This window comes from Nicotiana sylvestris, chromosome 7 (assembly GCF_000393655.2).
Source record: "Nicotiana sylvestris chromosome 7, ASM39365v2, whole genome shotgun sequence".
NCBI classification, from domain to species: Eukaryota; Viridiplantae; Streptophyta; class Magnoliopsida; order Solanales; family Solanaceae; genus Nicotiana; species Nicotiana sylvestris.
Genome location: NC_091063.1, coordinates 142,340,230 through 142,411,934, shown reverse-complemented (window position 1 = coordinate 142,411,934; position 71,705 = coordinate 142,340,230). Strand labels below are relative to the sequence as shown.

Sequence of the window (71,705 nt, the reverse complement as noted above, 5' to 3'; positions counted from 1 at the left end):
TAAGTATGAAATTTATATGTACAGTCATAAACTTCTAAAATTGGAAATGACCATATGAGATTATTTCCTTAGTTCGACCCCAATCTCTTCGCATTACCAAGACTACCTTCGTCGTCAAACAAAAAACACTGAAAAGCCTCCCATAAGGGTGGCATCGAGCACTTTATATTTTTCCTTGGAGAATTCATATCAGAACAAACTGGAGATAGAAATACCAGTAATGACATATGTGGAAACAAGCTGACAAAAAAGATGAACTAAAAAGGCCAAATACATAGACAACCACCTTAATTTGTCACGATTGTTCGTTTAGACACCTAACGGAAGATGTTTCCTATTAGACACTCAAACTACCATCAAAGTGTATCTATTGGACACTAATGTTCATGTCCAAAAAAAGATCAGTGCGTGAAGCTCAAACGTGGCTTACGTGGCAAAGTAACCAATTACAAAAAGCCACATCAATTAAAAGAAATCCACCTTGAATTTACTAATCCCCACAATTAGACCCGCTACCTTCCCCTTTCCCTGTCTCTTCTTCTCCCCTGCCCTCGTTCCGGCGACGAAATAAAACCCCTCGTATTGTATCGCCCCTTTCCCCTTCTCAAGTTACCATGTTCTTCAAGGAAAGAGAATAGAATGGCTTTACTCCTTTGTTTGGATGCTCCGTCGGTGGAAGTTAAGGATTTCATATGTAAGTTGGATTCAACATTTATTCTTAATATACACTCAAATTAATTTATTTTCGAAAAGGTTACTGGTTTATTATTATCAACTATAAATGGCTTCTTTGCTTCTGAAAATCTTATTTCTTATATAACTCTGATATTTTCTTACACTCCATGTGGTTCGACAAGGATAAAAGGAAGGAAAATCAAAATCTGTTGATTTAGTTCTTTCAATAGAGCAGACAAATTTCAGTCCTCATTGTCTAGTGAGGATGTTGAAAGAATGAAAAACTATATTTGTTTTATCTTTTTTTAGGAGAAATTATTGATCATGTAGTGATAAACTTTTCAAACTCATGGATTTGGATCTTTCAAGTGAGGAACAGGCCTTCTGTATTCTTTGGGATGAAACACATTGGCTTGATGGAAAGGTAGTAACTTGCTGGAGAAAAAAAGGGGCACAAAATGGGAGAGGAACGAGTTTGGCAACAGTAATATTTTTGTTTAAGAAGGTGAAGATGAGGGACGAAATAAACCGTAAAACAAAAGTTAGGTCAATAGATCCATATTAACTTACGCGCTCAGATGTGGGTGAATAACACTACATTTGCCATGTCAGCATTTTGTGTCCAATAGATATACTTTGATGGTAGCTTGAGTATTTAAATCCTCGGGTGTCTAAGTGAAAAATCGTGACAAGTTTAGGTGGCTGTTTATTATTTGGCCAACTAAAAATTTAGAGAAGGCTCAAATGTCAAATACCAAGGTAAAGCAAAATACAGTCCAGAAATAACAATAACATTAATAGAAGTCATTACTATTGCATAATCATAACCACTTCTGAAAAATACTTAACACAAAAATGGAATAACAGCTTTTCTTTTCCTAGGATAATCTTCTCCAAATTTCTGCAAGTACCATTCATGATTAGCACAAGCTCTAGGAACCAAATTAGCAAATGTATACAGAAAAAAGCCAAGCCCGGCCCAAGACCAAGTCATTAAAGCCCAGCCCAACCACTCAACTATCTCCCCCAAATAATTTGGACAACTCACATATTCAAAAAGCCCACCTTTTGGTATCTTATATCCACCCCCTTCACTCTTCAGGCCCACTAACACTTTATCAGCCCAAACGTTTAACGTCATACCGGCGGCGAAAACCACCATCCCGCTGGCAAACCGTAGCCCAAACCACTCATCAGAATTAAAGTCAGCATAATGAGAAACCCATCTAGCTTGTACATAAGCATTCAAGAGATTAAACACAAAAGCCATCATCGCAATACTCACCGGAAAACCACTTTCCGGCGGAGGATTCTTGATTTCCCGGCGAGCAATTCTTGATTTTCCGGCGAGCTTAATTGGGTAAATGATGGTGCGATTGATGTAATGAAAAAGGTAAGGCGAAATGAGGATAAAGGATAATGGGTTGTTATGATTTTGCCCAAAGGGAAAGAGGAGAAGCGTGAGCCAAAGTGTTGGACTCTCCATTAAAAACCACGCTAACGGTGGTGAAATGGTGGGACCCCAACCGGAGCGGTGGTGTTTTCCATAAGGGGCGGTGAGGAATTGCAAGGCTAGGAAGGTGGGTGGGGCGATGAAGAAGAGAGAGAGGAGACTGTAGTGATAGAGATTTTGATCTGTAAACATGGTGGATGTAATTGTAATCTGCTTAGGCTTTTCGAATTGAATTTGTAGCAAATTTGATTTCTCTGTCCAAAAGTTGCTTTATAGAGATGGTTTATTTAAAGCAAATTTAATGATTACTTACTATCTTTGCTGTTGGCATTGGGTACACAAACTCTCTTTTTTTTTAAATTCAGATTTTTTTTTCTAAGCCATATTTTAAGGTCAAAACATTAGGATAAATATAGTATCAAATTATTATCCATATTCCATGTAACAACTAATTCTAAGTTTCTTTTACAATTTTATAAATCACTAACAAAATTAAAAAGATTCCAAATGAATATTAGACTTAAAATAAGTGTACTAGTATAAGATTGTGATAATTTTTTATAGCTTTACCTTCTAGGTTGCAGTGATTTGGTGACCTGATGACAGGAAAACCGGCAATCGAAGTCCTTTTCCGCCGCCTGTTATTATAACAGTTCTAAGGTAGCAAAATTTCTCATAAGGTTAATTCAAACCATTATTGATCTATGACAATCCTCCTCATTTATCCGAATCGAAAAAAAGACAATATGAAATGTGATATGTAGACTAGTTTAATACTCTTCTTTTTCCATTTCAAGTCAAATAGTTCAACTGAATATTGTACAAGCGCCTTAAAATGGCCTCAACACATACAATTAAAAAAATTCGACAAATGGAAGAAGAAAAAATACAAAATAGAAAGCAACTAATTGATCATGTTAATCTATCTATTTATATCTATCTATATTATTATAAAAATACATATAATTTATGCTAAATATTAAACGACTAAAATATCCAATAAATATTGATCGACTTTTATGCCCTTACATATTTACATAATTTAAGGATCTAATTATAAATTACCTAATGATGGAATTCTTTTTCGATTTAAACTACATATACACCAACCCTACAAAGTTGATTCTACCTGGATTAAAAAGGCTTGTCCATAATTTTCTTTTAAAAAGAATTATTATTCCTAATTACAAAAAAATATATAACTAGGAGAATAGGAGATTTATGTAGCATATTGTAAAGTCAATACAAGATTCTTCCTCACAATGTGTTGTATTTGAAAAAGGAAGAGTCTACATGCTTAATTTCCCTTCAGTGCGGTGTGAGCACATGATTTTTGCCATATATGAAATACTCCTATAAAATTCAAGAAAATAGATTTTTTCTTAATTATTTGCCATTTTTAGGAATTTTGTAGATTTTTTATTAATTATTTGAATTTTTCTTGCATGTTTAATTTTTATTTAAATCATAAAAAATACCAAAAAAATATCGCGCATTGCATTTAGGATTTATTTTTACATTTTAGAAGTAATCAGTAATTATTCGTTGTATAAAAATTTGAAAATCACAAAAAATAACTCATTATTACATTTTTTTGTCTTTTAATTTTAGTTTATTGATTTTCCTCTTTTAATTTAGATTTAAGGGATGTTCACAATTTTTATAATTAGTTGATTAGTTTAATTTCGCATTTTTAGATAATTTAGGATTTTTAATTTAAAAAAAAAAAGAGAAAAAGGAATTAGGAAAAGAATTGAAAGGAAAAGGATTATATGTCTTGAAAAATTGGGCTAACTTCATATACAATTTTGGCCCAAATTGTTTCCCTTTAAATTAATTCCCCCAGCCCAAAAAACCGGACCAAACTCGTTTGTTTTGACCCGCTCGGCTCCCCTACTATATAAAGACTTTATAATTTTTTCCCAATCCAACCCTAGATTTAAAATAACACCGAAGCGGCGCACCCCCTTTTACTGTTCATCTTTTTCACTGAGCATGCCCTCAACTCGCCTGGAGCTCACCTGAGTTCACTCATTGGTCCCCTCCTCTCCACGTCACCTCTATTTCCTAACGGATTTGTCATAGAGGAGTACGATTATTCCCTCAGAACCGTGGATTTTTGTACAAAAAGGACGATTTGTTGGACGAATATGAGCTGTGGATAGATATGAATCAATCTACACCCTTCATTTGTCCCAAAAATTGTTCAAGAATTTAAAGGATTTTTCGAATTTGGGCAGATTTTTGGAGATTTTTGAAAGCTATATATATGAGGTAAGTTCTATGTGCTAGAAAAAAAAATTATAGAGAAAAAAATCAGAGAAAAATTTTCAGAAAAAAGTTAGCCGAGTAAAATTTCTAGGGTTGAAGTCGTCACTTCTCTTGAAGATTTTTCTCAGTCTGTTTCTTTTTTTTTTCCCAGAAAAGATACAAAAAGCAAAAAGAAAACAAATGGCTTGAGTTCAGCTTTCATTCGAGTTTTTTTTAAGAGAAAAAAAAAAGGCTACTGAAACAGATATCCTTTTAGCCTTGGTTCTTTTCTTGATTTCTGGTTCTAAAAGGAAGCTTTGGATTAAATTCCAAGTTGAAGTTTGTGGCTGGGATTCTGAATTTCTAGGCTCTATTGATTCTGTCCGAGTAGGTCTTTCGCAATTTTAATTTGGCTATAGTTTCTGCTCAACTTTGTTGTCACATTTCTTTGTATTCGACTCCAGAATTAATTGAAACATTTCGCATTCAGGTTAACCTCCTATCTTCTTCTTTCTCTACTATTATTCATGTTGAATTGAAGCCTTGGAAGAATCATTAAGAGATGAGTTTAAACCTAAGTAATAGCAGATTTTTTTTTATTTCCTCCCCTGTTTACTTTATGTCATAATACATGATGCCCTTTTCTTTATGTTTGTCTGATGGGTTCGTGCATGGTTTGAGTGATTTGGAGGTGTTCTCTCTATTAGTCTGTGTAAACAAATGATGCCTACCATTGAGATCTGCAAATGTAATCGCTATGTTTTCATTTTTTTGGAAAAAAAAACTGTCTTGTGACGAGCTTAGATTGGGTTAACACTTCAATTCCTCTAATTAATGTCCATACAGCACTTCATGCTGATTAAATTTCTGGAATTCAAAAGATGATTTCTTGGGTAGTACGAGCTAAATTCTTGGTCAGCCCTGTTGTGGCCTTTCTAAGCGGAAAAAATGGATTTACTATGTTTGCTCAGAATTAATGCATTACCACTGTGATTTTCTGATTAATTAAGGGTGTCTTGAATTGGATCTTCATCTATTTATATGAGTTGAATATGTCTGCCCATTTCTTTAAGGCCGAGACTTAATTTCGTTTGAATTAGTTGAGTGTCATTCTTTTAGAATGAAGTTCTATGGCATGTTAACCTTCAGCTGAGTGTCTGCCACATTTCGTTGCTAAAAATGAGTTCTATTGGTGAATTTGTAGATTTCAAAATAATGTCCATAAGAACATGAATTTAAGATTTTGTTAAGTGGTCATCTTGTGTAAATCAACAGTGTCAAATGTGTTCCACATAAAAGGTCACAGTCTCACATTTGATTTCTCATGTTGCAGTATGAGTTAAAGTTTACGGTGATAACCTTTTTTCATGTGCAATTTTAAAATTCTCGTCGTATGTAAATTATGTGTCTATCTTCTGTTTGTTGTTCTTGTCTCCCATATTAATTAAGTCCCTATTGCTATTAAATTGTTTCAAGAATATACGGATATGATCATTCTAGGCCATCAGCTTTATTTTACTACTAATTCACAACATGTGCTTTGGTGAAGCTCAATTCCATGGCCCGTCAAGTTCAAATTTTTTTGTCCTTTATTGCTAAGGCCTTTGATTTTTTCTATTAAACTGTGTGAGTGCAATTTTCATGCTCAATTCCTGAATAGTCAAAATACCTCTCCATGCTACGTTGCACGTCTATTTTTGTCTTTAGACCAAATGCTGGAAATGTTCATCTCATGAGTCCCTGTTGAGAAGCTTAGAAAATAATTCATGAACATTCGTAGCTTTCTTTAAGTGCGCATTTAAAATTATTATAACTACGGGGTATGACTCCCGTGATGTGGTTGTGATAATTAGTTTTAAATAGTTTAAAAATAAGAATATCTTTAGTTTGGCCTTTAAAATATATAAACCTTTTCTTAAAATAATTTGAGGTGTGCTATGCTTTAAATCTATAACACTTGGCCCTCACAAATTTAGATCAAGAACTATTTCTTCTTAAAATAATTTGGGGCGTGCCATATACGAATAAAATCCTTTAATTTATGACCCTCATATAAACAAATAAAAATATTAGTATAAAAATTGCCTTGAACTTTCGTAGTTTGCTTTAGGCCCGATTTAGATTAGTATTGCGATTATATATACGTTCGCGCAATATAATTGCAAATTAAATTCTTAAAAGACTCGAGGGATGCGTTCGCACAACTTCAACCAAACTTTCTTAATAAATCAACAAAAGCATTATTAATCATGGACACATTCGCGTGACATGATTTTGATGCGCCAAAAGAAAAGAGTATACGTATGCGTAATTCAATTCTTTAATTACGAATAATTCAAGTGATTTAAAAGGGGTAAAGAGATAAATGCACATAGGTCCTAAAAATGAGTAGTTAAACAATTTAAGCCAAGTATAAATTGCTAAGCGATTGTACTAGAACCACGGAACCCGGGAATACCTAACACCCTCTTCCGGGTTAACAGAATTCCTTAATTAGAATTTCTAGTTCGCAGACTTCGAAAAGGAAAGTCGAAATTTCCTCGATTTGGGATTTAAAATAAACTGGTGACTTGGGACACCAAATAAAATATTTCAAGTGGCGACTCTGAAATAAATTAAATAATCTCATATCGAATAATGTCACTTTAATTGGAAAAAATCTCTTATATCACCTTCGGGTGTGTAAAAAGGAGGTATGACAGCTCTGGCGACTCCGATGGGGATAAGAACCCCAGAACTTCTGGTTCAGGGTTCAAGAATTCGAGCTTGTTAATGTGATTTTTATTTGGCTTTATTGTTGATATAACTATATTTTGTGGACTTAATGTGCTAATTGTCATTTACTGCTTTGATATTACTTGAACTGTATTTAAATGTCTTCTTATGCCACCCATCTGAGTCTTCTGAAAATGGTGCACACGTTTGCGTGGCCCACTTTTTCTGTAGAAATTATACCAAATAAGACGGGGTTGGGCAAGCAACAAGGCCGGGCAAACTTTCGTGCTCCTGGTACGTTGCCCCCCCTCGACCCCAGATGTCCGCTCGGGTAACCCAAGTCTAGACCTCAAACCCCAGGTTTTAAACTTAGAATAACGCAACCTCATGTCGGATCCCTAGTAGGAACGATTATTTGCATCACGTGCATTTGACCTTGGGGACTCAACACAGGAGTTGAGTCCGTTTAGGACATGTGTACCCAAAATAAAGACCATCTTGATGCATCCTACGTGCTATGTGAATATTTATTTGTTTCGGCTTGCATGTTTAAAGAGAAAAACCAAGAGTGAGGTAGGATAGAGAATTTACTCGATTTCTAAATCCCAGTATTTGAAAATATCCCGAAACTCTGTCGAATTTTTGAAAAAAAGGAAGAAAAAAAAGAAAATGTTTTTCAAAAGAGTGAGTCAAATATCATGTTTTTATGTCAAAATTAACCGAACTACGCAGGTCCGATTCTCACCGAATATGGGATACGTAGGCAACACATAAGGTTCAGCCTTATTTTTTTTTACAAATAATAAAATAAAGGTGTTTCAGGGCTTTGGTCAAAATAATAAGTCGACCCAGCTTCGGTTGTATTTTAAGTCGTTTCTTACCGGAATAGCCTTAGATTACATTCCAATTGTCGAAAGGCTATTTTCGGGAGGAACAAGCAAGCCTATTTAAAAGGTGTCTTTTCCAATTAAATACTTACCCCGAGGCCTCAAAATTCGTTTGGAATTGTGAAGGGGCCACATTTGCAAAAAACGATCATTTTTGCTAACATAGCAATAAAAGGGGTCCTTAACTGTTGATTTTCTTCAGAAAAACTTGTTTTGCAAAAAGAATTCACAAGAGTCAACCCTAAACTTAACCCTCCGTAGGTATAAATGAATACTGTCCAGGACTCATCGCAATCTGTCATAGAATGGGCTCGGTTGCAGCTTCGCAGGTGGTGGGATGATTTAGATGAAGATGACCGATAATGGGTGAAAGAACAATTGGGTTCCCTAGTAGACATCATGCACATCAAACCCTGGAATGATTTAATTAAAGCTTTGGTAACCTTTTGGGATCCCGTTCAAAATGTGTTTCATTTCTCGAATTTTGAGCTCATACCCACTCTCGAAGAAATAGCCGGGTATATTGATTTCGACCAAGAGTTAAGAAAGCAGCAACTCATATTCCCAGGGCTCCCTCGGTGCACAAATTCTTCGATCTTCTGAATATTAGCAAACAAATGAACAAGGCCCACGCGAGTAAAGGGTGTTGCTCTTTCTACTTCCTGTATTTCAGGTTCGGGCACTCAGCCGGGTTTGAAACACATGAAAAGGGGTTGAGTAACAAACAAGACAAGAGCATATGGCAAATTCATCGTCGATTTGCCTTCATCGTGGCAACTTTAGAGGTCATGGTCTTTCCAAATGCGGAGGGCACAATAGACATTCGTATGGCCAGAATCGCACAGGTCCTTTTCGACAAAAAAGATCACACACTTGTCCCATTAGTACTGGCGGACATTTACCGGGCTTTAACCCTATGCAAATTTGGGGCTCAATTTTTCGAAGGTTGCAATGTTCTTCTTCAAATGTGGATGATCGAACACCTTCGCCGTCATCCTAAGTTCATGAGATATGCTTCGGATGGGAACAATTTCATCAAAAAGTATGAGGAAAGGGTGGAAGACTACAAACCGCCAGAATGGTTTGAAGCCTGGGTTTCCTATTTGAGAAAATTGAGAGCAAATCAAATTGAATGGACCATAGGATAGCTCCCGGTAATAGAAGTCATATACATGACCGCTTCAAAGGGCTACTTGATGATGATGTGAGTGAGAAGCATACAACCATATGCGCCACAACGAGTTCTAAGACAACTGGGAAGATATCAAGTGATACCCGAAGAGGCAGATCTAAGCACCCAAGTCATTGAATTACACCCAGAAGCAACGATACCCAAGGCTTTAGTTCAAAGGGACTGGAATTGTTGTCGGTATCTAAAAAGTGACACCCAGTTACCAGACCCGGTTAAGGGAGAAGTTGATCCCAATTATATTGCTTGGTTTGAAAGGAGCTTCTATGCGAACAATGAGCCGGAGCTCGAGCCCAAACCCAAGAGGCCTGCCAAAAGGCCCCATGTTCAAGCCTTTGATGACAAAATTCAGGAAAGGTTAGCCTGGGTGAAAAGGAAAAGAAATATCGAGCCACCATTCACGCTTTGCGAGAAAAGATGAGAAATATCACCTTCAACAATGATTTATAGGCACAAGAGGCCGAGGGTGAGAGGAAAATATTGGTTTAGGAAAATGAAGCTCTCAGAGCCCAGGTTCGACAGCTGAGAATAGCAGCCGAGAATCCGGGCAGAAGCAGGAAAGATGAAAGGCTCATTTACAACCTTACCTAAAAGGTGCGTGACTATGAAGATGACCTGCAGAAAGCTGAGTCTGAGCTAGCAAAAGTACAAACAAAGTTGACTAAAAATGCCGAGGGGCGTGCAGCTTTCGTTCAACAGATGAAAAAAAGATATGAAAGAGGGGTCACAGGTTGGGGAAAAGGAGATTAGCAACCTCGAAAGTAAACAATCCAAAAATTTTAAAGCCGAGAGAGAACATTGTTACGCCTTGATGGCACAGTTGGAAGGGGACCTACAGCACTTGCGAGAGTAGAATCACACTGCCACCCAGGTCTTAGAAGCTAGATCCCAACAGATTGGGTGTTTGTTTGAAGAAAAGGGCATCATAAGAGAAAGGGTCAGAAGGATTGCTGACTACATCACAATGAAATGCAGTGCGTGTGAGGACATGACCAGATCCATGTTCTTCGCCAGTATAATGATATTTATCTGTCAGATAAAGGAGGATCTCTATCGGCTCCAAGATGACATGGCACGTAGGCCCGCTGCAAGACCAGTTGGTGTTCCTAGGACAAGGTTGGAGGCACTAATGTTTTCTTGATTGTATTTTCTTTTTTTTTGAGTCTGTATTTTTATTTTAAAGTATGTTTCGAGTCTGTTTTACATTCCTAGAAAAAGTATGTCCTGAGTCTATTTGAAGTCTTAAAATCCTAGAAAAATATGTTTCGAGTCTTTTGTAATTCAGTAAGGTTGTATTAATGAAAATTTGAAAAAACCACAAAAGAATTGTGTTCAGTAAGGTTGTATCACGACGCATACTTTTCTAGGCAATCATCATCGGATCCGGTCATGTTTTCGTAAATAACTCAAATAACAGAGGGATGTGGAAAGAAGGAACCGACAAAAAAACCCAAAAAGAAAGAAAAGAGAGCCAAAGAAAAATCAAAAGAAAATTGGAAAAAAAGAGCAAGGAAAAGAGAGGAAAGAAAAGAGCGGAAAAGGAGAATAGAAGCGCAAAAAGCCAAAGTGAAAAAAAAACTGGGGGAAAGTAAGCAAAACTGGGAAGAAACATGCAATTGTCGCAAAACATGTAGAAACACATTTAACTGTATAGGTGCATCACACCTCAACGTGCGATTACCTATGTGTTATTTGCTTTAAACTGACCGGTTTGTTGTCTACTGTTAAGTCCATGTTCTATAGTAAGATGGTTGGTTTTGTGGTAATCTGGCTTCACATACATACTTCACGAGATCGAAAGGAAGCGTTGAAATGTCGTCGGAAATTCCTCTGCCAACAATTCCTATTGCGGATGATAGTCCGATCTCGGGCATCCCAACTTCAGAATCGGCAGCTGCCGAGGAAAACAGAATTTTGCGTCTCCGCGTAATGGAAATGTGGGATGCGTGGGCCAATGGAAGAGAACCACCAAGTGTGATCCCTGGGTTTTTTGAGCTTTTTCCTAGGGCAAGTAGGACCTCCAACGTCCCAATCAATCACCCCAATACCCCACTAGGATATCCTACCATCTCGGCCCACTTTGTTGGAACACCTTCTGAGGCTCGCCCCCAGGTGTTGATGTCAGGTGCGGCCTCAAATATATTCACTGCGCCACCTTGCTCAACTACGACACAGCCTACACTGCCCAGGACTAGCTTTGACCCATCATCCTTCACCTTCCAAACACCATCCTTCCCACCAGAACCTACTCAATTTACTACCGTTGCTTACCCAAAGCCGCCCCGGTATAAGGTCACCGCAGGGCAAAAGAAAACTGCAAAAACCCTTGAGCAAGAGGAGATTGCCTGAAAGACGAGAAACATGGAGCAGAGTTTCAAAAACATACAGGGTATGAGTGGACAGAAAAGTGTATCCTATGCCGACTTGTGTATGTTCCCTCACATACATCTGCCATTGGGATTTAAAACCCCGAAGTTTGATAAATATGATGGGCACGAGGATCCCATCGCCCACCTCAAAAGATATTGCAACTAGTTGCGGGGAGCGAGCGGAAAAGAAGAGCTCCTCATGGCCTACTTTGGAGAGAGTTTGGTCGACATTGCTTCTGAATGGTATATGGACCAAGATATATCCCGTTGGCATATCTAGGATGACCTGGCTCTATACTTTGTTAGGCAGTTTCAGCACAATATCGACATTGCCCCTGACAGGAACTCATTGACAAATCTAAAGAAGAAATCCCCAAAAAGCTTCCGAGAATATGCTGTCAAGTGGCATGAGCAAGCCTCCAAGGTAAAGCCTCTCATGGACAAAATTGAAATGGTCACAATCTTCCTTTAGGCCCAAGAGGCTGATTATTTTCAATACATGATGTCTGCGATGGGTAAGCCGTTTGCTGAAGCCATCAAAATAGGTGAAATGGGTTGAAAATGGGTTGAAAACAGGGCGAATCTTAAGCCAGTTTGCTATAAGGGCGACCTCCCAAGCAATCCAAGGCGGGTCTGGAGGTGTGGCCAACCGAAAGAAGAAAGAAGAAGCAGCAATGGCCACTTCAAGTACACGAAGATCCCGTCCACCCCGACCTCTTTTCTCTGAAAGAACCCCACAACATTACTACCCCCACCAGGATGTGGCCTACGATATGGCTCCTCAACCATACGCAGTGATGAACGCCCAACCCTACGTCAGGACACAACAACAACTTAATCAAAATAGAGCTCCATATCCCAGAAATCAACCTCCTTACCAAGCTCACTATAACTCCCGGCCTCTACAAAACAACTTCCACACCCGTGAACCACCTAAGAGGCCAAACTTCACACCTATCGGTGAATCCTATTCCAGCCTATTCCTCAAACTTGTTCAGATGGGTTTGTTGCAGCCTGTTCCCCAAACCAGGCAGAATCCAGCATCGCCCGCTTACAAAGCTGGTACTCGATGCGCCTACCATTCAGGGGCAGAAGGGCATGATACAGATAATTGTTGGACCCTAAAGAGGGTTGTGGAGAACCTTATAGAACAAAAGAGAATCGTGCTAAAGGACGAGGATGTTCCTAATATAACCAACAATCCATTGCCGGCTCACAACAACGGGCCAATTATTGGGATGATTTGTGAAGACAAAGAGATTGATCCAGCTCTAAAAGCCATCATTGTTATAGCTGATGTGGAAAAGAAGCCAAGGGCTATCACAAAACAAGACAAGGGATAGAAGAAAAGCAAAACCATCTCTCAGAAGACGAAAAAGAAAGTGGAAGTTGAAACTGGGGCAGCACCCTCCAAAGATGCCGTTCTCTATGTTCCTCACAGCTGCAAGAAAGAACAGATGTCACTAAGTACTCCTAGGAGGTTTGAGCTAAACAAGGGAGCTAAAATGTATGTGCCTAAGAGGACCTACGTGATGCGGGGGCCAACAATTCCACCAAGGCTGAGTGAGCCCGTGGTTGTTAACCGCGCACCACAAAGGCCCATGACGGATCCCAACGTTGTGCCATGGAACTATAACAAATCCGTAGTGACTTACAAAGGCAAAGAGATATCGGCAGAAGTTCAGGAAAATAGCCCAGTCGAGAAGTACTTTAATTTGGAAGAGGTGAATAATGCCACGAAAAAGCGTTTCCCACCTAAGAAGTCGGTGGGTGCTGAAGAAGCAGAGGCGTTCTTTCAAAAAATGAAAATGGCAGATTACGAGATAATCGACCAGCTTCGAAAGTCTCCTACTCAAGTCTCTCTGTTATCTCTGTTGATGAACTCCACTGAACATCAAAAGGTATTGATCAAAACTCTCAACGAAGCATATGTACCCGTTGAAACCACTATAGAACAGTTGGAGAGGATGGCAGAGAGGTTTTTTGCAATCAACCAAATCTTCTTTAGCAAGAATGATTTGCCCCCGGAGGGGGCCGCACACAACAAAGCCCTTCACCCGACAGTCAAATGCGAAGGGTATTATATGAAAAGGGTCATGTTAGATGGTGGTTCTGGGGTAGATATTTGCCCACTCTCAACTCTGCAGTGTATGGAAATCGGTACTGAGAGAATTAGACCCAACAACGTCTGTGTGCGTGCCTTTGATGGCATAAAGAGGGATACAATATGAGAGATTGATCTGATCCTGACTATCGGTCTGGTGGACTTCAAAGTGACCTTCCAGGTTTTGGACATGGATACTTCCTATAATTTCCTCTTGGGAAGGCCGTGGATTCACGCAGCAGGGGCTGTGCCTTCTACTCTCCACCAGATGGCGAAGTTCGAACATGAAGATTAGGAGATTTTAGTTCACGGGGAAGATGAGCAGTCGATTTATCAGGACCCGTCAGTCCCTTGTCTTGAAGCTAGAGAAGGAAGTGAACATATTGTCTATTAGGCTTTCGAGATTGTGGTCGCAGACCAATGTGAAGAAGGAAACCCTTGCCCTCAACCCTTTCTTTCAAATGCATCGATTATGGTGGCCAAAGAAATGATCAGGCATGGTTACAAACCCGGGAAGGGGCTCGGGAAGTCATTGCAAGGGATCGTCGAACCTATCACTCTGGCTGCTAGTGAGAAGTTCTTTGGGGTAGGTTTCCAACCCACCTCAGCTAATGGAAAATGGGCCGATGAAAGAAAGAACAATGGTTGGGTCTTGCCTCAGCCGATTCCGTATCTTTATAGAACATTTGTCAAGCCTAAATACAATGAGGAAGAGGAAGATGAGGCCTTCACGGCCGAAGAAATCGAAGAAATCTGTGGGGCTATGAGGCAGATGCTGTATGAAACCCACATGATCCAACTAGGGGAAGGCTCAAGCACCACAGAGGTGCTATACATGGGACCCAGTGCCAAACTACAAAATTAGAAGGCTACTCCATTCCCAATCAGGCGGGAGTCCCAATAGACCAGTCCTGCCACTTTCTCTGCATCACGATTATTCCAGGAGTAACTCGGATGTTTTCTTTAGTTTTCTGTCTTTAATTTCCAATGTAAACCTTGTTATCTTCAAATTTAATGAAATGAAATCAATATTTCATCATTCATCTCTCTATTCTTTCTGATTTTGTTACTTTTTCTTTTTTTCTTTTTTTCTTCTTTTCAGTTCTAATATGCGGCTTTAAATAACATGACATGCTAGCGGACTTCATGCTCAGATCCAAACACAATGTCTAACTACGAAATAATGAACCAAGAACCGGAATATGATGAAGAAGAGACTTTTAAGAAAATAAATCAAGAATTGGAGCAATTTGAGAATAAACCTAAGCCGAACTTAAATGATGCTGAGCCAATAAATTTGGGTAATTCAGAAGAGGTCCAAGAGATCATGATAAGCATTCACACAGATGAAAGAACTAGGGATACTTTGGTCCAACTTTTGTTTGAGTTCAAAGATGTGTTTGCTTGGTCATATGATGACATGCCAGAACTGAGTATTGATTTGGTGGTTCATAAGTTGCCAATTTACCCTAATTATCCCCATGTTCAGCAAAAAACAAAGAAAGTTTAAAACTGATATCAATGACAAGATTAAAGAAGAGGTCACAAAACAGTTGAAAGCGGGGGTGATCCGAGTGGTTCGATACACCACTTGGTTAGCCAATGTAGTTCCAGTGCCAAAGAAAGACGGGAAAACCCGAGTGTGTGTGGATTACAGAGATCTGAACAAAGCGAGTCCTAAGGACAACTTCATTTTGCCAAACATCCACATCCTCATTGTCAATTGTGCCAAACATGAGATAAAGTCTTTTGTAGATTGTTATGTTGGGTATCATCAGGTCTTAAGATGAGGAAGATGCGGAGAAGACAACATTTACAACACCTTGGGGAACCTATTGCTACAGGGTCATGCCTTTTGGTTTGAAGAATGTCAGGGCAACCTACATGAGGGCCATGACCACCATTTTTCATGATATAATGCACCAAAAGATAGAGGTGTATGTGGACAACATGATCATCAAGTCCAAGACCCAGGATGACCATGTTCGGGATTTGAGAAAATTCTTTGAGCGGCTGCGTAAATATGATCTGAAGCTAAACCCAGCCAAATGTGTATTTGGAGTTCCATCTGGCAAACTTTTGGGATTCATAGTCAGTATGAGGGGCATCGAGTTAGACCCAACAAAGATAAAGTCCATTCGGGATCTACCTCATCCAAGAACCAAGAAAGATGTTATGAGTTTGCTTGGAAGATTGAACTACATCAGCCGATTCATTGCCCAGTTGACATCTACATGTGAACCCATTTTCAAGCTGTTAAAGAAAGACACAGCAATAAAATGGACAGGCGAGTGCCAAGAAGCTTTTAACAAAATCAAAGAATACTTGTTGAACCCGCCGGTCTTGGTCCCGCCTGAATCAAAAAGGCCTCTCTTCTTGTATCTGACAGTCTTGGAGAATTCTTTTGGATGTGTCCTCGGACAACATGACGTGACTGGGAGGAAAGAACAAGTAATCTACTATTTAAGAACTTGTTGCTCTTTAACTTGGGTTGCTCAGAAGTTGAGGCATTACTTGTTGGCCTACACCACCTACCTCATTACCAGGTTGGACCCTTTAAAGTACATATTCCAGAAACCAATGCCCACTGGGAGGTTAGCAAAATGGTGGATCCTTCTCACTAAATTTGATATAGTCTACGTCACTCGCACGACAATGAAATCCCAAGCATTAGCAGATCACTTGGCTGAAAACCCAGTTGATGATGAATACCAACCTTTGAGCACCTACTTCCCGGATGAAGAGGTAAATTCAGTTGAGGCAATATCCGAGGACACCAATGCTTGGAAAATGTTCTTTGATGGAGCGGTGAACGCAAAAGGTGTTGGAACTGGGGCAATCTTGATCTCACCCACTGGTCAGCATTATCCAGCCACAGCCCAGCTTCGGTTTTTCTGCACAAACAACACTGCCGAGTATGAAGCCTGCATTATGGGTATGAACATGGCAATCGACCAAGATGTCAAAAAATTGTTAATCATGGGAAATTCAGATCTGATTATCCGACAAGCTCAGAGAGAATGGGAGACCCGAGATGTTAAGCTTATTCCTTATAGGCAACATGTGGAGGATCTCAACAGGAAGTTCAAGTCAGTAGAGTTCAGGTACATCCCTCGTTGTCACAATGAGCTAGCTGATGCACTTGCTACTTTAGCCTCAATGCTACCATACATAGGCAATGCCCGCATTGATCCTTTAGAAATCCAAATCCGAGAAAGGCACGATTACTGTAATACGGTTGAGACAGAACCAAATATTCATCCATGGTATCATGACATCAAAAGGTTTCTGAAAACTAAAGAATACCCCGAGCAGGCCAGCGGTGACCAAAAGAGAACCCTTAGGCGACACGCAAGTGGTTTCTTCTTGAGCAATGATGTTCTGTACAAAAGAACTCCAGACCTCAACTTGTTAAGATGTGTTGACGCCGAAGAGGCCGGAAGAATCATGTATGAAGTGCACGTAGTAGTGTGTGCACCCCACATGAACGGGTATGTTTTGGCAAAGAAAATCCTTCGAGCGGGTTATTACTGGATGACTATGGAAAAGGACTGCTTCAGTTTCGTCCGGAAATGTCATCAATGCTAGGTGCACGGTGATTTGATTCATGCGCCGCCTACAGAACTGCATCCTATGTCAGCACTTTGGCCATTTGTTGCCTGGGGAATAGACATCATTTTGCCGATTGAGCTGAAAGCTTCAAATGGACATAGATTCATATTGGTCGCTATTGACTACTTCACAAAGTGGGTTGAAGCGATTACTCTCAAATCTATCACCAAGAAAGTTGTAGTAAACTTCGTGCATTCCAACCTCATCTGCCGTTTTGGTATTCCTGCAACTATTATTACGGATAATGCTGCAAATATGAATAGTCATTTGATGGGGGAGATATATGAACAATTCAAGATAACGCATCGGAACTATACTCCCTATCGTCCTAAAGCCAATGGTGTCGTCGAAGCAGAAAACAAGTGTGAGCACGTGATTTTTGCCCTATATGAGAATTACTCCCAAAAAATTAAAAATAAAATAATTTTGTTTGTTTGCAATTGTTGCGATTTTGTGTTATTTTCCTTGTATTGTTTGCATTTGTCTGTGCATGTTTATTTGTTAAATTAATAAAAAATACAAAAATATGTTGCATTTTTATTTAGGATTTAATTCTACAATTAGAAGTAATTAAGTGTTTTACAAAATGAAAAAATCACAAAAAAATATGTACTTTGCATTTTTAGTATTTAATGTCCAAATCGTGTGATTTTATTTTTAATTGGTATTTAATTGTGTGTGTTAATTGTTATTAAAAGTTAATTAGTGCTTTTTATAATTTAATTTAGTTCTATAAGTTAATTTAGGTTTTTTCGTTTTGGGAAAAGAAATTAAAAAAAAAGGAAATATGAAGAAAAAAACAAGTAGAAAAGAACAAAAAAATAGGGAAATCGGACTGGACCAACGTATTGGGCCAGTTTTTAGCCCAAATCAACACTATCCCACCCGGTCCAAATCTTCAGGTCTCACAGGATGATGAAACGACGTAGTATAGGAGCCAAACTACGTCGTTTTATGGGCAATCAATCTTATCCATTCAATTCACATCGATCCAACGACTCAAAACACACCCCTATATCCATTGACTTAACCCGTCCCATTCCCCAAGCCGGTCTCACCCGTTACTGCACCCAAACGACACTGTTTCCTTCAAGAGAATAAATCCGAGCCGTTGATCTCATCAGATCAAACGGCCAGGTTTTAATCTCACACCTAGTATATATTCCTAAACCTTACCCCGCCCCTCATAGCCAAACCCACCCCATCGTCTCCAAACTCAGAGACGAACACCTCCCCTCAAACCCTAGCAGCCGCCACCCCTCCCCTTCGCCGTAAACCCGGCGGCAACGACGCCTCCAGCCATGAAATTAACACCCCTGAGCCTTCTAACCACCCTTAACCTGAATCCCCACTCCGTTGTCCTCGAATCATCACCGGCTTCTTCGAATCTTCGATCGAAGCTCAGGACCCAAAACCCTAGTTCATCTAATAAGCCCCAAACTCACACCAGCTATCCACCTGGCCTTCCTCGTGCCTAAAACGCCCTTGGTTTGGCTCGAACCTTGCCAGAACTGTTCGAATCCCAAATCAAACAAACAGAACCCTAGAAAGGCCAAACCTGGAGTCTGTCCGAAAAGAAAACAAAAAGAAATTGGGGTCTCAATCGACTTTAGTCGAGTGTTTTCAGTTGAGAACACTCGATTAAAGTCTGTTTTACCCCAAAAGGCTCAAGTCGGAGTTATGAGTAGAGCGAGTGAGATATAGGTCTGAGTTCGGAGGTATTTCTTCTGTTTCTCTGTTTGTTTTTCATGTTTTGTTGTTTTTCTGTTTAAGATGAGTTGGAATTTGTCTTTTTATCGATTATTCTTTCCTTCTCCATCAGACTTTTTATTTGGTCCAATTTTATCATTACTTCTGTTTGTTGTCGATTGTTATATGTTATAATTTGTGTAATCGATTGAATAAGTGTCGTCGATTAGTCTGTTATGCTTGAATGTTATATTAGCATGATAATAGTTTAATTTTTGGTTCATTCCAGTAGGTTTACCCTCATGTTTCTTTTATGTTCTAATTTTGTGTTGAAATAAGCCTATTGGTATCATTTGTTTCAAATTGTTTCAATTTCCCTTTCTCATTGTTATTCACCATGTTTTTGCATATGAGTTTAGTTTGTTTCGTTCCGTGTTCATTTGTTCTTGTTTAGGTTAGAATTGGTTAGCTTATTCACTGTATCTGTGTGAATCAATCTGACCTTAATAGTTCAATATATGTTGCCCGAAATCATTGGTTTCATTCTGATGATATTTGATCTAAACTAAGTTTCTAACTTGATTCGTTAACTGGTTATGATAAGTTTGAATTGGTTATAGCTGATGTGTTTATTGGTTTAGAGTCAGTTCATTTGTTGTCAGTCATTAATTAAGGATTAGTTTAGGTTAATCAGTGATTAGGTTTCTTATTTAAGAATTGGTTATAGTTGAGGTGGTCACATGGGTTTGAGGTAGAATAGTTGTTCAGGGCATCACGGGGGTAATTTGGGGTGTCAAAACTTGAAAAATGCTTTAGTTTGAATGGTTGTCAGTAAGATACTAATAGATCATTAAACTATTGTATTTGTTTAAGAGTAGTAGCGAACAAGACATAGTGATGTAAATGAAGGAAAAAGGGGCTTGGAAAGTAAAAAGAGGGGAAATAATAATGAAAAAGATAAAATGGTTCACATAGTAGAAGAATATAGAAAGCTGGAAAGTAAAAAGAAGTATGCGGTAATAATGAAAGGTTTTCTTTTACAAAAGTAAAAGAAAAAGAAGGGCTGAAAAGGGTTAAAAAAAAGTTTTGGGTTTAAATATAGAGATTAGTAAAGACATTAAGGTGGGGGGCGAAGAGAAAAAGAGTTCAGTATTTTGAGAGAAAAAACTAAAGAAATTTGCTTCCCTTTACTGTTGAAAAATCAGTATTTGTTTCTGTTACTGTTTCATTGATAGCTGTTGGTACCTGCTGTTTGGTATTTGCAGTGGTTGTTTGCTGTTCTGCTGTATTGTATTGCTACTGCTGTTGCTGATCCCCTTCTTCCTTTTCTTGTATTGTCAATACTAGGTACACATTTGTATATCCTTGGATATTAGAATGAAATGAAGCATGATCCGAGTCTCTGTGCTGCCTAATTGTTGATAGCTACTGCCTAGTCTTTATTTCTGATGGTTTTGAGTTTTATTGGATAGGGATCTATTTAGTTAGAATTATCTTCAGTTAATGTAAACTGTTGCCTGAAAATTGAACTGATAAATTCTACGCCTAGGTTGTTCATGTAGTTGTTAGTTGAGTGTTAGTGTATTTATATTCCTGTGCGTGATGGAAACGGTGAACTATTAGTTGGATATTTTCCCTTTAGCCATGCTATAGTATAATCTCAATTGATATAGTTTTTTTTTTAAAAAAAACAGAATTGAAGTAGAATAGGGAAGTAGATTTAGAGTACTGGAAATATCTGATGAATGTTAGAGCTTCAGCTGTTAGTTGTCAACTTAATTTCTCATGTATATCAATCCGAATCAACTTCAAATTTACTGCAGTTTACTTCAGTCTACCATACACGCCTAAGTTTACACTTAGTAGAATTGAACAACTTGAACGGAAGTCAATTGAACAGTATCTTCTCGTTTGGTATAACCGCTGAAATTGCTAAGTTGTTGGAGCAAATAATAAAAGCTGGGCCATTATACACATGTAATTAATTAGGACGTTTCTTTATCTTTAGAGACAAAAATAAATAGAGAATCATAGTCGCTTTAGGATATCCTTAAAATGGACGAGACGAGCCTCGCCAAATAAAAACGCAAATTGCGGGGCCCTCAATAGATGGTTATTTTAATTGCTTAAATTTCGGGACAGGCCGTTTAGCGAATTTCACGGCCTTCTCAAAACAATAATGCGTTAGCATCTTTAGGCAGATTTTTAATAATGTTATCTCCCTAAACTTGGGTGCACATTTATGTGACCCAAATCCAAATCTCAACGAAGTTATAACGTGTCAAAAATTGCGGGTACATTTATGTGATGCAGTTCGAGATGCATTTTCACGACGTTGCAATTCTCTTTTTTAGAATAATAAATAATAAAAGCGGTTAAAAGTTGAAATTTGCACACAGGTTCATAATTGTTAAAATCAGATAATTTAAGCCAGATATAGCAGTTGAGCGACCGTGCTAGAACCACGGAACTCGGGAATGCCTAACACCTTCTCCCGGGTTAACAGAATTCCTTATCCGGATTTCTGGTTTGCAGACTGTAATACATAGTCATTCTTTTCCTCGATTCGGGATTATATCGGATACTTGGGACACCACAAATCTCCCAAGTGGCGACTCTGAAATAAATAAACAAATCCCGTTTCGATTGTCCCTTAATTGGAAAAACTCCATTAACTCCTCTGCCCCTGCGGGCGCGGGTAAAAAGGAGGTGTGACAGCTCTGGCGACTCTGCTGGGGACTTTAAAACCCAGAATCTCTGGTTCAGGGTTTAGAATTCGAGCTTAGATGAATTGTTATATTTGGATTTATTTATTATCTGATTTTATTACATGTTTTGTCCTAATGTACTAAAATGTTGCTTTTACCGCTTTGATATTATCTGAACTATATATATAAACTGCTACGAAATCCCTCTCTTCTCTCTCTTAAGGAATGCACGCTGGTCGTAACTTCTTTCTGTTAGTGTCATATCCCAAAATAGAACGAGGATTCAGAAGAGTTGCAAAATCGGATGATCTTTTGGTTACCGGTACGCAGTTCCCATCCTCGGCTCGAGTGGTCCGCTCGGGTAAGCCAGGTCTAGAACAAACACCCAGGATGAACCTAGTATAACAAAACCTCATGCCGGATCCCTATTAAGAACGCTTATTTTCATCATGTGCACTTGACTTAGGGGACTCAACACAGGGGTTGGGTCCGTCTAGGACAAGCAACCTGAAATGAAAAAGACCATCCTACTGCATCCTGTTTGTTTTACGCATTTATTTGTTGCAGACTTGCGTGTCGACTGGCTTCTGAAAATACTAGAATATCGGAAAAATAGAAAAAGAAAATAGCAGTGTAGAGAGATAATTACCTTTTTTTTAAAAGAAAAAAAAACAGTGCCCAAATAGCAAACTCTGCCAAAATTTTGTGAAAATGTTTTTTAGTGTAATTTATTTAAACAAGTCTTGTTGTCAGAATTAGTTTATTGTCGTTGCCCGAACTACGCCGGTTTGATTCTCACAGGATGTGAGATACGTAGGCAGCCCTCATCGGGTCCAATCTCCCCTTTTGCAAAAATAGCCAAAAAAAATGTCAAAAATTTTAATCTTTCGTCATAGATAAGTCGGGTGATTCCATTCTTGTAAAAATAGCCGAATGTCCCTAAAAAGACGCCGGAAGGCTATTTTTGCAAAAATAGCCACTTTTGGTCATTTTTTAAGGTTTTGACCGGTTAGTAAATACAGCCTTTAAATCTTCTTCGAAGTGCTGAAAGGCCGTATTGACAAGACCGGATATTTTATGAAATTTTTGAGAAACAATGATGATTTTTTTTAAAAAAAAATTTAAAAAAAAGATTATTTGTGAGTCAAGTCTGTTAGTCTATTTTTAGGTTGTATTGCCATTTTGATGATAGTGTCTTTTAGAATCCGTTAATATTGTAATAAAATGGGTCATTTTAATAAACACATTTTCTTATGGACAATTTCAAAAAAAAAATCAATTTTTTTATTAGTCATTTTGCACTTATCTGGCAGAACTACGCCCGGTCTGATTCATGTGGGGACATGATACGTAGGCAATCTACATAAGATTCGACCACCACTAAAAAGGAAAAAAAAAGAAGGGAAAATGAAAAATGAATAAAGAAGGATAAAATAAAGGAAGCTTAAAAAGGGGGCACAATTATGAGAGGCCGGAATGACGCATGCAACCGAAGCAAATGCATGATAGAAATGGTTAATTGCCTAGATGCATTGCATCCCAACGTGTAATTGCGTATGTGTTAAACTCTGAAAACTAACAAGTTTGTTGATCTCCAGAGAATTCAAGCAGTTAGTTTATTTAGAGGATACTGGCACATTACCATTACCAAACCAGATCGAAGGGACCAATACCGGAAATCATGTCTATTCCAGATGTCGACACTAGTGTTGAGGTAGAAGAGTTGGACGTATATAAAATGAAAGAGGAGATGCTCAAGCTTAAGCAACAGATGGCCGAAATGTACTAGGCCTGGTCCAAAGGGCAATCACCGCCAGCTTACCCTGCCAACCCGGCTCTTACCCCACCATTAGATCAGTCTCAGGATCCTCCCGCCACCGATCTAGGTTTTCCCATTTATCAGCACTACCATGGCACTACTTCCCATACGCCACAAGCTCCACCACCAAAATCAGTTCCATACCCTCATCCGCCAATCACCCTTGTCTTTGTGACATCTCCACCAACTGTACTCCATAAATCCCCGAGTGAACCTTTGTTCCAAGCACAGGACAACCAGTATTATCCCCCGGAGCTTACCTTCAAAGCGCCTGGAGCCTATCCACATGATCCACATTCTGACCTACCGGAGAAAGCACAAAAACCGGCCAGAAATCCTGAACAGGAAGAGATGTTCAGAAAAATGAAAAGCATAGAGCAATCCTTCAGGGATATGAGAGGGCTAGGAGGTCAGGTAAGCATGGCTTACAAAGATCTGCGTTTATTCCCGAATGTACAATTACCGGCAGGGTTCAAAATGCCCAAGTTCGACTTGTACAACGGACACGGTGATCCGGTGGCTCATCTGAGAGGTTTTTGTAGCAAGATGAGGGGAGCGGGCGGAAGAGATGAATTACTGATGGCGTATTTCAGCCAAAGTTTGAGTGGATCGGCGCTAGAATGGTACACCAGGCAAGATCACAACAGGTGGTACACATGGGACGATTTGGCCCAAGCATTCGCTTGTCACTTTCAATATAATCTTGAGATCATTCCGGACCGACTGTTCCTGACCAACTGGAAAAGAAGCACAGTGAAAGTTTTAGAGAGTATGGGTTCCGGTGGAGGGAGCAAGAAGCAAGGGTAGATCCCCCAATGAAAGAGAGCGAGATGGTCGATTACTTTTTGCAGGCTTTGGAGCCGACTTACTTTGGTCATTTGGTGTCCGCAATTGGCAAATCTTTTAATGAGGTTGTAAAAATGGGAGGCATGGTCGAGGAGGGGCTTAAGTCCAACAAAATCATGAGCTATTCAGCGATCAAGGCAACCACTCAGTCCATCCAGAGCGGCACAAGAGGTGCGCTCGGAAAGAAAAAAAGGGAAGATGTTGCAATAGTCGAGGCAGGTACTTGGTCCAGATTCGGAGGTCCCCCCCTCACTACCAGCCTAAACCCCATCACTCAAATCACCCATACACCCCATATGGCCCTCCACAACCCTACTTCTCACCATCAGAGCCACGCTTTTCCGCCCATCGCGCCCAAGCATATACCCAGCCTCCGGCTCACCCGCAATGGCATGCACAGGCTCCCCAAAATACATACCCACCTCCACAAAATACATACCCACCACCGAGGGCCTATAGAAATCCTCCAGGGTCAGGTTTCCGTGGGAATCAAGCTTTCAAGAATGAGAGGAAGCAGAAGTATACTCCGCTGGGAGAATCCTATACTACTCTATTCCACAAATTGAGGCAGTTAGGCCTGTTGAATCTTATTGAGCCCAAATTGTCGAATCCCCTTCCTAGAAATCTTGACCTTTCAGCGAGCTGTGAATATTGTTCGGGGGCTCCCGGACACGATACTGAGAAATGTTGGAAGTTGAAGAATGTCGTGCAAGAGCTTATTGATACAAATAGGATCGAGGTTCAGGATCCCGAAGCACCAAACATTAATTAGGATCCGCTACCAGCGCACCATGAGACCCACATGATCGAACTAGTGCACGAGGGAGGGGAGCTTAAGAAGCCCTCACAAACGGTAATGACGATCCGTGCCAGTAAAAATAGTTCGAAAGAAAAACCGACTAGTGGAAAAGCAGTGGTACAGTGTGTAGATGACAAGCCAGTTATGGTGATGGGGGATGGGTCCAGCAAGGCGGATGTACAGTTTGTGGGGCTGAAAGCAAAAATCAACAATTGTATGGCTACTCCTCTTCCTATCCGAAGGGAGTCTTGTTAGTGGGCTCTGATTTTCTTTCTTGTTTTCTGGATTATTCCAGGGTTGTAATCCAGATTTCTTTGTGTGCTCGTCAAAGTGTGAAACCTTGATATCCCGTACTTTAATAAAGTGAAAGTTTTTCTTTCTTCATTCCTTATTTTGTTGTAATTTTTTCTTCCTCTTTTTGTCTTATGAATAGTTCTCTTTATACTGGTTCTCATGACATGGCATGCACGATGGATCTTCAACCTAGTCTAAAAAAAATCAATCTGATTCCGAACTTATAGTACAAGATTGTGATAATGAGTCGGAATACGATGAGGATGAAGCCTTCGAAGAAATTAACAGAGAGTTGAGCCAATTTGAAGAAAAAAAACCAAGCCCAACTCAAATGACACGAAAGCCATCAATTTAGGGGATGCAGACGATATCAGGGAAACTAAAATAAGCATCTACATTGAACCAAATATCAGGGAAGAACTAGTCAAAGCACTCATTGAATTCAAAGACGTTTTTGCATGGTCATACGATGACATGCCGGGATTAAGCACTGATTTAGTGGTTCATAAATTGCCCACTGACCCGGCATGCCCTCCCGTCAAGCAGAAATTGAGGAAGTTCAAAATAGACATGAGTGTGAAGATTAAAGAAGAAGTAACCAAACAGTTACATGCAAAGGTTATTCGGGTCACTCGATATCCAGATTGGTTGGCTAATGTGGTGCCAGTGCCGAAAAAAGATGGTAAGATCAGGGTATGTGTCGATTATAGCAATCTGAACAGGGCAAGCCCAAAGGATAACTTTCCATTACCCAACATCCATATTTTGATCGATAATTGTGCCGGACGTGAGATCAGGTCTTTTATGGATTGCTATGCTGGGTATCATCAGATTCTGATGGATGAAGAAGATGCGGAAAAGACGACTTTCATTACGCCGTAGGGAACGTATTGCTACCGGGTAATGCCATTTGGTTTAAAGAATGCTGGGGCAACATATATGAGAGCAATGACTACTGTATTTCATGACATGATACATAAAGAGATCGAGGTGTACGTGGATGATGTGATCATAAAATCCAAGCATCAGGAAGATCACGTAGCAGACCTAAGGAAGTTTTTCCAAAGGCTTTGAAGGTACAATATTAAGCTCAACCCGGCCAAATGTGCATTCGGTGTTCCGTCTAGAAAGTTGTTGGGATTCATCGTCAGTCGGTGAGACATTGAGTTGGACCCGTCAAAGATCAAATCCATCCAAGAATTGCCACCGCCAAAGAGCAAAACAGTGGTAATGAGTTTGTTAGGAAGGTTGAATTATATCAGCAGGTTCATCGCTCAGCTCACAGCGACTTGTGAACCCATTTTTCGGCTGCTGAAGAAAGATGCTACGTTAGAATGGACGGTAGAATGTCAGGAAGCATTTGACCAAATCAAGGGGTATTTATCGAATCCGCCTGTGTTGGTTCCACCTGAGCCGGGAAGACCGTTAATTCTCTATCTGACGGTCCTGGAGAATTTGTTTGGTTATGTACTGGGGCAACACGACATTACAGGAAGGAAGGAGCAAGCCATATATTATCTCAGCAAGAAGTTTACAGTATATGAGGTTAAGTACACTCAACTTGAGAAGACATGTTGCGCCCTAACTTGGGTGGCCCAAAAGTTGAAGCATTATCTGTCACCCTATACTACTTACCTCATTTCACGCCTGGATCCATTGAAGTATATTTTCCAGAAGCCTATGCCCACAGGGAGGTTGGCGAAATGGCAAATATTACTCACGGAGTTCGACATTGTCTATGTAACGAGGACGGCCATGAAAGCCCAAGCATTGGCCGATCACTTGGTTGAGAATCCTGTTGATGAAGAATACGATCCCTTGAGGACGTATTTTCCTAATGAAGAAGTGATGCATATAGATGAGTTAGAATTAACCGAGGAACCAGGGTGGAAACTTTTCTTTGACGGAGCTGCAAATGCAAAGGGAGTTGGAATAGGAGCGGTACTTATTTCTGAAACAGGACATCATTATCCTGTTACGACTCAGCTACATTTCTATTATACCAACAACATGGTTGAGTATGAGTCATGCATTCTGGGCTTACGGTTAGCTGCAGACATGGATGTCCAGGACATCTTGGTCTTGGGAGACTCGGACCTCCTGGTGCATCAGATTCAGGGTGAATGGGAAACACGGGATTTGAAGCTTATACCATATCGACAATGTTTGCATGATCTGAGCAAGCGATTTCGGTCAGTGGAGTTCAGACATATCCCAAGAGTTCATAATGAGGTTGTCGATGCTTTGGCCACCTTAGCATCAATGTTGCACCACCCAGACAAAATTCATGTTGACCCATTACATATTCAGGTTCGTGATTAGCATGCTTATTGTAACATGATAGAGGAAGAAGTGGATGGCGAGCCATGGTTCTATGATATCAAGGAATACCTTAGGATGGGGATATACTTGGAGCAGGCCACCGGAGATCAAAAAAGAGTCATTCGGCGATTGTCGAATATATTTTTCCTCAGTGGAAGAGTGTTGTACAAAAGAACCCCAGATTTGGGATTGCTGAGATGTATAGACGCTAGTCAAGTCACGACAGTTATAACAGAGGTACATGTTGGAGTTTGTGGGCCACATATGAGCGGATATGTGTTGGCGAAGAAGATTCTTCGAGCAGGGTACTATTGGCTCACTATGGAGCGTGATTGTATCAATTTCGTGCAAAAATGCCATCAGTGTTAATTACACAGAGATTTGATTCTTTCTCCGCGGACAGAATTGCATACAATGTCAGCACCATGGCCATTTGTTGCCTGGGGCATGGATGTCATTGGACCTATTTAGCCGGCAGCTACCAACGGTCATAGGTTCATTCTGGTGACCATCGATTATTTCACTAAGTGGGTTGAAGCTAAAACTTTCAAGTCAGTAACCAAGAAGGCAGTGATAGATTTTGTTCACTCCTATATCATCTGTAGATTTGGAATCCCAAAGGTGATCATCACAGATAATGGTGCTAATCTTAACAGCAATTTGATGAAAGAGGTATGTCAACAGTTTAAGATTACACACCGCAATTCCACCCCATATCGTCCCAAGGCGAATGGAGCAGTTGAGGCAGCCAACAAAAACATAAAGAAGATACTTCGGAAGATGGTAGAAGGTTTGAGACAATGGCATGAAAAATTACCATTTGCATTGTTGGGTTATCGCACTACTGTCCGTACTTCAGTAGGTGCAACTCCTTATTTGTTGGTATACGGAACTGAAGCAGTGATACCGGCAGGAGTTGAAATTCCATCCCTTCGGATTATCGCTGAAGCTGAGATTGATGATGACGAGTGGGTCAAAACCCGTTTGGAGCAGTTGAACTTGATTGATGAAAAGAGATTGGCAGCTGTGTGTCATGGCCAGTTATATCAAAAGAGAATGGCAAGAGCATACAACAAAAAGGTGCGTCCCCGGTAGTTTGAAGTGGGCCAGCAAGTGCTGAAACGCATCCTCCCACATCAGGCTGAGGCAAAGGGCAAGTTCGCCCCGAACTGGCAGGGGCCATTCATTGTAACCAGAGTGTTGTCCAATGGCGCTTTAAGTTTAACAGATATCGAAGGGAGATGCGTCGACATGGCTATCAATTCTGACGCAGTTAAGAGATATTATGTATGATTTATTTTAATTGTAATTGTTGTTTGTTTGTACTTGGCATTTATCGGAGAATAAAATGACGGAGGCAATTCTTTCTTCTATCCAAACACTTTAACATTTGCTTCCCCTTTTGAGCCTTATTTATTCTTTCATACCCCTCTTTTGGAATCAGTAATGAAAATGAAAGAAAAAGAGAAGAGAAAAATAATGATAATAAAGACAAAAGAAAAGTCACAAGAAAAACAAAGGAATTGGGAACTACGTTTGACCTGATTCCTCAAAGAAGGATACGTAGGCGCCTCACGGCTCGGTCATAGTATAACAAAAAAAAATCCCCAAGCAAGAAAAACTGGGGCAGAAGTTTGTGTTTGTAATTTTGGAAAGAAAGTTTGATTCCAAGAGTTGTACTGTTTCACCCATCAAAATTATTTTGAACTCTTGATACCCCTTTTCTTTAGCCATACACGAAAACCCATATTGATGTCCAAAAAGACCTCCCGATCAGTATCCGAGAAGTGCCAAGTCATGCAAACGGAAGTCGGGGATAACACCCCGATCCCCAGCAGAGAAGAGGATCATGAACTGGAAATGAATTGATAGACGAAAAGAATCCCCAGCAGAGAGAGTCATATCGGCAACACTCCAATCCCCAGCTGAAAAATAAAATAAAATGAGAGAGTCTTATCGGTGAAAACCTTCACAAGCACCATAAGGCGACAGAAGATGAGAGAAAAACGAGAGAGTCTTATCGGTGAAAACCTTTGCAGGCACCATAAGACGACGGGAGTTGAGAGAAACGAGAGAGACTTATTAGTGAAAACCCCTCGAAGGGCACTATGAGGCGACAAGACAAGATTGGCGGAAAGGATCCACATTTGGCAAAGAGTTGAGTGCTTGTTTATCCCCAGCAAGATGACGTCGTCCGAAAGATTGATTGATACAAATAGACAGGTTTGGTTAATCCGGAATGCACGACATGATCGTTGGGATCGGTTATATCATTCAGATGAGTTCTTTTCTTTCCTTTTCCCCAGCATTTGTTCAGAAAAATTTCTTCTTTTTATCTTTTGAAATCATCACTTTTTCATTTCTTGGTTTAAAGACTTTATCTCCCCAGTAGTTTGTTTTTGAAAAGGATTTTCAGAGCTTATTACCAGTTGACAAGATGGTGCAAAAGCATAATGTGGATAGGACGGGCCAAAAATAATGCAATAGAACGAGAAAGACGTTCGTTGCAAGACCAAATGATGGATTTTGATCTAGGATTCCAGGGGAAGTTGGAGAAAAATAGAAAAACAATAGTGGAAAAATTGTGGATCAAACTCCAAGAGGATCCCCAGCAGACTTGCGAGATACAGGAACAACTCCGACAGATTCTCGACCAAGTTCCGCAATGGTCGGACAACACAGAGTGGGGAAGAAAGAGAAAAGAAAAAAACCCATCCCCAGCAGGAGTATCATCTCCAGCAAATAATATCATCCCCAGCAAGTTTTGTAGCAAAGCAGGGAAAGGAAAAAGGGAAAAACTATCCCCAGCAGAAGTGGCACGACCACTCACCACGTTTTAAACTAACAAATTTTTCTTTGATTTGAAGCAGGGAAAGGAAATATTATTGACAGTAGGAAGACATGGCCACAAAGAAGATTATCAAACTGGGGCAGAAAATTTTCTCTCATTGCGAAAATTTTCTTGAAATCAGATACCCACTTGGGGAAGATGGAAGATAACACAAGTTTTGAAGAAAGTGGAATTCCCCGCAGTTTACGAGAGAAAGAATACAAGTTTTAAAGAAAGCAATCTTGGAAGAAGCTAGATAACCCAAGTTTTAAGGGTAGTGGTCTTTGAATCAGTATCATCCCTACCATTGTTAAAGGGAGGAAAGTAACTAGTCTTAAAGAAGGAAGATAATTCCCCAACAGTGTTATCCCCGACAAGTTTCAGAGAAGTGAAAACACCAGCTTGAGGAAAGTAGTTCCAAGTGGAAGGAAGGCACCAGCTTTAAAGGAAGTAGTCTTTGAAGTAGGAAAATGACATATTTTTGAATAAAATACTAGTGTTATCCCCAGCAGTTTTCGGAGGAATAAGACACCAGTTTTGAGGGAAGCAGTTGAAAGAAGATGATTCACGTTAGAAGGAAAATGGTTCGGGAGGCAGGAAGGAACAACATCAACAAAACGCACATTTTAAGAAGTTGTCGAAGTCAGGAGCCCGCCTGGAGAATGGAGGTGTTGTATTTTTAAGAAGTTGTCGAAGTCAGGAGCCCGCCTGGAGAATGGAGGTGTTGTATTTTTAAGAAGTTGTCGAAGTCAGGAGCCCGACTGGAGAATGGAGGTGTTATATTTTTAAGAAGTTGTTGAAGTCAGGAGCCCGCCTAGAGAATGGAGGTGCTACATTTTAAGAAGTTGTTGAAGTCAGGAGCCCGCCTGGAGAATGGAGGCTGAATTATTTTCAAGTGGTCGAAGTCAGGAGCCCGCCTGGAGAATGGAGGTGTTGTATTTTTAAGAAGTTGTTAAAGTTAGGAGCCCGCCTGGAGAATGGAGGCTGAATTATTTCAAAGTTGATGATGAAGTCAGGAGCCCGCCTAGAGAATGGAGGTGCTACATTTTAAGAAGTTGTCGAAGTCAGGAGCCCACCTGGAGAATGGAGGTGTTGTATTTTTAAGAAGTTGTCGAAGTCAGGAGCCCGCCTGGAGAATGGAGGTGTTGTATTTTTAAGAAGTTGTCGAAGTCAGGAGCCCGCCTGGAGAATGGAGGTTGATTTACTTTCAAAGTTGTTGTTGGAGTCAGGAGTCCGCCTGGAGAATGGAGGCTGATTTATTTTCAAAATTGCTGATGAAGTCAGGAGCCCGCCTAGAGAATGGAGGCTGAATTATTTTTGCTGATGAAGTCAGGAGCCCGCCTGGAGAATGGAGGCTGAATTATTTTTGCTGATGAAGTCAGGAGCCCGCCTGGAGAATGGAGGCTGAATTATTTTTGTTGATGAAGTCAGGAGCCCGCCTGGAGAATGAAGGCTGAATTATCTTTAAATTGTTGTTGGAGTCAGGAGCCCGCCTGGAAAATGGAGGCTACATTAGCTTTACATTTCAAGTTGGAGTTAGGAGCCCGCCTGTAGAACAGAAAAATACATTTTAAGTTTGAAGTCAGGAGCCCGCCTGTAGAACAGAGGACTATACTCAAGTTCAAGTCAGAAGGCAATAATACGGAGGATTACAATAAAATACCCCCAGCATAAAATCCACCGCAGAAAGTAGAAAGCAAGGCAACAAGAGCAAGACGGGAATAGATAAGATTTTGGAATTCCTAGTTTAGTCTAGCTTCTTGTTTTTCTTTTAGCAACGGTGTAATAAGGAGATCGGAAAGCAGTAGTGACAGCATGCAGCAGCAGTAACAGCAAAATTGCAGTCCCATGGTAGTCCCAGCTACCAAAACTTTCCGAACTACATTGACCTGATTCTTTTTTAGATAAGGATATGTAGGAAACCTTTGAAGCAGAGGTTCGGTCAAATCTTTCAAAGATTGTTTCCCACGGAGTATTCAATACGGGCAAAAATTGCTCGTATCCACTCACTTTATCTTTGCACGAAAACTCTTCAACTTTACGAGCAAAGAGGGTCAGCTGTGAGCACGTGATTTTTGCCCTATATGAAAATTACTCCCAAAAAATTCAAAATAAAATAATTTTGTTTGTTTGCAATTGTTGCGAATTTGTGTTATTTTTCATGTATTGTTTGCATTTGTCTGTGCATATTTATTTGTTAAATTAATAAAAAATACAAAAATATGTTACATTTTTATTTAGGATTTAATTCTACAATTAGAAGTAATTAAGTGTTTTACAAAATGAAAAAATCACAAAAAAATATGTATTTTGCATTTTTAGCATTTAATGTCCAAATCGTGTGATTTTATTTTTAATTGGTATTTAATTGTGTGTGTTAATTGTTATTAAAAGTTAAATAGTGCTTTTTATAATTTAATTTAGTTCTATAAGTTAATTTAGGTTTTTTCGTTTTGGGAAAAGAAATTAAAAAAAAAGGAAATAAGAAGAAAAAAAACAAGTAGAAAAGAACAAAAAAATAGGGAAATCGGATTGGACCAACGTATTAGGCCAGTTTTTAGCCCAAATCAACACTATCCCACCCGGTCCAAATCTTCAAGTCTCACAGGATGATGAAACGACGTAGTATAGGAGCCAAACTACGTCGTTTTGTGGGCAATCAATCTTAGCCATTCAATCCACATCGATCCAACGGCTCAAAAAACACCCCTATATCCATTGACTTAACCCGACCCATTCCCCAACCCGGTCTCACCCGTTACTGCACCCAAACGACACTGTTTCCTTCAAGAGAATTAATCCGAGCCGTTGATCTCATCAGATCAAACGGCCAGGTTTTAATCTCACACCTAGTATATATTCCTAAACCTTACCCCCCCCCCATAGCCAAACCCACCCCATCGTCTCCAAACTCAGAGACGAACATCTCCCCTCAAACCCTAGCAGTCGCCACCCCTCCCCTTCACCGTAAACCCGGCGGCAACGCCGCCGCCGGCCATGAAATTAACACCCCTAAGACTTCTAACCACCCTCAACCTGAATCCCCACTCCGTTGTCCTCGAATCATCACCGGCTTCTTCGAATCTTCGATCGAAGCTCAGGAACCAAAACCCTAGTTCATCTAATGAATCCCAAACTCACACCAGTTATCCACCTGACCTCCCTCGTGCCTAAAACGCCCTTGGTTTGGCTCGAACCTTGCCAGAATTGTTCAAATCCCAAATCAAACAAACAGAACCCTAGAAAGGCTAAACCTGGAGTCTGTCCAAAAAGAAAACAAAAGGAAATTGGGGTCTCAAACGACTTTAGTCGAGTGTTCTCAGCCGAGAACACTCGATTAAAGTCCGTTTTACCCCAAAAGGCTCAAGTCGGAGTTACGAGCAGAGCGAGTGAGATATAGGTCTGAGTTCAGAGGTATTTCTTCTGTTTCTCTATTTGTTTTTCATGTTTTGTTGTTTTTCTGTTTAAGATGAGTTGGAATTTGTCTTTTTATCGAATATTCTTTCCTTCTCCATCAGACCTTTTATTTGGTCCAATTTTATCATTGCTTCTGTTTGTTGTCGATTGTTATATGTTATAATTTGTGTAATCGATTGAATAAGTGTCGTCGATTAGTCTGTTATGCTTGAATGTTAGATTAGCATGATAATAGTTTAATTTTTGGTTCATTCCAGTAGGTTTACCCTCCTGTTTCTTTTCTGTTCTAATTTTGTGTTGAAATAAGCCTGTTGGTATCATTTGTTTCAAATTGTTTCAATTTCCCTTTCTCATTGTTATTCACCATGTTTTTGCATATGAGTTCAGTTTGTTTCGTTTCGTGTTCATTTGTTCTTGTTTAGGTTAGAATTGGTTAGCTTATTCACTGTATCTGTGTGAATCAATCTGACCTTAATAGTTCAATATATGTTACCCGGAATCATTGGTTTCATTCTGATGATATTTGATCTAAACTAAGTTTCTAACTTGATTCGTTAACTGGTTCTGATAAGTTTGAATTGGTTATAGCTGATGTGTTTTGTTGGTTTAGAGTCAGTTCATGTGTTGTCAGTCATTAATTAAGGATTAGTTTGGGTTAATCAGTGATTAGTTTTCTTATTTAAGAATTGGTTATAGTTGAGGTGGTCACAGGGGTTTGAGGTAGAATAGTTGTTCAGGGCATCACGGGGGTAATTTGGGGTGTCAAAACTTGAAAAATGCTTTAGTTTGAATGGCTGTCAGTAAGATACTAATGGATCATTAAACTATTGTATTTGTTTAAGAGTAGTGGGGAACAAGACATAGTGATGTAAATGAAGGAAAAAGGGGCTTGGCAAGTAAAAATAGGGGGAATAATAATGAAAAAGATAAAAGGGTTCACATAGTAAAAGAATATAGAAAACTGGAAAGTAAAAAGGAGTATGCGGTAATAATGAAAGGTTTTCTTTTACAACGGTAAAAGAAAAAGAAGGGCTGAAAAGGGTCAAAAAAAAAGTTTTGGGTTTAAATATAGAGATTAGTAGAGACATTAAGGGGGGCGAAGAGAAAAAGAGTTCAGTATTTTGAGAGAAAAAACTAAAGAAATTTGCTTCCCTTTACTGTTGAAAAATCAGTATTTGTTTCTGTTACTGTTTCATTGATAGCTGTTGGTACCTGCTGTTTGGTATTTGCAGTGGCTGTTTGTTGTTCTGCTGTATTGTATTGCTACTGCTGCTGCTGATCCTCTTCTTCCTTTTCTTGTATTGTCAATATCAGGTACACATTTGTATATCCTTGGCTATTGGAATGAAATGAAGCATGATCCGAGTCTCTGTGCTGCCTGATTGTTGATAGCTACTGCCTAGTCTTTATTTCTAATGGTTTTGAGTTGTATTGGATAGGGATTTGTTTAGTTAGAATTATCTTCAGTTAATGTAAACTGTTGCCTGAAAATTAAACTGATAAATTCTACGCCTAGGTTGTTCATGTGGTTGTTAGTTGAGTGTTAGTGTATTTATATTCCTGTGCATGATGGAAACAGTGAACTATTAGTAGGATATTTGCCCTTTAGCCATGCTATAGTATAATCTCAATTGACATAGTTTATTTTTTTTGAAAAACAGAATTGAAGTAGAATAGGGAAGTAGATTTAGAGTACTGGAAATATCTGATGAATGTTAGAGCTTGAGCTGTTAGTTGTCAACTTAATTTCTCATGTATATCAATCCGAATCAACTTCAAATTTACTGCAGTTTACTTCAGTCTACCATACACGCCTAAGTTTACACTTAGTAGAATTGAACAACTTGAACGGAAGTCAATTGAACAGTATCTTCTCGTTTGGTATAACCGCTGAAATTGCTAAGTTGTTGGAGCAAATAATAAAAGTTGGGCCATTATACGCATGTAATTAATTAGGACTTTTCTTTATCTTTAGAGACAAAAATAAATAGAGAATCATAGTCGCTTTAGGATATCCTTAAAATGGACGAGACGAGCCTCGCCAAATAAAAACGCAAATTGCGGGGCCCTCAATAGATGGTTATTTTAATTGCTTAAATTTCGGGACAAGCCGTTTAGCGAATTTTACGGCCTTCTCAAAACAATAATGCGTTAGCATCTTTAGGCGTGTTTTAATAATGTTATCTCCCTAAACTCGGGTGCACATTTATGTGACCCAAATCCAAATCTCAACGAAGTTAGAACGTGTCAAAAACTGCGGGTACATTTATGTGACGCAGTTCGAGATGCATTTTCACGACGTTGCAATTCTCTTTTTTAGAATAATAAATAATAAAAGCGGTTAAAAGTTGAAATTTGCACACAGGTTCATAATTGTTAAAATCAGATAATTTAAGCCAGTTATAGCAGTTGAGCGACCGTGCTAGAACCACGGAGCTCGGGAATGCCTAACACCTTCTTCCGGGTTAACAGAATTCCTTATCCGGATTTTTGGTTCGCAGACTGTAATACAGAGTCATTCTTTTCCTCGATTCGAGATTAAATCGGTGACTTGGGACACCACAAATCTCCCAAGTGGCAACTCTGAAATAAATAAACAAATCCCGTTTTGATTGTCCCTTAATTGTAAAAACTCCCTTAACTCCTCTGCGCCCCTGCGGGCGCGGGTAAAAAGGAGGTGTGACAACAAGAACATCAAAAAGATTTTGAGAAAGATGATTCAAAGTTCCAGGAAGTGGCATGAAAAGTTGTCTTTTGCATTGTTGGGGTATCGCACTACGGTGCGCACATCGGTCGGGGCAACCCCGTACCTTCTGGTTTATGGAACTGAAGCCGTAATACCCGCGGAAGTTGAAATCCCTTCTCTCCGGATCATTGTTGAAGCTAAAATTGAAGACAGTGACTGGGTCAAAACCCACTTGGAACAGTTAACCCTAATCGATGAAAAGCGAATGGCCGCAGTCTGCCATGGGATGTTGTACCAACAAAGAATGGCCCGTGCCTACAACAAGAAAGTGCGGCCTAGAAATTTTGAAGTGGGGAAACTCATTTTAAGGCGTATTCTTCCCCATCATGAGGAAGCAAAAGGAAAATTTGCTCCTAACTGGAAAGGCCCATATATCATCAGAAAGATATTTCCAAGAGGGGCATTGTACCTGGGAGATATTGAAGGAAATGATCCCGAAGCAGTTGTGAACGTAGACACAGTCAAAAGGTACTATGTTTAGTCTTTCTACGGTGATGGTATTGTCCGATTGGGATGACGAAGGCTTTCATTCTCGTTACCGTAAACACTTCAATCCTTTGCTAACCCTTCGAGCCAGTTATCTTTCTTTAATTACCCTCTTTGGAACTCAAAGATATGTTAAAAAAATGTTTTCCCCTGAACTACGCTCGACTTGATTCCGAAAGGATACGTAGGCAGCCTCTCTCTGGGGTTCAGTCACACCAAAATAAAAATCCAAAATCCCCAAAAGTGAAACTAGGGCAGATGTTATAATAGTTCGGTGAAAATACCACCTGAATGGTTCTAAAATTGTAATTCGATCCGAATTCTTTTTACCCAAACCTTTTTCAAGTCCTTCCGATCAATCCAAAAGGTTTTCAAAATCGGAGAATGCAGTTGTTTAAATTCGATGCAATCAAGATGAGATAAATAAAATGAGAGAGTCTGATTGGTGAAAACCTACGGGCACCGTAAGGCGATGATGAGTAGAGAAATTGAAAATGAGAGAGTCTTGTTAGTGAAAACTCATAAAGAGCACTATAGGGCGAGGGTGAGAAGACAAATGAGAGAGGTCGATTGGCAAAAACAAAAGGGCGCCATTGATCGAAAAGAAGGAACACCTCACCACCATTGGTATTGAAAGAGTCCTGGCAAGGTTTCTCGGTTTTTAAACATGGGTCGCTATGGGTTTATGAGAAGAAGGATAGTTGTGCAGTCATGTCTATTAGAGTATGCATGCACCCCAGATAAGTCCTTCTTTCCTCCCCAAAAGGGACACTTCTCCTTAAATTCATTTTCCTGTCCTTTGTTCTTTTTCTTGAATCTCTTTTGGTCTAACTCTGTTTTTCGAGACTAATACAAAGAAAAGGTGGCAAGATTGGTCTTACAGGGTTCTGCTTAATAAAATCCAAATCCAAAGAAAACCCAGCCTCAGCGGGTGCATCAAGTCGATCCCGACTGGCCATGATGGCCGATGCTCTGAAATCAAGTTATTAAAAATGAAAAAAATCCAAAGTCAAAAGCCCCTAGAGGAAGAATAAAGTGAAAGGCCAAAACCCCGTACGGTTGAATCGTCCCGAGAAAATTGGAAAAGTTGCGTTCCTCGATTTTAGGAGAAAGATCAATCTTCAGAAAACCAGCAAGCGGTAGAGTTTCTCACCAGAAGAGTGGGCCGAGATCAAATGACCAATGCAATCAAGGCCACAAAACGGACCACCGTTTCAAACTAACAATTATTCTTTGTTTAAAAAAATTGAAACAGGTGCAATCCAAAGCAACCGTGCAAGAAGCAAGTGCAACCGAAATGGAAAAGATGCGCAAGAGCTAGAAACAACTTTGCAGCAAATAATCAATCCAAAAGGGAAGTTTCCTCCAAGTTCTTTCCTGCATTTTATTAAAAAATAAAATGAAAAATGAAAAAAAAAAATCCAAACAAAAATGGTAGTTTAGAATCCCCAACTTCAATCTTTACGCTTTACCAACATTAGTGCCCCAATCCCTGAGTTGAGATTTTAGACATAGGGCCCCCATTCCCTAGTCGCCTTTTGCCAACATTAGGGCTCCAATTCCTGAGTTGAGATTTTAGACATAGGGTCTCCATTCCCTAGTCGCCTTTTGCCAACATTAGGGCTTCAATCCTTGAGTTGAGATTTTAGACATAGGGCCTCCATTCCCTAGTCGTATTTTGGCCAACATTAGGGCTCCAATCCCTGAGTTGAGATTTTAGACCTAGGGCCTCCATTCCCTAGTCGCCTTTTTGCCAATATTAGGGCTCCAATCCCTGAGTTGAGATTTTAGACATATGGCCTTCATTCCCTAGTCGCCTTTTTGGCAACATTAGGGCTCCAATCCCTGAGTTGAGATTGTAGACATAGGGCCTCCATTCCCTAGTCGCCTTTTGGCAACATTAGGGCTCTAATTCCTGAGTTGATATTTTAGACATAGGGCCTCCATTCCCTAGTCGCCTTTTACCAACATTAGGGCTCTAATCCTTGAGTTGAGATTTTAGACATAGGGCCTTCATTCCCTAGTCGTATTTTTGCCAACATTAGGGCTCCAATCCCTGAGTTGAGATTTTAGACATAGGGCCCCCATTCCCTAGTTGCCTTTTTGCCAACAGTAGGGCTCCAATCCCTGAATTGAGATTTTAGACATAGGGCCTCCATTCCCTAGTAGCCTTTTTGTCAACATTAGGGCTCCAATCCCTGAGTTGAGATTTTAGACATAGGGCATCCATTCCCTAGTCGCCTTTTGACAACATTAGGGCTCCAATCCCTTAGTTGAGATTTTAGGCATAGGGCCTCCATTCCCTAGTCGCCTTTTTGCCAACATTAAGGCTTCAATCCCTGAGTTGAGATTTTAGACATAGGGCCTTCATTCCCTAGTCGCCTTTTTGCCAACATTAGGGCTCCACTCCTTGAGTTGAGATTTTAGACATAGGGCCTCCATTCCCTAGTCGTCTTTTTGCCAGCATTAGGGTTCTAATCCCTGAGTTGAGATTTTTAGACATAAGGACTCCACTCCCTAGTCACATTTTCCAACACAGGGTCTCCACTCCTTGGCTGAGTTTTTATAGATATAAGGCCCATTCCCTAATCTCTTCCTCCTAAAGACACAAAATCCTTATTTTTATTTCTTTCAATAGAGAAATAATGTAGATTTTAGTTACAAATAACTCAAGAAATTTTCCTAGTGGAAACTGGGGCAGAAAATTTCGTTCGTTTGTTTGTTTTGGTGTCTGAGAAGATTTTACCTTGAGGTACAGGATTCAAGACGACCAAAAGAATGAGTCTCAATCCAGAACAAAGAAAAGAAGAAAAAAAAAGAAAAAAAAAACAAGAAGCGAACTCAAAGAGGCCACCTTGTTCGGCCTAAAGGGCTTTCGAAACAGTCCAAATTCTAATTCACCCAACACGGCCCATTTTGATTTTGCAAGACCGAGCACTGACCTAGAACATGACACCCAAATCTCTCACATAGTAAACCATGAAGGCAAAAGAGATAAACAAATATAAAATTTAAACTATCCATTTTTATGCGCTAGTTTAGAAATAAACAACGCAAGCATATCAGCAAGATTAATAAGATTTGTGGACTAATTTATTTAAGCAACAAAGCAATTGACAAGTAATGGGCTTTCTTAGTTAGTCAGTTGCATCTGACTCTTTTATTTGTAATGGGATAAAGAAGCATCAAAGGAAATGGCAATTCCAATAACATACTCTTTGTTTAATTAGTTAAATCGACAGTTATGATTCAAAAATTCTAAATAATATTGTCACATAAGCCATATAATCAATGAAATGTAAAAGTTTACTAAACAGGAGATCATCACATCACCCACTTCAATCCTCTAGTGAATAGCAATTGTAACTTTATAAGTAATCTTATCCCTCAGTTCATGTTACTAATGTTAGCATAAAGGTTTCGCCGGAGGAAAATGAGTCGCCGGTCAAGAAAGCAGAAGTGGTGATTGTGATATAGGGAAGGGGAAGGAATAAGAGAAATCAAACAACTAATACAAACATTCATGACATAAAATCTGATGATAAACAAACATTGAAATTTATATGAATTTTCACAATCCAAAACCATTTCTCAATATAAGTGTATTTACAACCAATTAGTAAACAAAATCTTAAAGAAATACCTGATTTCAAGAGATTAAGGAAAGAAAAAAAAAATCATCACCCACTGAAATGAGCAGGAATATCATCCAAAGACGGCTTCAAATCAACAGCAAACGTCCCAGCCAAGAGAATAGAGAAGGGAAAGAGAGGGGCAGCGTCTGGTTTTCTTTAAAGGCAAAGGAGGAGGATCCATTTCCTTTTGGAAGGGAGGGGACCAAGCAGCTTGTTTGGGTGTGGAGGAAATGTGGAGGTTAGAGGTTTTTTCTTGAAAGGAGGCATTGGGGTTTCATTATTAGGTACCAAAATGAGAGAAAAATTCTATGATTATCTTCATTTGAGAAGAAGAGGCGTCCAGGAGATGGGGGAAAGATGCACCGTTCTCAAAGGGGTCAAGGATCTGATCTCTTTGATTTTAGGAGTTAGGGGTTATTTTAAAGAGGTAGGAATTAGGTTAGGTCAAATGGGGAATGACGTATGGGCTCAATATTTTGGGCTTGAAGGGATTTAGGTCATGAATTTGGGCTAATTAACTTTGGGGTAGGAAACTAAATCAAAATCTTTTTTTAATTTTTCTTTTCCTTTGATTTTAAAAATGAATTAAAAATAACTTTATAAAGATACTAGTATATTTAAGATAATAAAAATGCTTAGAGAAGACATATAATTACCATATTAATGAAATTTAAATACTACTTAATATATACTAAAATGTAAAATATTTTTTGAACTTTTCTTCTTATCTTTTTTGGAAAATAAAATGCCAAGACTATTTTTGTATTTTTTTCAAAAATAAAACTAATTAGACAAAATATCAACTAGCTAGAATAAGGGAAAATATTTTTGTAGTTTCTTTTTTTTTTAGATAAAATAAAGTAAAGAGAGCAATACTAAACCTAAACTGAATATTTACGCTAAAATATGAAAAATCTTGGGGAGGGTCAAAAATCACATGTCTACAGCAGGTTCTCCTCCCATCACTTGGGGACAGTTCACACAGTTATTCCTTGATAGGTATATCCCACCCTCTGAGAGCGAATAGCTACGGTATTAGTTTGAGCAGCTGGAGCAGGGTCAGATGTCTGTGACCGACTATGAGGCGAGGTTTTCTGAGTTATCCTGCCATGCACTGATGATACTTCCTACTGATGCAGAGAGGGTGCGGAGGTTCGTTGTGGGGTTGCATTCTGGAATTAGGGACAACATGGCCCGAGAGGTGGAGATGGGGACTTCTTATCATCTAATGATAGAGATTGCTCAGAGGATTGAGGGCCCGTCTGAGAGGTAGGGAGCATATGTAGAAGGACAAGAGGGATAGATTATCTAGAGAGTTTAGAGGTTCCCCGACTAGGGGTAGAGGTTAGTTTAGGAGAGGTCAGCCTAGCAGTCCCCCATATTCAGCACCACCACCTGCTCGAGGTGGTCCAGCGCGCCCCTATTTTAGCACCATACCACAAAGTTCTTACCGCCCGCCAACTATTCAGGGTTCCTCCAGTGGGTATTCAGGTCCCCAGGGTTCTTTTGGTTCATATTTCAGTGCTATGCCGGAGGGTTCATACCGTCCACCGGCTATTCAGGCTTCTTCCAATGGATCTACAGGTCATCAGGGTCAGCCATTAGGGCAGCAGGTTGCTGCACCGCTGGGTTGTTTCGAGTGCGGAGACCTGGGTCATATGAGGAGGTACTATCACAAGCTTTGGGGCAAGGCAGTGCAGCAGGGTCAGCAGCCCATAATTACAGCACGGGGTGCCCAGCCGTCTAGAGGTGGGGGACAAATTGGTAGAGGCCATCCTAGAGGTAGAGGCCAGACAGGGAGAGGTCAGCCAGCTACCGTTCAGTCAGGTGGAGGCCAGCCAACCGGCGCTCCAGCTAGATTCTATGCCCTTCAGACCAGACCAGATGCATTGTCCTTAGATGTTGTTATCACAGGTATTATTTCCATCTGCGGTAGAGATGCTTTAGTGCTATTTGATCCAGGGTCTCCCTATTCATATGTGTCATCTCTATTTGCCCATTTTCTGGTTATTCCTCTTGCGCCTTTGGGCACTCCTATTCACGTGTCCACCCCTATGGGCGATTCTGTGGTTGTGGATCGGATCTACCGGTCCTGTGTGGTCACGTTCTGTGGTTTCGAGACTAGAGCAGATCTCTTATTGCTCGATATGATCGACTTTGAGGTGATCTTGGGCATGGATTGGTTATCCCCATATTATGTCGTCCTTGATTAACATGCCAAGATTGTCACATTAGCAATGCCAGGGTTGTCAAGGTTGGAGTGGAAGGGTTCCACAGTTGATACATCTAGTCGGTTTATTTCTTTTTTGAAGGCTCAATATATGGTCGAGAAGGGGTGTTTGGCCTATCTAACATATGTTCAGGACACCACTGCAGAGTCTTTGACGATTGATTCAGTTCCAGTAGTCCGGGAGTTTGCCGATATGTTTCCTTCTAACCTTCCTAGCATGCCACCGGATCGTGATGTTGATTTTTGTATTGATTTGGCTCCAGGTACCCAACCTATATCTATTCCACCGTACCGTATGACTCCAAAGGAGTTGAAAGAGTTGAAGGAGCAGCTTGAGGAGTTGTTAGCAAAGGGGTTTGTTCGACCAAGTGTGTCACCTTGGGGTGCACCAGTGTTGTTTATAAAGAAGAAGGATGGGACCATGCGGATGTGCATTGATTACCACAGTTGAACAAGGCTACCATCAATAACAAGTACCCGTTGCCATGCATTGATGATTTGTTTGACCAGTTGCAGGGTGCTAGGGTGTTCTCTAAGATCAACTTGAGATCAGGGTACCATCGGTTGAGGATTCGGGACTCAGATGTTCCGAAGACTGATTTCCGTACCAAATATGGCCATTATGAGTTTCTGGTGATGTCCTTTGGCTTGACTAATGCCCCAACGACGTTTATGGACTTGATAAACAGGGTGTTCAAACCTTATATTGATTCCTTTGTCATCGTCTTCATTGATGACATCTTAATATACTCACGTAGCCTAGGGGAGCACGAGCAGCAATTGAGAGTAGTGCTTCAGACCTTGCGAGAGCAGATGCTATATGTTAAGTTCTCCAAGTGTGAGTTTTGTCTAGAGTCAGTGGCATTCTTGGGGCATATTGTGTCAGGAGAGGGTATTATGGTGGATCCCAAGAAGATTGAGGTAGTTCAGAGTTGGCCATATCCTACTTCAGTGACCGAGATCAGAAGTTTCCTGGGGTTAGCAGGTTATTACCGACGATTCGTGCAGGGATTTTCATCTATTGCATCACCTCTGACTAGATTGACCCAGAAAGGTGCTCCTTTCCGCTGGTTCGATGATTGTGAGGCGAGCTTTCAGAAGCTCAAGACAACTTTGACTACAGCACTAGTTCTTGTGTTGCTTTTCGGTTCAGTGATGTATACGGTATATTGCGATGCTTCACGCATTGGATTGGGTTGCGTATTGATGCAGGAGGGGCGAGTTATTGCATATGCTTCGCGTCAGCTGAAAATTCATGAAAAGAATTATCCGATGCATGATTTAGAGTTGGCCGCTATTGTTCATGCTCTTAAGATATGGAGGCATTATCTATATGGGGTATCATGTGAGGTTTATACTGATCATCGCAACTTACAGCATTTGTTCAAGCAGAGGGATCTCAATTTGAGGCAGCGTAGATGGCTTGAGTTACTGGAAGATTATAAAATCACCATTCTTTATCATCCGGGCAAGGCAAATGTGGTCGTAGATGCCTTAAGCAGGAAAGCAGAGAGTATGAGTAACTTGGCATTCATTCCAGCAAAGGAGAGGCCACTAGCCTTGGACATTCAGTCCTTGGCTAACAGACTTGTGAGGTTGGATATTTCAGAGCCCAGCCAAGTCCTTGCATGTGTTGTTTATCAGTCTTCATTATTGGGGTAGATCAAGGCCCGACAATTCGATGATCCACATTTGGCAGCTCTCAGAGAGACGGTGTTACAGGGCAGTGCCAAGGAGGTTTCTATTGGCGAGAATGGTGTTCTGCGACTCCAGGGTCGCCTATGTGTTCCTAATGTTGATGGCTTGAGGGAGAGGATTCTAGAGGAGGCACACAGTTTACAGTATTCCATTCATCCGGGTGCTACGAAGATGTATCATGACTTGAGGCAGCATTATTGGTGGTGGCAGATGAAGAAAGACATAGTGGAGTATGTGGCTAGGTGTTTGAATTGCCAGCAGGTTAAGTATAAACACTAGATGCCAGGTAGCCTACTTCTGTATATGCCTATCCCTGAGTAGAAGTGGAGTGCATTACCATGGACTTCGTAGTTGAGTTGCCCCGGACCTTACGGAAGTTTGATACAGTGTGTGTCATTGTGGATAGGTTGACCAAGTCGGCACACTTTATTCCGGTTGTGACTACTTATACTTCAGAGAGGTTGGCTCAACTTTACATTCGGGAGATAGTCCGGTTGCACGGTGTGCCTGTTTCCATCATATCAGATAGAGGCCCTCAGTTTACTTTCCATTTCTAGAGAGTCGTTCAGAGTGAGTTGGGGACCCGTGTGGATCTCAGCACAACATTTCATCCTTAGACCGATGGACAGTCAGAGCGGACAGTTCATATTTTGGAGGACATACTTACAGCCTGTGTGATTGACTTTGGAGGGCAGTGGGATCAGTTCTTGCCCTTGGCAGAGTTTGCTTACAACAACAGCTATCAGTTCAGCATCGAGATGGCTCCATTTGAGGCTTTATATGGTCGGCGATGTGGTTCTCCTATCGGGTGGTTTGAGTCTGGTATGGCTAAGTTATATGGTACAGACTTGGTGAAAGATGCCTTAGAAAAGGTAAAGTTGATTCAGGAAAGGCTTCGCACAGCTCAGTCCAGACAGAAGAGTTACGCAGATCAGAAGGCGCATGATGTATCATTCATGATCGGCGAGAGGTCCTCTTGAAAGTCTCGCCAATGAAGGGTATTATGAGATTCGGGAACAAGGGCAAGTTGAGCCCAAGGTTTATTGGCCCATTTGAGGTGTTGAGGCGAGTTGGGGAGGTTGCTTACGAGCTTGCTTTATCCCCAGCTTATTGGGAGTTCATCCAGTTTTCCACGTGTCTATGCTTCAGAGGTATCATGCCGACCTGTCCCATGTGCTAGACTTCAGCACTATTCAGCTAGACGAGAGATTGGGCTACGAGGAAGAGCCAGTTGCCATTGTTGATAGGCAGGAGCGCCAGTTGAGGTCTAAGAGGGTTTCTGCAGTAAAGGTCCGGTGGAGGGGCTAACTAGCCGAGGAAGCGACCTGGGAGTCCAAGGAGGACATGCAGAGCAGATATCCATGCTTATTCGGCTCTTCAGGTATGAATCTAAACATGTTCGAGGACGAACGTTTGTTTAAGAGGTGGAGAATGTAACGAGCCGACTGATCATTTTTCTTTTTAAAACCCTGTTCCCCTAGATAAGACTTCTCGTACTTGATTTTACTGATATATGACTTGCGGGAATGGTTGGTTCGGGATTTGGAAGAGTTTGGGTTGAAATTGGATCACTCGGTTCCTCAGGTTGGCTTAAAAGGCCAAGTTTGACTTCGGTTAATGTTTTGAGTAAACGACCTTGGAATCTAGATTTGAAGATTTCAACAGGTTTGTATGATGATTTCGAACTTGGGCATATGTCCGGATCGGATTTTGGATGACCCAGGAGCGTTTTGGTGCCTAATAGTGAAAGTTGATTCCTTAAGGATTTTAAAGTTCTTAAATATTTGGTTTGGAGCGGATTTTTGTTATCAAGGTCCGAACGGAGTTTCGATACCGGGAATCGTTCTGTATTTCTATTTAAGACTTGCACGCAAAATTTTCTGTCAATTCGAGTAGTATAAGTGTGTTTCGTTGCATTGAAAGTAAATTGAAGAACTTGAAGTTCATAAGTTTGATTCAATTGGTTTTAGGGGATGATTCTTAGTTAGCGTTGTTTCGACTTTCAGCGTTCCGAGGGTTCGAGCGAGTCTGTTTTATGATTTCAAACTTGTCAATATGTTCGGGTAGGATCCGGGGGCCCCGAGCGTAAATCGGACGAGGCTCGAGTGAAGTTGGAAAATTTGGAAAAGAGCTGAAGCTCCAGTTATCTGCCATAACTGCACCTGCGGTTGGTCAGCCGCAAGTGCGAGACCTTAGGAGTGGTTGACCCATCACAGATGCGACCAAGGGGAAGGAGCCCAGGAACCGCAGATGCGACTCCTTCTCCGCAAAAGCGAAATCGCAGGAGCGTCCCCCAAACCGCAGAAGCGGTCCCAGCCAGCCCAGCCCAGCTCTGCAGATGCGGGCATTCTCTCGCTGAAGCGAGACCGCAGGTGTAGTCCCTTAATCGCAGGTGTGGAGCTGAAGGCAGTGCCTTCATTTAATACGGGAATGTGTCATTTTTAACACATTTCCTCCACTGTTTGGGCGACTTGGGAGGTTCCAAAGAGAGAATTTCCACCTAGCATCTTGAGGTAAGTTATTTCTACTTATTTTGAGTTTAATACTTGGGTTTTGGGTAGATTAACACACAAAGATTAGTGAAATATCATGGGATTAGAGTAAAACCTATGGTTTTGATAAAAACAAGATTTAACCACGAAATTTTGTTATAGAATAAAGTAGAAATCATATACTCTTGATCCTTAGGTTATAGAGAGCAACTTTTTTTTAAAAAATTCGGAATCCGGGCACGTGGGTCTGGGGACGGATTTTAGGAAACTTGTGTTTAGAGTTGGGAAATTACTTTAATAGTTACAATGCGAACTTGTGAGCTTGTATTGACTAGCTCCTATCTCGTTTAATTAGTTTTGAATCGTTCGGCTCCAAATTGAGGGTTTGAGCACGTTCTTTATATTGGAAGTACGCTTTGGAGCGAGGTGAGTCTCCTTTCTAACCTTGTAAGAGGGAATTGTCCCCATATGTGAGTTAATTGATTATGTGCTCCTACTTGTGGGGGATACATACACACGAGGTGACGAGAGTCCGTGCATAGCTACTATTATGTTAATTGTCCGGGTAGTTTAGGACCCGTATCATGCCATATTTGTAAATGTTTATATCCTTTCATGCTAAAGAGATCACTTAGGATATGCTAAATAAACATATGTGAACGTATGCACTTGCTTGAACACTTGTATGAATTTATTTGACTATGAATTCTCCTTTATGTACTTTTTTGATGATAATTGATATTTGTGGATTGGGCCGATCGCCTCGATAGAAATAGATGCATCTATGGTTCGCGCCATTCGACCCTCTGGCAGTGCACAGTTTCTTTTCTGTTGGACCGGGCTGTACGACCTTGGCATAATGTGCACAAGATATCTATGTAAAATCTTATTCATGACTTACTTTGTTAAATGCCCTGAAGTGAAATTATTATAAGACATGACTGACACTGATATACTGTTCTGTGCAAACTCTGAGCTTGCTGTTATGCCCATGTTATCCATGCTTGGTGAAAATCTTTAATCATTATTGGTATTGACCTTTGTAAGTGTCAAGTCGACCCCTCGTCACTACTTCTTCAAGGTTAGACTGGATACTTGCTGGGTACATGTTGTTTATGTACTCATACTATGCTTCTGTACTTAATTGTACAGGATCTGAGCAGGTACATATGGCTACCAGTCTGGTGCTCATTCTTGATTGTAAACCGAGATTACACGGTGAGCTGCTCCATTCCTATATCGTTCAGCAGCATTATGGAGTCTCTCTTTGTTTTTGACTGTCTATTCTATTTTAGACAGTAGAATAGATTTATTCTTTTGTATATCCTACTAGATGCTCATATACTTGTGACACCAGATCTTGTCACACACATTGGTAGATTATTCTTTTGGATTGTATAACTATTATTGTACGTTACTAATTATCACTTGCTTTAAATTCAAATTAAGAACTTGCTATAACTGTTTTAATAAAGTAAAACGAGAACTCATTAATATTTCCGCGTTGGCTTGCCTAACAACGGTGTTGAGTGCCATCACGACCCGTAGTGAAATTGGGTCGTGACAGCACATTTGTTGGCCAAGGAAGCTATGAAGTTGCCTATCCTCAACAACCTTATCGATTATCAAGCCCACCATTTTTTTAACGCAACAATTAGATAAGGATAAGGAAGGAACTGTATCTTTTGTTACAAGTCTCGTATGATGCATGTAATATGCTGGTAAGCTTAGGTAACCAAAGTATCCTAAATGACACTAGTATGGAATATATGCTATCTGACTAGGGGTGGACATCGGTCGGTTCGGTTCGGTTATGAATATTATCGGTTTAGCATATCGGTTATCTGTTTACAAATTTGATAAACCGATAACCGAACCGATAAGATATCGGTTATCGGGTATCGGTTCTTATCGGTTCGGTTATCAGCTAATCGGTTATCGATCATTATCGGTTCGGTTATCGGTTTACCCGATAAGATAACTCAATCTAGAGTTAAGCAAAAAGGAAAAGACAATTCACCGGAGTTAAGCAAAAAAGAGAAGAATTCACATATAGCATACTAAAGACTTATGCTAGGAGTAACTACTAAGGTCTATGAAGAATGAAGATGAAGCAACTGAAGAGCGGGGTTGAGAAAGAATAGGAGAGAATGAACTGAAGCCCTAACATTTGTATATACTTAAGGATAAAGTCGTAATTTTATTAATTCTTATTGGGTTATCGGTTAACCTATTAACAAAATTGACAAACTGAGGCTCGAACCGATAACACAATAATAAAAAAGTTCTAAACCATTATCGAACCGTTAACCCAATAAACCGTTACCGATAACCTAATAAAAAATTAACGGTTCCGGTTATCGGTTTTATCGATATATGCCCAGCCCTATATCTGACCCACCTTAGTATTAATGCAACATTATCCTTATTTTCAAAAACTCTGTTTTCAAACCAAATGCAAGACATTACATATCACATTCTCTCTGATATCTTAGTTATATGCATTTCCCTTGACCTAAACAACCTTTGTAACGATGAAAGCACCAACATTTATGCAAGAACTTTTCAGTGATCCTCAATGGTAGAAGAAACATGCATAAATATAACCAAGGAAAAGTCAGTATTTAGACTAGACAGAGTACCAATTATTACTAACATACAATTCAAAAAATAAAACACCTAGTCTTCCTTCTCCAACCTAAGTTAAACAACATACTACTAAATTAAATCATGACACTATGAGATCCTCCTCATAGTAAATAAGCTATCCTTGTGCAGTACAAAAGATTCTATGTTCTTCATATTAATGCCGATCTTCTTCATCACCCTAATCTTTGTATCATATATGTATAATGCACTCGAGTTCTTATGCTTAAAAATCAATACTTCACCATTCCTCGCTCCAGCAATAGCAACAAGTTTCCCAAGATTTGGCATTGTTCTCTCATTCTGTCTTGCTGTTTTGTTTGGACAGATATAATTCGTCAACTCTACCACAATACTATGTTTCTTGGACCAAACTTGCCCTCGAAAATCTTCCAAAATCCAGACATCCATTTCTATTTCAGAAGCACTGTGGATAAAAGAAAGATATCCACCCAACTCTGCCAAGGAATAGTTGTTCCTTTTTATCACATTACCAAGTTTAGGAAGATGCGTTATACTGCATTTTCCCTCTTTAACTTGCATTGAAACGATATATTCATTTGAATCAACGTACCAATGCAGAATCCTTCCATTTATTGACACTGGATCCTTCCAGGAAAAATTAAGTGGATTAAACGGACGATCATTTAGATCTTCCCACGGACCAGAAACTCGTTCCCACTCATTATCCGCGCTGCCTAGATTTAACACCTCGAAACCATAAGAATCAGCATAAACATGCACTACTTTATACTGTTTTGTCGAAGAGTCAAATCCAAGAGCTGCACTACAGGCTTTATGTGGGCAACCTGAAGGGCATTTAGGGATAGTGAGGGAAAACTTTGTTGCTGGATTTATTACTTGTAGCTGACCATTGTCTTTTGGTGGATTTATCAATAAAAATCCATCGCAGCCAGGGCGAACCTTACCTAATCGATTTATCCCAAGATCACAAGACTCAAATTCAAGTTCTTTTCCAATCTCTATCAGCTTTGTTTTCATATGCCGCTCTGATGCTGCCTGTATCAGTAAATGTGATTTCGATTCCATGAAATTTTGCTCAACGAAAGGACTTCCGGAGAACATCGCTTTCCATGCTTTGCAGACAGGCATGAAATTCTTGTAAATGTATCTTGGTGGAATCTTCACTAGGATGTTATAGATTATACTTTCTGGAAAATAGAAAAGACTAGTCTTTTCTACTTTGTTTGTTCCTTTGCTTTTATCTTTTCCATACTCTGTTCTCTTTTAAGCTCTGCATCTCTAGCGCGAATTCAATGTCATCAATTTCAGCAACTTGATCCCACATTCTTGTAGCGTGTTCATCAACAAAGAGCTCCATTAGGTTTCTGAAGGAAATTTATAGAAAAGTTAGAGAAAACTTTGTTTCATACTTGAACAAGTAAAAATCAATTTGGCTATCAGCTTTTGAACAAATTAAGGAGCGGAGAAAGTTCAGTTAGCTATTTGCTTCTGTAACTTCAATTTTCCACCATGAGCTATAGTAATTCATGCATAACTAATACCTACATAATTTATCCTCGAACCAAATTGTTGGGTGTGTGAACAAAGTCCTACATTGGTAGCTGAAAAGATTAAAAGACTACATATAAAGTGTAGGGATCTCTTAATGGTGTGAGGCCTTTTGGGGAAATCTCTGCTGGCTTGGCCTAAAGCGAACTATATCACACTATGTTAAGAGTATCTTTAAGCTGGTTGAGCCCAACAATTGGTATCAGAGCCCTGGTTTAGGGGGATGAATATGGAGATGACAAAGTGATAATGCGGCACACAAGAAGAAGCTAGTTGCGGGTTTCGGTTGCCGTAATATTCTAACAATGAGTGTGGCACGCTGTGAATCTCGAAAAAAGACCTGTGAATCGTGGTAGTGAGCCACGTGAAACTTAGTTCGAGGGGAAGATTGTTATATGTGTGAACAAAGACTCACAAATGACCCCCTATTACTAGAGCAACTAGCAGTATATCCACGTCATAGAAAACCTAGCAACTAAGACTAGAAAGCCAACTGACTGAACATTGATCTTCATGAAACATGCATTGAAGCTCGATTTTGTTCTTTAATATGTACGAGTAATGGTATATTCAAGATTTAGAATCACTGGTATTGTTCTTTAATATGTTGTTATTTTTATTTCTTTTTCAGACATATATATTAGCTCCGATAAATTAGAAAAAAGGTTTATGACATTGAAGCCTATAAAGAATTGTGTTGAATGATCATAACAACATAACACAAATTAACTTCAGGAATCACAAAATTCCAGCTATAACTCATATTTCAACCATGCATAATTGTCTTCGATGATTGCATAAATCAACAAAAAGTTTTTGTAAATAGTCACGCAAAACTTACGAATACATAAATTAGTAGATAATAATAATAATAATAGCTTTGAACAATTATCACATCGGACGGAATAAGTGAATAAGAACGTACATAAAATTTTGTATTAAAGCGACAGAAGAAAACCTGAGCAATTTGATTCCGTCAGGGAAAAAGAAAAGAAGAGTGGCACGGAAAATAATTTTTGGTCTGTTTATTTGTTCCATCTTCGGAATAGGTTACTTAAAAGGTGAGAGGAAACTCGCCTATTTTGATTAGGATTTCCACTCAGTGTACATTAGGACTTTTTAATTTGGATTTGTATGCACAAGGCCTATTATCAAAATTATATCCATGGTTCGAAAGCAAGGGCTAATAATGCATGAATCATGCATTGACTAAAATATGTGGTTTTGCTTATCTAAAAAATTAATATAATTTAATGCATGACTATTATTTTGGTTATTTTAGTTACTTTAATTCATGTGTTATTAATTCACCCTTCTCATTTTGCATTCTATCCCGCACATAATTACATGTAGGTTCTTGCGTAACTTATGCATATGTTATTTGCAAGAGAAAGAAAAATAATATCCTAAGTATTGTAAAATGATGAATTATATGCAAGTTGGGCGGAGCTAGAGTGGATGGAGCGGGTTCGGCCGAACCCAATAGCATTGGTTCAAACTCTCTATTTAACTTAAAGAATTATTGAATATTTATATAATTACTAATTTATAACTCAATAACTTAAAAAGACTAGAATCCGGAACTCATAAAGCAGTGACTTTGATGATATCATCTTAGTGGATAACCATGAACCAATTGCATAAATGTTAAGAAGGATGTCTTATTACTAATATATAGAAATGGGAGTTGGAAGTATACGAACACAGTCACAAATTGTTGTACAAAATTTACTATAGATTGTACTTTATACTTTGGCCTATTTCATTGATGAATAGACACGTGGATCCCATTTCTCTTTAGTAAACCACGCGTACATTAACAATACTATTTGGGTCTTACAATTAGTCTCTGTAATTCTCTTCCTCCGATACTCTTCCTTGCTCTCTGGGATTTTCCTTTGCTATTCCTTCCCTGCTTGGAAGTGCCACATCTCTGTTTGGCGAGTTTTCAACTTATTTCTGTGCTTCTCCTCTTCTTCTTCTTCTTCGTCCTCTTCTTCTTCAGTCTTTTAGTATTGGATCTATATGTGTTGCTTAGTTACTTCTCTTTATTACCAGAGTTCCCTACTCAACTATGCAAGATTCTTCTTACTTCTTTCCTTTCACTTTTCCAAGCAGAGGCGTATCCAGAATTTCAAGAGAATGAGTGCACCGTTAAATTTTTATAGACATTGGTATGATATAGGAACAAAAAGTATAATTTTACAATGACAATAAGTTCATGAGCAAACTATAATTAATATTATAGTCACACAAAAAAAACATCATTCACTTTACAATTGTCCTCGACGAGTTTTCATACTTTGAAAACGGTTAATAATAGTTGTATTGGGAAAAAATTGAATTTACATTGAAGGTGACGTGGCATGACACGAGGACTAGTCAAATGGTCAAAACATGATGATCAGTTAAGAGGCACGAGTGACAACAGATACAGGGAAAGAAAAGCTAAATAGGCACGAGAGGCAATTCGAATAATACAAACTTCGTACCTATTTAGGTCATTTAAAGCCAAGAGATCAGAAGGCATTGAAGACGTGGATATGATGACGAAAAGGAGTCCAAATTCAATATTAAATACTCAATACGTTAGAGAATTGGTATTAAATGAGAATTATTGTGTAACGTCTTATTTAATGTCATTTATTGCTCATAATTGTCTCATTAAGACTAAGGTTTTACTCTTTTACTTAGAATCAACTATAAAAGGAGGAGGTCTCGTCATTTGTAAGGATAGAGGATATCATCAACATTACATTGGAATACAAACTTATTTACTGCTTATTTGTCATTCTCAAAAAGTCTATTATTTCTTTTTCGTCTTCTGATTATCAGTAGCCCGAATTCCTATTTGTCTTTAGCTTTGACCAAAGAATCATATTTTTGGTTAAACAATAGCATTCCGTTACCGGGAAACTGATAATCTTTTCTTTGAAGCTACGTTTTATTCGTCTTTATCAACATGTCAAACAACAACAACAACAATAACAGTGATAACACATTGGGAAACCATGAAAATCAAATCCATCAAAATCAAGGAGACCTACCGAACATTGACGTGGTTCCCTCCCCTCCAGATTCACCACGTCAATCTCATGAAGGCACTCCTGCTCCTGAATCCTGTGCTGATCAACAAGAACAATCTGAACATTTTGAAGGAGGTGCAAATGAAGCTTTACAAAAGCTAATTGATGCACAGGCCGGCAAAGCTCTTCAGGCTCTAGTTAGTCGATTGCCTGCTGCACCACCCACACCAACTCCTAATAATAATACATTGGAGAATCCTCGTTCTGGTCTTGTTAATTTTGGAAATGGAGGAACCACCAGTGAACCACAGGAAGGGGGACCAGGTAATTCAAATAATTCCTATTTGCAAAATTTAGTACTAACCTTGCAGAAACAGATTAAGGAACAAAATGAGCGTATTGAGCAAATCCCTGGAGTTCCGCCTGTAATAAAAGGAGTAGACATGGACAAATACTCACAACAACCTTGGAAGCCAAGTGTTGCTCCCCTTCCAATTCCGAAAAAGTTCAAAATGCCTGACATCCCGAAATATGATGGTACTACAGACCCACGTGACCACGTGACTGCATTTACAACAGGCGTGAAAGGCAACGACTTGACCAAACAAGAAATTGAATCAGTACTGGTCAAGAAATTTGGAGAAACACTCACCAAGGGTGCATTAACCTGGTATTCTCTTTTATCTGAAAATTCTATAAATTCTTTTGCTGAGCTTGCAGATTCTTTTATTAAAGCACACTCGGGAGCTCAAAAGGTTGAGAAAAGAATGGAAGATATTTTCAAAATCAAACAAGGGGATTCAGAGTTGCTCAGAGACTTTGTTGATAGATTCCAGCGTGAAAGAATGACTCTACCTCGTGTACCTGACAACTGGGCTGCAATAGCTTTTGCAAGTAATTTAAATGACAAAAGTTCTGAAGCCACGAGAAGACTCAAAGATAGACTTCGAGAATTCCATACAACCACGTGGAATGATGTTTACAACAGGTACAGTACGAAGCTGCGAATTGAAGAAGATACCATACCTAAGTTTCATCAGGAAGAAAGGGGCGGTTCCAGAAGATCAGAAACCGAAAAAAGATCAGGTAAAAACAGGTAAGATCCATATATGGGACCTACAGGAAAAGACTCACAGTCAAAACAAGATAGCCAGCAATATGATCAAAAATCAAGGAATAGGGAATCTGGTTCTTCATCAAGATTCAGAAATGATCGGAACAGACAAGAGTCACGAGATGATGACAGAAGTTTAAAGGCAAGGTTCGGCGGATATAACTTTAATGTCACTACCTCCGAGCTCGTGGCTGTTTTGAGAAACATGGGAAATAAGGTACGATGGCCAAAAGAGATGCGGTCAAATCCAAATAGACGCAATCCAGATCATTGGTGCGAATTCCACAATGATCACGGGCACAAAACTTCAGAATGTAGATTCTTGCAGAGTGAAGTGGATCATCTATTGAAGCAAGGGTACCTCACTGAGTTATTTAGTGAAAAAGGTAAACAAGCCTATATGAAAAATAGGCAAGAGCCACCAAAGCCTCCTTCACCCAAGAGAACAGTGAATGTGATAAGTGGGGGAGAAGATATTCACGGCATAACCTACACAACTTCCAACAAGGTTTCTAAAGTAACAATTACACGCGGGAAACGGGTACGACAGGTTTTAGAAAATCAAAATATTTCATTCGATTATGCAGATACCGAAGGAGTGATAACCCCACATAATGACGCACTGGTAATATCTTTACTTGTACATGATACTAATGTAAAACGAGTTTTGATTGATCCAGGGAGTTCCGTAAATATTATACTACTAAGGGTATTACGTGAAATGCAAGCTGAAGACAAAATGATACCCAAGGCGCATACCTTGTCAGGCTTCGACAATTCAAGTGTGGTAACAAAAGGAGAGGTAATTCTAACAACTTTTGTTGCAGGTGTTGTTAAAGAAACTAAATTTCAGGTAGTTGATATGGAAATGGCCTACAATATGATCATGGGGAGGCCTTGGATCCATGATATGGATGTTGTTCCATCAACTCGACAAGAAGTTATTAAATTTACATCACCGTGGGGGATTTGTCAAATTCGAGGGGATCAGCAAACAGCCAGGAGTACCAACGCTGTAACAGATACGAGCACCGTAAACAAAGAAAAATAGCGATTACAGGAAACAGTTGAAGGTGTCAGCAATCAAACCTCAACTGAGCGAGAGAAAACAGATTTAGACTCGAGACCTGATACAATTCAAAAACCTGAGGAGAATGAAAATATTAAAACAACCATCGAAGAACTCGAGGCTGTGATATCATTTGAGCAGTGGCCTGAACGGAAAGTTTATGTTGGAGCTAATTTAAACTCAAACATGCGAGGTATGTTAATTGAATTTCTAAAATCTAACGTGGACTGTTTTGCTTGGTCCCATGCTGACATGACAGGGATACCACCGGATGTGATGACTCACAAATTAAACGAAGACCCATCCTTTACACCAATAAATCAAAAGAAAAGAAAGCAAGGAGCTTTCAAAAATCAGGTGATTCAAGATGAGGTCCAAAAGCTATTAAAAATTGGGTCAATACGCGAGGTAAAGTATCCTAATTGGTTAGCAAACACAGTTGTTGTAAGAAAAACGGTAAGTGGCAGGTTTGCGTGGATTATACAGATCTTAACAAAGCCTGCCCAAAAGATTCTTTCCCTTTACCGCATATAGATCAGTTAATTGATGCAACTGCAGGACATGAACTTTTAAGTTTTTTAGATGCATATTCGGGGTACAACCAAATTAAAATGGACCCCAGTGACGAAGAAAAAACTTCTTTCATCACAGACAGGGGGACTTACTGTTATAAAGTAATGCTTTTTGGTCTCAAAAATGCCGGAGCAACCTATCAAAGGTTGGTCACCAAAATGTTCCAAGAACATTTAGGAAAAACCATGGAGGTATATATAGACGATATGCTCGTCAAAACCCAGCATTCTCATGATCATATTTCTCATTTATCTGTTACATTTGAAATTTTACGAAAATTTAATATGAAACTCAATCCAGAAAAATGTGCATTTGGGGTTGCCTCAGGCAACTTTTGGGCTTTCTCGTTTCTAATCGTGGTATTGAGGTGAATCCTTCTCAGATCAAAGCAATAGAGGAGATCCCTGATATCCTTACAAGTAAAAAAGAAGTCCAAAGGCTAACGGGAAGAATTGCAGCCTTGGGAAGATTTATTCCCAAATCTTCAGAAAAATGCTTTAAATTTTTCTCCGCACTCAAAAAGCAAGATCATTTTAAATGGAACGAAGATTGCCAACAAGCCCTTAGAAATTTAAAAGCTTACTTGTCAAATCCACCATTATTGGCAAAACCAAAAGAATGAGAAAAGTTACTCATCTATTTGGCCATGTCAGAAGTTGCGGTAAGTGTTGTTTTAGTCCGTGAGGACCAAGGTAAACAATCTCCTATCTATTATGTAAGCAAGTCTTTATTAGATGCTGAAACACGATATCCACAACTAGAAAAATTAGCATTAGCTTTGATCATGGCATCTAGAAAATTAAGACCTTATTTTCAATGTCATCCCATTATTGTAGTTACTGCTTTTCCATTACGAAACATTTTGCATAAACATGAATTGTCAGGGAGGTTAGCAAAATGGGCTATAGAATTAAGTGAATACGAAATCATTTATCAACCTAGGACTGCTATAAAATCTCAAGTATTAGCCGATTTCGTAGCTGATTTTAGCCAGGGGATGCATTTAGAAGCAGAAAAAGAATTACAAGTTTTTAATGGTGCAAACCCGGGGACTTGGATTTTATTCACTGATGGTTCATCTAATGTAAAAGGAGCAGGTCTGGGTATAGTTCTCATACCACCTACGGGTGAAACTATTAGGCAAGCTATAAAATGTCATTCTATAACTAACAATGAAGCAGAGTACGAGGCTGTAATTGTAGGTTTAGAATTGGCAAGAGAACTCGGCATAACACAAATTATAATCAAGAGTGATTCTCAACTCGTGGTCAATCAAATGCTGAGGACTTATACAGCCAGGGAAACTCAAATGCAAGAATATCTCGAAAAGGTACGGGAACTAATAAAGCAATTCCAAACTTGGAAGGTATGCAGATCCCAAGAGATGAGAATGTGGAGGCAGATGTTTTAGCTAATCTCGCATCTGCAGCTGACGTAGCAAATGACGCAAATGCTTCAGTCATACATTTATTTCATTACGTTCTCGAACCTGATAAGAGTGAGATAAATTTTAATCATTTAACATGGGATTGGAGAAACGAAATTATTGCTTTTTTATAGCACAGAACCGTGCCTAATGACAAAGGGAAGGCTCACGCGCTTCGCGAAAAAGCTGCTCGATATTGTTTATATCAAGGAAATCTTTATCGAAAGATGTTCGGTGGACCACTAGCAAGGTGTCTCGGACCCTCTCAAACAGAATATGTGATGAGGGAAGTGCACAAAGGACATTGTGGAAATCACGCAGGGGGAAGGTCACTGGTAAGAACATTGATTCAAGCAGGATATTATTGGCCTAAGATGGAAGAAGAGGCAAACAGTTTCGTGTCCAAATGTGATAAATGTCAAAGATACGGCAATAATATGCACAGACCAGTTGAGTTACTACACCCTATTATAGCCTCGTGGCCCTTTATGAAATAAGGAATGGATATCGTAGGTCCACTACCACAAGCAAAGGGTCAGGTAAAGTTTCTACTTGTACTCACAGATTATTTCACTAAATGGGTAGAAGTATGAGCATTTAAACAGGTACGAGAGAAGGAAGTTAAAGACTTCATATGGCGAAATATAATATGCCGCTTTGGAGCACCAAAGGAGATTGTGTGTGACAATGGACCAAAATTCATAGGAGCTCAAATCACAGAATTTCTCCAAAGTTGGCAGATTAAAAGGATAACATCTACGTCATACCATCCAGTGGGTAATGGACAAGCGGAATCCACAAACAAAGTCATTATCAACAACTTGAAGAAGAGGTTACATGATTCAAAAGGTAATTGGCCTGAGATATTACCTGGAGTACTATGGGCTTATCGTACAACGACAAAAACAAGCACTGGAGAAACACCATTTTCAATGTTTTATGGTGCGGAAGCCTTAATTCCAGTTGAAATAGGTGAACCGAGCACACGGTACGTTCAGGCAACGGAGGAATCTAATGATGAAGAGATGCGGGTCAACCTTGATTTGCTTGAAGGAAGAAGAGAAGCTGCATTGATAAGAATGGCAGCACAAAAGCAAGTAATTGAACGATATTACAATAGGAAAGCACGCCTCAGATTTTTCAAAATTGGGGACTTCGTGCTTAAAAAGGTGTTCCAATCTGCAAAGGCTGCTAATTCAGGAAAGCTAAGTCCAACTTGGGAAGGACCATACAGAGTTCGTGACATTGCGGGAAAAGGAGCATACGAGTTGGAGATAATGGACGGCAAAGTTTTACCCTCACATTGGAATGCCGTCCATTTAAAGAGATATTACTTCTGAGAAAGTACCCACGGTCAGGTATCGCCATGTTAAAAATTTTCTTTTGAATTATTAAGGTTTTACTAACGATTTAAGATGCTAGGCAAAAACCCTAACTCGTGCCAAATGATGAGTCACGACCTGCAAGGCAAAATGAAGTATTCTAAAATTCTCAGCCCAGGGTTACAATTAATCTGATGGAAATACACACGAGTTAGGCAGTCTTCATCTATAATCACACCTCCGAGTCCCGTATATTTTTCTGCTTCAGGAAATGGACCAAATTGAAAGAAATAAACAAGTGCCCGAGGCTTCATACTTCACCGCTCAAACACTTGGGGGACTACATATTATACACAGATATGTGTAGAAAAACAGATACGAATATCGAACAAAAGTCGGCCACAAAGAGACAAGTGTTGAGAAAAAGTTACAAAGTCTTCAGTATTCATCATCGTGTTCAACAAACACAAGACATTCATCATAATGTTTTTCCCATGAGAACAACAGAGTCATCTCTCAAACTCATAAATGAAGTCACCTCTCAAACCCTTCCTAATATATAAAGATAGGGTCATGACTATGTACTGAAACAAGTTATGAAGAAAAACCTTGTTTATTTTATATTATGTAAAAATCTGTTACAAGAAAAACAGTTACGAGAAAGTTATAGATGTATTTTAATACATGTAATAGTCAAAAAACTTGTTAAAGTTCATGAATAAAAACTTGTCAAAGTTGTTTCATACAAAACATGTGTATTCCTATTTCTTTCATCGTATTATAACACCATTATGAAGTTGAGACGTCTTCTTCATTAAGTGTCGATAAAATAAAAGGGCCCTCTTTTATAAGCCTCATGTTGATAATCCATGAGAAGAATCATAAAGCATTTTCAAAGGATAAAAATGCTAAGTTATTCTATAAGTCCTAGATAAATATGCAAGAATAGAATATACAGAAGTACCGATAAAACTTCTTAATATAAAAGACTAAGTACAAACTTAGTCAGCAAAATATTTATTTTTTACAAATGCCCCATTATGATAACTGGGGACTTCATCAAAAGATCCCTTAAAGTTGCCAAGGGATAACACCACCAATTAAAAAAATAGTAAAGTTTGAAATACATTCAACTAGTCACTGAAGGGGTTGGAACATCAGAAGTTGCAATCTCATTTTCAGGGGCAGTCACAAGCACGGTAACAACTTCTGAGGGAGCAGCAATAGGAGCGGTTTCAAGTGGGCCTGGAGTGTTAAAATCACCAAGGGAAGCAAGAGTCACGGGAGCTTCAGCTTCCATGGACTTTGTCATAGAAGTTTCACCATCGGGAGCCGGAATTGCAACTCCAATTGCCGCAGTAGCCACTTCTTCATTTAAAAGCTCTTCTGCCCCAGGAGTTCCAAGTGCATGAGAAGGAGTATCAACTGGTTGTTGGCTTTTTTCAAAAGTGTCTAAGACTTTGGCTAATTCAGATTGCAAATCAAAGTTTTCTTGAGTAGCTTCCATCAAAGCATCACGGCGAGATTTTAGAAAAGCCCACCTCTATGTTGAAGTTCTCCTCAAGAAGTCCACACTCCCTTTCCCACATAGCAAGATCGTTCTTCAATATCTGGTGTTCAGCTAAGTGGGAGTCAAGGGAAGCTTCAAGGGAGGCATGAGAACTCTTCAAAGCACGTATCTCGTCAGAGGAGATCCTTAAGTCAGCCTGAGCTTGAGTCAAGCTTTGCACTAACTCCCCTGCATATTCTTCTTTCTTCTCCACAAGTGCCTTAAGCTCTCTGATTTCTTCACTGGCCTTTGATAATTGTTCTGAAAATGAGCACTCTAAAAGCTCCTTATCTTTTTCAAATTGGCTTGAAGAAGCCTTGGCAATTGCTAGCTCAGAAGTCAAACCACGCTTTTGCTGCTCCAGGTGATTTCTACTTTCTTGCAACTCCTCTATGGTCCCCTGAGCATTCTCAAACTGCTCCTTCCAGTTTGCTGCCTCAAGCTGGGTTTCCTTGGCTATTCTCCTAGCCTCAGAGATAGCCTTCGCAGACTCTCGATCCTTCTTCTCTAGAGTGGAGATTCTTCCCATTAACTCAGTACCAATAAGATTAGCCTACAAGGGAAAGGCATCAAATGTGAGAATATAGAGAGATATAAAAAAAACTTGTAAGTTAAAAGAGAAGTACCTTCAAGGTAGAATGAACTATGTCATTCATCAGAGTCAAGCAACTGTGGCTCTCCATCTTCTTCTTCTCAATATCTCTGATTAGAGGCTCGAGCCAAACATTAGCTCCACCAGTCTTTCTCAAAAGGCTATGATTGGCAGGAACTTCAAGAGTAACACTTCTTATAGTCATGCCTCTACTGCTAGAACCCGCCTCTATATGCTGAATAGAGGGAGGGGGAACAATGGAAGGAGGAGTAGTAGAAGAGGTAAAAACAATGGGAGATGTGAGAGTCAAAGCAGGGACAGTAGGAGCAGATATGGGAACCAAAATAGGTAAGGAAACAGGAGTCGATAAAATAGGCAAAGAAATACTCGTGGTTGTCAAAGGAATAGAAGGAATAGAAGAAATGGGAATAGAAGAAGAGAGGGGAGTTTCATCAAGAACTGGTCAAAAACTCTCCACTCTCAAAACCACTAACAAAGAGACGTCGAATTGATTCATTAGAGCCTCTTGGAGTGGTATCCTCATCAGAAAGGATTTGATCAGGCTCGGAGATAGAGGCTCGAGCAGGAGTATCTTCAACTTCATCTCCATCAATGACGCGTATCCTGGCTCTTGGTCTAGCTATCAAAGAGGTATTCTCTTCTTCCTCATTCTCAGAACTTTCTTCTACAACTTTTCTTTTGGTAGCGTGGCCCGAGTCTTTTCCAAATCAAGTGAAGCAGTTGAAGACGCTCGAATGGCAACGGCTACCTCAGCTGTCATACCCCTGATACCAAATCCTGATAAAAAGAGGCATAAAGAATTAAAATAAGAAAGAATTCAATATACTGCAAAGCATAAGGAAATACATATCATGGGTCTTCACTTTCCATCCATTCAAAAGAGAAATTGATTTCCAAGTTCTCGCCTCCACAGGCGCAATATTAAAAATTGAATCTACCCAACCACGAAAGTTAGGAATGTGTTCCACATCTCCCATGGTTGCTACAAAAAGCCAAAAAGAGACGAGAAATCAAAATTCTTAAAAAATAGATACGGTAAGAAAAAGAAAAACTTACGTGCAAAATTCCACTTCTCAGGGAAGGGAATGTTTGTTTCACCCAACAAATCCACCGTATGTGCAGCAACGTAATGACAATACCACCCTCGATCCTTGTCATCTTCGGGGTTTACCAAAACCTTCCTGCTTCTTGCAGTCAAGGTAAAAACTCCATGGCGGAATAATTTGGTGTGGTATAGGTGAATAAGATGGGAAAAGGTAAAATTAACATTGGCTTTGATAGACAAATACCTTAAGCAAGCCACAGCTCTCCAAACAAGAGGACCTACTTGTGCTAAACATATTTTGAAAAAGCGGCAAAATTCAAGTATAACTGGGTCAATGGCAGGATTAAATCCCAAAGTAAAGGTATAAGTATAAACGAAAGAGAATCCAATTCTGAAAGAAGAAATTCTCTGGTTTGGGGCAGGAATCATCATACGAAGATTATCTCTCCAATTACAATCTTTCCTAACAGTGGGAATCACAAGTTCAGTTATTAAAGAAGGATAGGTGTCAGCTTTTTCTAAATTTTTAACTTGTTCTTGGAGAGATCTTCTATCATTCCCAAAAGATAAATCATTGGGTACGATTTCTTCAACTAAAGGTTCCTGAGTAGGTTCAGAAAGTTCTTTACCTTTAGAAGAGGGGTCTTTGGGATAGAACTCCTAATACCAGAAGAAGAAGAAGAAGAAGAAGAAGAAGAAGAAGAAGAAGAAGAAGAAGAAGAAGAAGAAGAAGAAGAAGAAGAAGAAGAAGAAGAAGAAGAAGAAGAAGAAGCAGAACCAGATGAACCACCACGAGTGGATCCTAGGCTCAAGCTCCGAAGCCTACCTCCTCTGCCTGTCCTATGTCTTACGGGGGCATTGGGGAAGTGATCTAGAATTGGAACTTTTCTAGGGTTAGGGTTTGGAGATAACATTGTTGAAGAAGGATGAACTAAAGGGAGAAAAAGCAAAAGTGAATAATAAATTGCTTGTTGAAGATCTATGAAGAAGAAGACAAAAGAAAGAGGGTTAAATATGTTTATAATGACAACCGTCAAACTTAGAAGTGTAATGATGGAAAGCCTATAATAAAGGCAACTATCACTTAGTGAATAGTGGGAATGAAGAAGCCTTGAAAAAAGGCGTAGAATTGCAGAACCAATCAGAAAGTGACACGTGTGTAGAGCATTAAATAAAAGGTGACACGTATGCAAAGCATTAATTAGAAGGGACAATTGAAGCGTCAGTACTGTCATAGTATTAATTACGGCAAAAATTCCCTTTTTATGAAGATTCACTTCCCAGATATTTAATTGATAAATAAATGGAAAGTGGGGGGCTATCTGTATTGGGAAAAAACTGAATTTACATTGAAGGTGACGTGGCATGACACGAGGACTGGTCAAATGGTCAAAACATGATGATCAGTTAAGAGGCACGAGTGACAACAGATACGGGGAAAGGAAAGCTAAACAGGCACGAGAGGCAATTCGAATAATACAAGCTTCGTACCTATTTAGGTCATTTAAAGCCAAGAGATCAGAAGGCATTGAAGACATGGATATGATGACGAAAAGGAGTCCAAATTCAATATTAAATACCCAATACGTTAGAGAATTGGTATTAAATAGGAATGATTGTGTAACGTCTTATTTAATGTCATTTATTGCTCATAATTGTCTCATTAAGACTAAGGTATTACTCCTTTACTTAGAATCAACTATAAAAGGAGGAGGTCTCGTCATTTGTAAGGACAGAGGATATCATCAACATTACATTGGAATACAAACCTATTTACTGCTTATTTGTCATTCTCAAAAAGTTTATTATTTCTTTTTTGTCTCCTGATTATCAGTAGCCCGAATTCCTATTTGTCTTTAGTTTTGACCAAAGAATCATATTTTTGGTTAAACAATAGCATCATTACTTACAGTCTTAAATATTCCACGCTCTATATAGCAAACTAAATAATTGTTTAAAAAATCTTCATCCATTCTATTGCGTAGATCATTTTTGATGTACTTCATCGATGAGAATGCTCTTTCCACACTTGCGGTAGCAACAGGTATAATCAAAGTCAACTTCACAAGTAAATATACATGTGTCCAAGTCTGATCAACTTTTGTCTCAACCATAACTCTAGCAAGATCTTTAATTCCTTTCAAGTTAAGAAACTTGCTATCACACTTTTGAGCATAGACAATGAAGCTATCGAGTTGAAAAGCAAGTTCCTGAAGCTTATTTTCATCAAATTCACTTGGATAATACTTGGCCAGTTTCATTATCTTGTTCTTATCAAAATTTGCAAATGAATCAACCGGACTCAAATTAGCCATACCAAGGAGTAAGTCACTAGTCACTACATCAAAACGGCTATTAAGCTCTTGAAGCTCCAAATCAATAACGGCATAAAATACTTCCACACGAAAGTGATGTAAATAGGAAACTTCGGATCTCTTACGTTTCGACTTTCCAATAACATAGTCTTCATCCATGTTGGGAATTGCAATGTCATGTTTACTACAAAATGAGCAAACCTCCTCCATCAAAGAGTCTCATTTCTCTTCTCTCATCTTTTGTAGTCTTTTCTTTGCATGGTCAAGCATTTCCATAGCACTAATGATATCTTGATCTTTATTTTGTAGAACTTTGTTCAATTCATTAGTCAATAGCAACACCTTAAACATCAAGTTCAACATAAATACAAATGCAAATTCTTGAATCATGCTCAAAAGATTTTGTGCGGCAAATCTATCAAGATGATATAGACACTCATGTTTCATATCTTTAAGCACATTAACAATTGAAGAAAATAAAACTATGAAATTGTCTAAGGTCTTATAATGAGACCCCCAACGAGTATCACCCGGTCGTTGGAGGCCTCATTCTTGATTCAAACCTTGCCCGGTAAGAACTTCTCAAACTTTAATCAACTCTTCCAATTTATCCAATTGATGTTGCCAAAGTGAATCTCTGCGCTTAAAATAAGCTCCAATAGTAATCAAAACATTAGTGACAATATAAAAAAAAATATCCACATTCGAATGCTTTTTAGAAAGAGCTACAAGTGCTAGTTGCAATTGATGAGCAAAACAATGAATAGAATATGCAGACGGAGTATCTTTCAAAATTAAAGATTTGAGGCCCTTTTTCCCCCCTTGCATATTACTAGCACCATCATAACCCTATCCACGTATCTTGGATGGAATTAATGAATGTTTCAAAAGCAAAGAATAAATCTCTTTTTGTAATGGTTGGGAAGATATGTCACTCACATGGACAATACCCAAGAATCGCTCTATAATCATTCCACTTTTGTTGACATATCTCAAAATTAGAGCCATTTTCTCCTTATGTGAGATGTCTTTTGATTCATCAACTACTATTTCAAAAAAATCACCACCCAAGTCTTCGATAATAGCTTTAGTTGTTTCTTTAGCACAAGCTTCCACAATCTCTTTTTGAATTGTCGGACAAATCATCATATCATTTTGTGGAGCATGGCGTAATATTACTTTTTTCACATCTGGATGCATATCGCCATGCCATTCCAAAAGTTCAAGAAAAGGGCCTTTATATTCAGAATCTTCACTTTCATCATGTCCATGAAATGGAAATCCCGATCTTAAGAGAAACCTTGCCACATCTATTGAGACTTTTAAGCGCATACGATAATCACTTTTTACTTTTTCGCTTTGCTTGTCAAAAGAAGAAAGAATCGATTGACGTTGATTTTCAAATCGTGCATCCTATTAAAACACTTGTGATGGATATTGTTCACATCACCAACATGTGCCTTAAGTATTTCCACGGCTTTGTTCCAACCTCTAAAACCGTCTTTTGTAAATGCATCTCCCCCATTACCACGACTTTCGAGTTCATTCTTGAATAAATAGCAACACAAACAAAATGCAACATCCGCTTTAATGCTATACTCCAACCATTGAGAATATGGTCCTTTAAACCAAGTGGGACAAAATTGACGCATTTTGTTCCCAAACTTAGTTTTAGGAAAGACATGGCCTATCGGTTTACAAAGCCCCATTTGAATATAATATCTCATCACTTCATCTCGAATATTAGGACCATAACTCGAAATAGGTAATCTTTCTTTGGGATCCACTTCAAGAGATTCCAAATTAAGCTCTAAATGTGGGGAAGGATGTGTTTCTCTTTGAATTTCCGGATTTATTTGTGAACTCGCAGATGGCCAACTAAAACTAGAACTTGGTTGGCCAACATTTAGCTTGATGAGAAATTTATCCATTTCAATGTCAGGATTACCTTTCCTACAAAATCAAATTTTCACAATTCTACTCAAACTGAATCCAAAAAAATTATAAAAATACAAATCAATCACAATCACAAAAATCACAAGTTCACAATTAGAAGAATTACAAGTAGTGGGAAACTATTTGGGAATAAGAAAGTTAATGTCATTTTTTAAGAAGTGCAGCAACAAACCATCAATAGTTTCAGTACTTTTAAAACAAAAAATTCAAGCAAATATGGATAGGGTAATATTGACAAGAATGACATTATTCTGAGAAGATAAAGAAGTGAAGAGGCAAAGAGAAATACCAATTTTGAAGATCTGGAGACAAGATTTAAAGCTTGTCGATGCCGATTATAACACTTCTTCCCGTTCTTGACTGTCAAAATAAATTTTAAACATTCAAATAATCAATAATATTTCAACCCAACTTCAGTACTTCACAAATCAAAGAAAAAAGATAAAGAAACAAAAGAAGCAGTAAGATTGATAAAGAAATTGGAAAAATATGTGACCTTAGTTTGCAAAAAAATGGTATTTTGCTGTTGTAAAAGACTTGGGGCTAGAGAGTGTTTTCTGGAGAGGCGCTTTTGATTTAGGGATTTTGAAAAGTAACTAAAGAAGGAGTTGTGTACTACTATTAGGTAATAAAAAGAGGAAAAGAAAGAAAGAATCGTCTCTGCTAAAGGAGCATAAAACTTTACATGGTGGGCCAACCCAATTTATTAATTATTAAAAAGTGAAATAATGGATAATTTTAAAAGAGAAAATGTGGGGAATCGAACTACTGACCTGGTAAATGGAAGGTGCACTCCTCTACCATTACACTACAATGCTCACTTGAGGGTGGGTTCACCCATACAAATTTAAATATTTTATGTTGAAATTTACTGTTACTATACACAATTTAGGGAGAGCAGGATGGGTTCACGTGACCCACCCCCTCCCAAGTAAATCTGCCCCTGAGTAGCTAGTCGGGGCCATTGCCCCAAATTCCCAAAGCTTCTCATATTGATTTTGCAACTATACTTGGAAGCAGGGGCGGATTTACTTGGGAGGGGGTGGGTCACGTGAACTCATCCTCCTCTCCCTAAACTGTGTATAGCAACAGTAAATTTCAACATAAAATACTTAAATTTGTATGGGTGAACCCACCCTCAAGTGAGCATTGTAGTGTATTGGTAGAGGAGTGCACCTTTCATTTACCAGGCCAGTAGTTCGATTCCCCACATTTCCTCTTTTAAAATTATCTATTATTTTACTTTTTAATAATTAATAAATTGGGTTGGCCCACCATGTAAAGTTTTATGCTCCTTTAGCAGAGACGATTCTTTCTTTCTTTTCCTCTTTTTATTACCTAATAGTAGTACACAACTCCTTCTTTAGTCACTTTTCAAAATCCCTAAATCAAAAGCACCTCTCCAGAAAACACTCTCTAGCCCCAAGTCTTTTACAACAGCAAAATACCAATTTTTTTGCAAACTAAGGTCACATATTTTTTCAATTTCTTTATCAATCTTACTGCTTCTTTTGTTTCTTTATCTTTTTTCTTTGATTTGTGAAGTACTGAAGTTGGGTTGAAATATTATTGATTATTTGAATGTTTAAAATTTATTTTGACAGTCAAGAACGGGAAGAAGTGTTATAATCGGCATCGACAAGCTTTAAATCTCGTCTTCAGATCTTCAAAATTGGTATTTCTCTTTGCCTCTTCACTTCTTTATCTTCTCAGAGTAATGTCATTCTTGTCAATATTACCCTATCCATATTTGCTTGAATTTTTTATTTTAAAAGTACTGAAACTATTGATGGTTTGTTGCTGCACTTCTTAAAAAATGACATTAACTTTCTTATTCCCAAATAGTTGCCCACTACTTGTAATTCTTCTAATTGTGAACTTGTGATTTTTGTGATTATGATTGATTTGCACTTTTATAATTTTTTTGAATTCAGTTTGAGTAGAATTGTGAAAATTTGATTTTGTAGGAAAGGTAATCCTGACATTGAAATGGATAAATTTCTCATCAAGCTAAATGTTGGCCAACCAAGTTCTAGTTTTAGTCGGCCATCTGCGAGTTCACAAATAAATCCGGAAATTCAAAGGGAAACACATTCTTCCCCACATTTAGAGCTTAATTTGGAATCTCTTGAAGTGGATCCCAAAGAAAGATTACCTATTTCGAGTTATGGTCCTAATATTCGAGATGAAGTGAGGAGATATTATATTCAAATGGGGCCTTGTAAACCGATAGGCCATGTCTTTCCTAAAACTAAGTTTGGGAACAAAATGCGTCAATTTTGTCCCACTTGGTTTAAAGGACCATATTCTCAACGGTTGGAGTATAGCATTAAAGCGGATGCTGCATTTTGTTTGTGTTGCTATTTATTCAAGAATGAACTCGAAAGTCGTGGTAATGGGGGAGATGCATTTACAAAAGACGGTTTTAGAGGTTGGAACAAAGCCGTGGAAAGACTTAAGGCACATGTTGGTGATGTGAACAATATCTATCATAAGTGTTTTAATAGGATGCACGATTTGAAAAATCAACGTCAATCGATTCTTTCTTCTTTCGACAAGCAAAGCGAAAAAGTAAAAAGTGATTATCGTATGCGCTTAAAAGCCTCAATAGATGTGGCAAGGTTTCTCTTAAGATGGGATTTCCATTTTGTGGACATGATGAAAGTGAAGATTCTGAATATAAAGGCCCTTTTTTTGAACTTTTGGAATGGCATGGCGATATGCATCCGGATGTGAAAAAAGTAATATTACGCCATGCTCCACAAAATGATATGATGATTTGTCCGACAATTCAAAAAGAGATTGTGGAAGCTTGTGCTAAAGAAATAACTAAAGCTATTATCGAAGACTTGGGTGGTGATTTTTTTGGAATATTAGTTGATGAATCAAAAGACATCTCACATAAGGAGCAAATGGCTCTAATTTTGAGATATGTCAACAAAAAAGGAATGATTATAGAGTGATTCTTGGGTATTGTCCATGTGAGTGACGCATCTTCCCAACCATTACTAAAAGAGATTTATTCTTTGCTTTTGAAACATTCATTAAGTCCATCCAAGATACGTGGATAGGGTTATGATGGTGCTAGTAATATGCAAGGGGGGGAAAAGGGCCTCAAATCTTTGATTTTGAAAGATACTCCGTCTGCATATTCTATTCATTGTTTTGCTCATCAATTGCAACTAGCACTTGTGGCTCTTTCTAAAAAGCATTCGGATGTGGATAATTTTTTTTATGTTGTCACTAATATTGTGAATACTATTGGAGCTTCTTTTAAGCGCAGGTATTCACTTCGGCAACATCAATTGGATAAATTGGAAGACTTGATTAAAGTTGGAGAAGTTCTTACCGGGCAAGGTTTGAATCAAGAACGAGGCCTCCAACGACCGGGTGATACTTGTTGGGGGTCTCATTATAAGACCTTGGACAATTTCATAGTTTTATTTTCTTCAATTGTTAATGTGCTTAAAGATATGAAACATGAGTGTCTATATCATCTTGATAGATTTGCCGCACAAAATCTTTTTAGCATGATTCAAGAATTTGCATTTGTATTTATGTTGAACTTGATGTTTAAGGTGTTGCTATTGACTAATGAATTGAACAAAGTTCTACAAAAGAAAGATCAAGATATCGTTAGTGCTATGGGAATGCTTGACCTTGCAAAGAAAAGACTACAAAAGATGAGAGAAGAGGAATGGGACTCTTTGATGGAGGAGGTTTGCTCAATTTGTAGTAAACATGACATTGCAATTCCCAACATGGATGAAGACTATGTTATTGGAAAGTCGAAACGTAAGAGATTCGAAGTTTCCTATTTACATCACTTTCGTGTGGAAGTATTTTATGTCGTTATTGATTTGGAGCTTCAAGAGCTTAATAGCCGGTTTGATGTAGTGACTAGTGACTTACTCCTTGGTATGGCTAGTTTGAGTCCGGTTGATTCATTTGCAAATTTTGACAAGAACAAGATAATGAAACTGGCCAAGTATTATCCAAGTGAATTTGATGAAAACAAGCTTCGGGAACTTGATTTTCAACTCGATAGCTTCATTGTCTATGCTCAAAAGTGTGATAGCAAGTTTCTTAACTTGAAAGGAATTAAAGATCTTGCTAGAGTTATGGTTGAGACAAAAGTTGATCAGACTTGGACACATGTATATTTACTTGTGAAGTTAACTTTGATTATACCTGTTGATACCGCAAGTGTGGAAAGAGCATTCTCATCGATGAAGTACATCAAAAATGATTTA

The 71,705-nt window shown here is 39.1% G+C and overlaps 7 protein-coding genes across 7 annotated transcripts in view; 3 read left to right on the top strand and 4 right to left on the bottom strand.

Moving 5' to 3' along the window:
* Positions 1 to 1,435: 1,435 nt before the first annotated feature.
* On the bottom strand, positions 1,436 to 2,468 carry LOC104212456 (steroid 5-alpha-reductase DET2). Its single transcript, XM_009761721.2, has one exon. It carries the CDS (start codon positions 2,318 to 2,320, stop codon positions 1,520 to 1,522), a length of 801 nt encoding a protein of 266 aa, XP_009760023.1. The 5' UTR covers positions 2,321 to 2,468; the 3' UTR covers positions 1,436 to 1,519.
* A 34,224-nt stretch (positions 2,469 to 36,692) lies between these two features.
* Positions 36,693 to 40,687, top strand: LOC138873872 (uncharacterized). The gene is made up of 2 exons (XM_070152359.1): positions 36,693 to 37,192; positions 40,621 to 40,687. Exons 1-2 carry the CDS (start codon positions 36,693 to 36,695, stop codon positions 40,685 to 40,687), a joined length of 567 nt encoding a protein of 188 aa, XP_070008460.1.
* Positions 40,688 to 50,001: 9,314 nt separating this feature from the next.
* On the bottom strand, positions 50,002 to 51,253 carry LOC138873871 (putative F-box protein At5g50220). The gene is made up of 2 exons (XM_070152358.1): positions 51,149 to 51,253; positions 50,002 to 51,054 (listed from the first exon to the last, which is right to left on the bottom strand). The coding sequence occupies exons 1-2, from the start codon at positions 51,251 to 51,253 to the stop codon at positions 50,002 to 50,004; spliced, it is 1,158 nt and encodes a 385-aa protein (XP_070008459.1).
* A 13,814-nt stretch (positions 51,254 to 65,067) lies between these two features.
* On the bottom strand, positions 65,068 to 65,706 carry LOC138873870 (uncharacterized). Its single transcript, XM_070152357.1, has one exon. The coding sequence runs from the start codon at positions 65,704 to 65,706 to the stop codon at positions 65,068 to 65,070; it is 639 nt and encodes a 212-aa protein (XP_070008458.1).
* A 1,136-nt stretch (positions 65,707 to 66,842) lies between these two features.
* LOC104246943 (uncharacterized) lies at positions 66,843 to 67,427 on the bottom strand. Its single transcript, XM_070152356.1, has one exon. It carries the CDS (start codon positions 67,425 to 67,427, stop codon positions 66,843 to 66,845), a length of 585 nt encoding a protein of 194 aa, XP_070008457.1.
* Positions 67,428 to 69,441: 2,014 nt separating this feature from the next.
* Positions 69,442 to 70,188, top strand: LOC104246942 (uncharacterized). Its single transcript, XM_009802853.2, has one exon. It carries the CDS (start codon positions 69,442 to 69,444, stop codon positions 70,186 to 70,188), a length of 747 nt encoding a protein of 248 aa, XP_009801155.2.
* A 356-nt stretch (positions 70,189 to 70,544) lies between these two features.
* The window catches only part of LOC104246941 (uncharacterized), a 1,179-nt gene continuing 18 nt past the window's right edge, over positions 70,545 to 71,705 (top strand). The window contains exon 1 of the mRNA XM_009802852.2: positions 70,545 to 71,705. This exon is cut by the window's right edge and continues 18 nt beyond it. Within this exon, the coding sequence (XP_009801154.2) occupies positions 70,545 to 71,705 (1,161 nt within the window).

What these genes read in the sequence shown, in the direction of transcription:
- LOC138873871 (XM_070152358.1), bottom strand. Translation starts at nt 51,253, where the DNA reads ATGGAGCTCTTTGTTGATGAACACGCTACAAGAATGTGGGATCAAGTT. An exon ending in AGAGCTTAAAAGAGAACAGA is followed by an intron (nt 51,055 to 51,148) that starts GTATGGAAAAGA and finishes ATCCTAGTGAAG; the next exon opens with ATTCCACCAAGATACATTTA.
- LOC138873872 (XM_070152359.1), top strand. Translation starts at nt 36,693, where the DNA reads ATGATTCAAAGTTCCAGGAAGTGGCATGAAAAGTTGTCTTTTGCATTG. An exon ending in AACGTAGACACAGTCAAAAG is followed by an intron (nt 37,193 to 40,620) that starts GTACTATGTTTA and finishes TACTAATGTTAG; the next exon opens with CATAAAGGTTTCGCCGGAGG.
- LOC138873870 (XM_070152357.1), bottom strand. Translation starts at nt 65,706, where the DNA reads ATGGAGGAGGTTTGCTCATTTTGTAGTAAACATGACATTGCAATTCCC.
- LOC104246943 (XM_070152356.1), bottom strand. Translation starts at nt 67,427, where the DNA reads ATGGATAAATTTCTCATCAAGCTAAATGTTGGCCAACCAAGTTCTAGT.
- LOC104246942 (XM_009802853.2), top strand. Translation starts at nt 69,442, where the DNA reads ATGGATAAATTTCTCATCAAGCTAAATGTTGGCCAACCAAGTTCTAGT.
- LOC104212456 (XM_009761721.2), bottom strand. Translation starts at nt 2,320, where the DNA reads ATGTTTACAGATCAAAATCTCTATCACTACAGTCTCCTCTCTCTCTTC.